General features: G+C 35.2%; 3 protein-coding genes across 3 annotated transcripts; 1 reads left to right on the forward strand and 2 right to left on the reverse strand.

The window, feature by feature from the left end:
- Positions 1–3,151: 3,151 nt before the first annotated feature.
- LOC107766767 (large ribosomal subunit protein eL36z) lies at positions 3,152–4,887 on the forward strand. The gene is made up of 3 exons (XM_016585612.2): positions 3,152–3,336; positions 4,381–4,580; positions 4,699–4,887. Exons 1-3 carry the CDS (start codon positions 3,241–3,243, stop codon positions 4,727–4,729), a joined length of 327 nt encoding a protein of 108 aa, XP_016441098.1. The 5' UTR covers positions 3,152–3,240; the 3' UTR covers positions 4,730–4,887.
- Positions 4,888–6,511: 1,624 nt separating this feature from the next.
- On the reverse strand, positions 6,512–14,017 carry LOC107766766 (uncharacterized). Its single transcript, XM_016585610.2, has 10 exons — positions 13,406–14,017; positions 12,473–12,559; positions 10,906–11,888; positions 10,087–10,175; positions 9,867–9,970; positions 9,668–9,767; positions 9,194–9,269; positions 8,983–9,097; positions 8,374–8,905; positions 6,512–7,076 (listed from the first exon to the last, which is right to left on the reverse strand). Exons 1-10 carry the CDS (start codon positions 13,713–13,715, stop codon positions 6,587–6,589), a joined length of 2,886 nt encoding a protein of 961 aa, XP_016441096.1. The 5' UTR covers positions 13,716–14,017; the 3' UTR covers positions 6,512–6,586.
- A 2,095-nt stretch (positions 14,018–16,112) lies between these two features.
- Positions 16,113–29,233, reverse strand: LOC107766765 (cleavage and polyadenylation specificity factor subunit 2). The gene is made up of 18 exons (XM_016585609.2): positions 28,943–29,233; positions 28,604–28,772; positions 27,750–27,846; positions 27,388–27,514; positions 27,184–27,299; positions 26,606–26,700; positions 26,371–26,522; positions 25,359–25,413; positions 25,175–25,282; positions 24,490–24,742; positions 22,695–22,879; positions 21,683–21,775; positions 19,434–19,532; positions 17,467–17,598; positions 17,333–17,377; positions 16,744–16,911; positions 16,575–16,649; positions 16,113–16,458 (listed from the first exon to the last, which is right to left on the reverse strand). The coding sequence occupies exons 1-18, from the start codon at positions 29,089–29,091 to the stop codon at positions 16,357–16,359; spliced, it is 2,220 nt and encodes a 739-aa protein (XP_016441095.1). The 5' UTR covers positions 29,092–29,233; the 3' UTR covers positions 16,113–16,356.
- Positions 29,234–72,089: the final 42,856 nt, after the last annotated feature.

Below are 72,089 nucleotides of genomic sequence, written 5' to 3' on the forward strand. Positions count from 1 at the left end.
GAAGAGTATTGCAAGAATAAATGGTGTATTGATTGTTTATGATTTTTCATGTGTGTTTATATTGTTGGGTTGTATGCCTCATTCTTTGGGAAGAAACCATTCATGTTTGAAGTTCCCAATTCAAATAGATTTGAAGTATATGATTTCTGAAATATTCTATATGTTGATATTTGATGGTGATATTTGAAATTGAAAGAGGTGAAAGTGTGGAATATGAAATACGGCCATCGTGCCAGGAATAAAGAATCTTGTGAATGGCCTAATGAGCCAAGGAAATATTATCGTTGTGAATGACTCGAAATACTAATGAGAATTTATACAATGTGAAAGATGTCGAGGTGAGTACAGTTGTATTTATGATATTTCTGTTTGCAAATCAAATCAAAAATATTTTTGGGAGCATCATTAGCAATATCGAGGAAGGGTGGGTCATAAGGCCTACACCTGAAACTACACGTGCCGGTGTAGGGGTGAATTGGAATTATTCCCCTTATTTGGGATAAAATTGGAACCTTTGGGAAATTATAATATTATTCCCTTTAATTGGGATAAAACTGGAACCTTTGTAGATTGGAAAAGTCAACCCACACAGCATATGTGGGAAGGCGGCCTAGCTGATCGGGTGGAGATCAGACACCATGGTGCTCACATGGTGGTACTACTCTTGGTAACAACTTTCTTTCACATCACCTGTCAAACCACATTGTTCGTGGAGAGATGGCCTAGCCGATCGGGCGTGATCGGACTCCGTGCTAACTAAGACGGTGGTATATCGGTGCTAATTATCTCCCAACCAAAATTGTATATGAAGTTTGTATTTTGAAAATTATTGTGTTTTAACTGAACATTTGGATATTGTTGATTATGACTTGTTGTTTCTATGTGTTGCCTTTCTTATATTGGCATTCTATTTTGAAAGAGGACTTTTAGCTATACATACTAGTGCTATTCGACGGTACTAACGTTTTTTTTTGCCGGGGGCGCTGCATCTTTAATGGATGCAGGTGGTTCTACAGCAGACGACATTGATCAGTGATAGCAGTGCACTCTTTTCAACTGATTTGGTGATCCCCACTTCATTTCGGGGTTATATATCTTTTGTTTCTCATGTACTGTATTTTGAGGTATAGCCGGGGCCTTGTTGCCGGCATTTCCATATTACTCTTCTATTATATTAGAGGCTCCGTAGACAGGTTGTGGGTTGTGGTTGAATTTGAGAATTGAACTAGAAATGTTGGTATTTGAAAATCATATTTTTCATTAATTCTATAAATTCCTAATGTTTTGGAAATTATTAATGAAGCTGCTAATGGGAATGAAAAGGAAGTTGTTAATAAAATCTTTTCAGTGATTGATTAATGGAGTACATCTCCTATTTATTCATGGATGAGTTTGGGTAGAAGGAAATCTAACAGGCTTGCTCTGCCGGGTTCTCTCGGTTGAGCGCCGGTCGCGCTCCCCGAGTTTGGGGCGTGACAATGATAAATTTGATAAATAATTGAATTGGATTTTTATACTTAATTATTTGGTTTTAACATTAACTAATTTATTTTTTTGTTGATTCCAAGTTTTAAATATTTAATTATAGCTTAAAAGAAATCATAATTATGTTACATCGTTCAAATAAGAAAATAATTATATAAGGCAACTAAAATTTAATTTATTTAAAGTACTGAATAACTATTTCTACATAGTTCAAATAAAAAAATACTTAGTTAATTTTTAGATCCTAAATATTAAAATAATTAATATAAAATATATTATAATTATGTTAAATAATTTTAATATGCAAGGATTAAGAAGCTATTGGCTAAGATAAAATGCCTAAATATTGGTAAGTAATTCCCATATAATTATAATATTTGACCCAAAAAATATATAATGATACGACATTTTATTATAGCATCCATACGAATTTGTTAATTGAATCCTTCTTTTGGTATCTAGCATTCCATAAAGTTTTCACTAATAAGCATTAAAGTAATTACCGTAACAATGGTTGCATATGTATAATTTTTAATTTTTACAGCAATTGTAGAATAAGATTGTACTTGTTCCAACGCGTAATGCTTTTTCTCTTTGTCATCCTAGTTTTCGTTAGTAGTCTATATAAGTAAACTTCGATTTGAGTTTAAATTTCTAACTATTAGGATTTTTACATAATTTAAATAAGGAAAGATTTGATTACCAAAATTTTAGCTAACTTTAAAGTCCAAAATTTTAGGAAAATAACTTAAATTACTATTTTGTCCAGTGTAAAATATATTTTTAAAGGGTAAAAAAGGCGAATGGCATTTCACTAAAGGCCTTCGTACTTTTAATATAGTATAGATAGATATAGATTAGTCGTTCACACCTTAATTGTAATATAGAAATAAAAGCTCAAAATATTAGATAGTGTTTTAATTTTTTCTTTTTAAAAAAAAAATACCGATCATTACACAAGTTAATGTATGAAATTGAAAATTAGCTTGGTCCTACTGATATTTATAAGATCATTTACCATCTAGAATTGATAGCTTTTCTTTTTGTTATATTGGAATTTTGAACATTTACTAGCTTCAATATTTACAATAGATGATATTTTTAAAATTTTCTTGTCGCGCAGAAAATGGCGTGAAAATAGCACGGACTAGCCAATTTTTGGACCGATAATTAAAAAATAACTAGCGTTAGCAAAGTCATTGAAAAAATAGCTACTGATTTGCTGAAACACGGAAAGTTCCAGCATAATATGCTGGATTGGAGCTCATACGTATAAACTTTTCGCATATTATGTTGGAACTTCAACACATTATGAAATTTTAGCACATTATGCTGGAACTAGAATCTAATACGTAAAAAATTAAAACTCCAGCATATTATGCTGGAATATTTCTGTATTTTTAAAGGTGTTTTTGTTCACATTTTATTTTTATATGAAAAAATAGCTGAATTTTGATTATTTTTGAAAATATGACTATTTTTCAATTATTAGTTGTAAATCTGGCTATTTCTGATTTTTTTCCCAAAATGGCCCTTTAGCTTATTGGGTTTTAATTGTATTGCAGGAGTGACGAACATAGCACAATAAAGGTCGAAGCCCAAACGGCCCAAACCCTAAGTCCTCAAGAAGCCGTCAAAACTACCATTTTACCCTCTTAATCGCGGTCCTGGTATATAAAATACCCAAAACCCTAATCTCAGCTTATCACCCGCCTGAGACTCTCAGATCGAGCAAATCGAAGGTAAGCTTTTGGAATGGCGCCGCCGAATTCAGGTTTAGCTGTGGGTCTGAACAAAGGCCATGTTGTCACCAAGAAGGAGTTAGCTCCTCGCCCTTCTGACAGAAAAGGGGTAATGTTCATTCTTTTCTTTTTTGAGCATATAGCTTGTTGATTACAATTCTATCTGTACTAGTTTGCCCAGTCGGATTCGTAATTTAGAGTCATAACGATTTGAATGAGTTTGATTTTAATATATTTATATACACATTTTAATTTTTTTTGGCGTATGTCTACATAGTTTGCGATGAAAGTAGTGAGTTTAGTTGAACTCGCTTTAGTTCCACTTTTGCTATCTTGGGCTTGTAATGTTTAAATTTGAACATCTAGTGCCCCTTTTGTGTTAGGTTTATTGTATTTGAATAATAAATATGAACTAGTGTCAGCTACTGTATAACAGTATAAACACTTTCTGCAAGTGGAGTGCAGTGTGCATTAGACTGTACTTCTGGTTTTATTTTTATTTGTGACCATTGATTTTACTTGTAGCACAGATAAAAGGTGTATATTAATACCTAAAAGTTTTGTTTTTTCCTGTATTCAAATCACTCCTGAGGAGTTTAAGGAGTTAAAAAGCTGTGTTGTGTTATAGTGGAGCACATTCTTGGACACAGAAATTATTGTCATTTTGATTAGAATGGGCCTAAATATGTGTATGCAGAGAATGTTGAGAGCTAATGGTTGATATCTATTTTCTAAGGAGTTTAGGGTGTTGAAAATAATGATGACTAAAGGAAGAGTACTCTAGGACAGACCAAAAATTGTCATTTTACTAGAATGTGCCTAAAGTTATGCATCTTTCTATTGATAGAAGTATGTCACCTTAAGATTAAAATGAGTTTATAGTGGCTAATAGTGCTCAATTAACAATTGAGAACAACCGTTGTCTAAAGCAACATTGTATTATTTGGGTAGGCTCTTTCTGTAATTCTTTTTTCTTATCTTTTCCAAAGAAAGAAGAAAGCAAGAAAATGTTTCAGTTATAGTTGTGAAAGGATGAATACATTCAGTCTAAATGAAGTCTCCAGTTTTGGATGGAGCCCACCATGCTTTAGCTTACATTGTATTTTTTTCAACTTAAAAATTGTGACTCAATTGGTGTTTGATGTTAATTTAGAAAACAAGCAAAAGAGTCCTCTTTGTCAGGAGCCTCATCAGAGAAGTTGCTGGATTTGCGCCATATGAGAAGAGGATTACTGAGCTTCTCAAGGTTGGAAAGGACAAACGTGCCTTGAAGGTAGCCAAGAGGAAGTTGGGTACTCACAAGAGGGCAAAGAAGAAGAGAGAGGAGATGTCAAGCGTTCTCCGTAAGATGAGGTAATGTCTTGTGATCATTCGGTTCCTAGCATAGTCTGTCATATTGTTTTTACTATCTCAGAAGAAGAATATGCAAAATCCTTGACTAATATTTCATTATGTTCTTTGCCTTTTGCAGGGCCACCGGAGGTGCTGAGAAGAAGAAGTGAAGACTTGATCCTTGTTTTGATGATTGAGGAACTGAGTTCATTAGATATACATGATCTTTTTTATTTAGCTATGTAATTCTCTGTTTTCTAGAAAGAAAACTTGTTATCAGATCTATGGTTTTGAATTTTCATCAAGATTATTATGACATTTTGCTCAACTTTCAAGTCTACATCTTAAGTTATTTTTAGTCTAGCACTAGTACTATTTTATATTTTCGGGAAAATCATATTACTCCTTGCCTTGTAATATACCCCGTTCCATAGTAAGCTGACCTCGGATCTTCCTATATTACGAGGACCTATGGTTTATCCCCTAGAACTATTCCACACTAATCGTTTCATTGTCTCTGCTCGAGTAGGAATCTATTCAGTGTGCAATCTAAAGTTAGCTCTGAAAATTAATCATACCAAAAGGAGTATCACAGAATTGAATTTTGGGTCTTTAAGTCATACTAGAAGTCTGAATTTTACGAGTCTTATTCTAATTGTAACATATTGTCAAAGTGCAACGTTGTCCGACTAATGGTTCAGATAAATCACCTTTAGTGTAAAAGTTCTCAGTTTTTTTTAGTAGTTTTCAAATCCAACTAATGGTTCAGATAAATCACCTTTAGTGTAAAAGTTCTCAGTTTTTTTCAGTAGTTTTCAAAAGCCCCAAGTAGTTTGGCTTGTTTAATATTTTCAATTTGTATGGGTGGGCAATATTGTTGGAAGTTTCGAGGTGAAGCACAATATTGTTTAGTACATAGTGTTTCTGTTAGTCCAAGTCGTCCATATCTTGGAGGGGTAATAATTTTATTAAATTTCTGTAAACTTAGAAGGTAATGTGGTTCCCTATCTTCTAAAGAAATTCATGAGTGCACTAAGACTCCAAGGGTGCACCAAAAACAAAGAATAAGAGGCAATTTTACAAATGTATAAAATTGTCTTCCAACTCCTCAAATATGTTGGCTAGCGGGGGAGTGTCCCATGTCCAGCGTCTTCTCTTCCATCTGCTAGCAGCTCATATATTCTTCACTGATCTCGACATTCTTCTCTGCATGCTAAAACCAGTTTAATACAAACCCAACCCGTCTATCAATGTAATAAGAGGTGATTCACGTCTTCTCTTGAATATCTACACATAAAACACCACCTAACATACGTAATCCTCTTCTTCCTCATGTTCTTTGCTGTCAGAGTCGCTCCCTTGCTGCCAACCAAGAGAAGAAGTAATCCAAACTAACATGCAGAAAACTTGACTTCACTAAAAGCTTATGGTAGGTTGATTTTACTGGAAATGCACCATCACTATTCACTTCTTGCTCTCCACCTCCAACAGCCCTGACCAGTGAGTACGCTGTTTTGTTAGTAGAGTATTTCGATCAACATATTGAATTCGTCCACCTCCCAATCAGGAGTAAGCCATTCTCAAATAAGGAAAAGTATCTTTTTTTGTTGTTTCTGATATGAAGGGTCTTTACACTTTGTTAGGAGGACATTTTGAAAGGATATAACACACTAGTATCTGGTTTTGGGGTCGGGGTAGCTGGTTGGAGGGGGTTGTCACGTCTTCTTTAGTCATTTTTTGTGAGGGGACGATGCAACCTGACTAGATCAGTTTGCAGTGATATTACATTAGCGGAAAAAAAATCAGTACTAGTACAAACATGTATATAGTACAATTAAGAAGCTAAAATTATCAATGTGCTAATGGAAGACATATATCCCTCGCAGAGTTTTCTCTTATTATTCCTCTCTTCTGGTGGATGGGCTATACCCACCAGCTTATATGGGGCAAAATTGACTGCTTAAATCAGAGAATTTATTGACCAAAAAAGCAAAAGTGATATAAGAGCGTTTAATACATCACACTTTTCATGTCTTGAATTTCTGTGAGATCTTCTCAACTCCCTCCCTGCAATCACCGGCAAAGCGCTTAACACCATCCTTGAAAGCTGATCCTATTTCAGCGGAGGTATGCTGCACTCCTTGTACTGAGCTGCCCATCTTTGACATGGCAGCATCCTTGAACTCCGCTATTTGCCTGCCTGCCTTTAGTGCCCACTCCTTAAGCGTAGCGATCAGCAACATTATTTTTCCAATAATCATATGGATTGTCTCTCTTGATTTCCCTCTCACTGTATCAGCCATTTCTTTGAGCTTGTCCACCAATGTCTCAGCTCTATTAACAGTCGACTCAACAGACTGATTTCCAGCATTCACCCAAGTAACTCCAGCATTGGCTTCTTCTTGCAGGTCATTGTCAACTACCACCTTGATGCCTTGCTTCTGCCAGCGGTCTCTAGCCTCTTCCAGGGCTTTTGCTTGCTGTCTGGCTTTTTTAGCCTCATCTTCCGCCCAAGTTCTAGTTGCAAGATTCGAAGAAGTAATTAATCAACTGTAGATGCAAACAAAGAACAAAGGGGAAAAGAAAAGTTTTTGAACACTAGTGAGAAACTATTTATAAAATATGATGTGCTAAATGTTTCAACATGTTCAGACGAAGTTGCTTAACATTAGGTATTTTACAATTGGGAGCTAAGTTGCTCCGACATGGCAGTTTAGGTGCCGCACCCGTGTCGACACAACACTAGTATGGTTGTGGGTATGGGATTCGTACCGGATATGGTCAAACAATTTTGGGTACTTTGACCATGATGGACGAAAAAATTCGAGACGAGATACAATTTGATTCCCGAAATCAGAACCAAAACTAGGGTAAATTTAAAGAAAATAGCATACCTTACCTAGGAAATCAATCCTTTATTTATCTACAACTTGAGAACAAAAAAGAAATCCACATTTTACAAGTTATACGTAAGTATTCCACAAAATTTCTCATAATTTACAGATATTTTTATACTTCTATTTTTTGAATTATTTTTAGCCGGATCCCCGCACCCGTATCCGTACTAGGATCCATATCCCCGAATCTTAGAATTTATATCTCGAAGGATCCGACCTCTAGATCCGCACCCGTGTCGGACACCCGCACCGTGTCCAAGCAACTTAGATTGGGAGTGACTGCGTGAGTGGAGCAACAGACCAACAATCACTGACAAGTGACAATATCAAAGATGCTGGAACCAAAAGTTACCTATAGTACATACAATGAGATATTTGAGTGCCGGTAGTTTCACATAAAACCTAGTTGTTAGAAAATGTAACTTTCTTATGATACTAAAGCAATCCATAGGTCAAGGCAGAAGGTTTAGGGAAAACACTGGAATTTCAAGGACAGAAAAGGTGACAACTTAAAAATGGGACAAAGAGATATTGTAACTCCTGTGTTTATTGGCAATTATCAGCTAGTGAGTTCGAACAAGAATCAGCGGAGCCCAGACAAGGAACAGGCTTCAAAATTATCAAAGAAAATGGGATGAATTTTCTTAGCTCCTTTCCACGATTTTTTTAACTTAAGTCGAAGTACAACTAGTACCAACTCTCATGATACATGATGTCACAACTTCCCCAGAATACTTAAATATCAATACATTATGGAACTGATCGTCAGCCAGTGATAATACACAACAAGTGAACTGTGGGAGTGACATTAATTAGCAAGCAGGTGATATCCACCTTGATGAGCCATTTGAATGTGGTGAATCAGCAAGGTAATTAAGATCCCACTAGAAGAAAATTCAAGATAATATATCTCTTACCTAGCCAAGGATAATGCTTTTTTCTCGACCTCCAGCTCATACTGCAATCGTGCTATCTCTTGGTTTTCAATTTCTGAATCTTTCCTAAGCTTGTCAATCCTCTCTTTTTCATATGAGATCTCTAATTTGTTGCTCAGAAGAGTCTGTAATTGCTCCTCTACCTCGCGTCTTAATCTGGAAAAGAGTTCCATCTCTGAATCAACAGCAGCACGTTCCTTCATTAATGCTAAATTCTCTTCCTCCCGTTGAGCTCTCAAACTCTCCAACTCTCTCCTCGCTTCCTCAGCCAACTTCTCCACTGCATCAATCTTTTCCCTTTCAAATAGGAGTTCCTTCTCAAAACTTGAATTCACATCTTTTTCAACTTCAGCTACCAGAGCATTATGGGCAGCAACAGCTTTTTCAGCCATTGACTCGGCCTCAATGCGTGTAAGTTCCTCGCCAACGATGTCAGAAGCTTCACCAGTTGCTAGGGCAACAGCAGCTTGGGCTTTGGTCACAGGTTTATCTGGTTGGAAGAGTCTTGTGTACCCTGTTTTGATAGGTTAGCATATCATACCTTTTCTCATATAACATAATTCCACATCAGACACGATTAATATGACTCACCAAATGCAAGGGCTACTATTCCTTGTTCACCTGATGATAAGTCAGCTACCAGCGCAGGCCATGCATCTGGATGAATCTTGTCGACATCTATGAATCCAGAGACTCTCTGTACGGACTGTCAAGGAAAAGAGATTGTAGCAAATTAGTAGATCGTCACTTGCAATGTGCAATAAACAAGATAGAAGCCATCATTCTTCAATTTGCATGCAACCTTTTGGTCAACTATTGGTAGCTGTCTTTTCTCTATGGCCATCTTCCAGCTGACAAGATCCTGACGTGATAAAGGACTGCAATGCAGAACTTTAATGCATCAAGTAGGAAATGACTAGGAAATGTTAGTTGGCCTCAAAATACATTAGCATGCCATGAAGCTAATAGTAATTAGATCAGGAACAATATTATTCTTTCATCACAAGTACATCAGGAGAACATTGATCAGCAACTTAAATGAATATAAGATGTAAGAAATATATAAGCATCCATAAACCCAAACTAACAAAAGAGATAAGTTTTGTATTCATCAGTGAAGGGACCTAGTATATGAGAGAGGCAGAGGATCTGGCTACGGAAAGTTAAGACACTCATCAACTCAGTCTCCACCAGTAAAATACCGTTGAACTATTGATACTTGAAAAGTGATCACCTAAACAAAGCCCAACATTGCATTTGTGAGCAAGTATTATACCTTTCGGGACAGAAGAAGACAGAACTTTGGTCATCATCCGAAGATGACTGCATGTCACGTCTTGAGAGCTTGCTGGAAAGTAACCCTGCTTCAGCCAAACCTAAAAAGATTCACAATCACAAAGCCACAGCTCCAAAGTTTAAGTATTTGAACTCAAAAGTATAACTTAAAAGAAAACATTGGTGATCCGAAGCTCTACCTTGTATAGAAGGGAAGTCTGGATCAGCAGGTGTAATATCATCGAAGGCAAGGTCAGTAACATTCTCAATATACATAGCGGGGTAGACCTTTGAGACAGTGGTCCTGTGGTAATCAAAAGCACCCTCGCTTCCTCAATGGGTATGTCACTTGACTTTTCAGTGTTTCAAATATAAAACAAGACCACCGATCATGTTGGAGAGTATAAGAGACGGTTATACCTTGATAGAGCACTACTAGCAGAGACCAACCAACGAGCATATTCACGCCGAGTGCAAAGATCTCCAGGTTGAACATCAGACTCAATAACCTACAACTTAAAGATTCAAAACCAGGTGCAAAACGCATATTGGCACAACTACAAACTAACATAGGATTGAACACTTCTCCCCTTGACCTTATGTACCATAGATAGTTTTATTCAACTAGAAAAGGCTGGATCAATTTTTTTTATGACCGAGATTCTGAGAAATGAGTCTGGGGCCAACCTTAGGACCAACCACAAACATCGAAACTCAGGGAAAAGGACAAATCAATATTCTCACTAAAACGTGCTTGAATTTTCATCTTAAAACATGATGAGGGTACATCAATACTGCTTTTGATGATTTGAAGGCCAATGCAGGGAGAAGTTGAATCCCATAGGCTGCACTTCATTTATTTATTTATTTATTTTATTTTTTGGTAACATGGTGTCCACACCAAGGGCACCTCGACTATTCCATCGGATACCTACTACCTCCTACCAGCACATGTACCGGCCAATAGATGGGAAGAAATCACCTCGGTTTTCTTTTTATCACATGCCGTATTATGGCAATGTAGCATTGGTTTTACATAACACTTGTCTAACATCTCTCATCAGTTTCTCTCAAATAAAAACGTACCATGAAGAAAGGGAAGGGCTTACCTCCTTATGAAATTGAGTTATCTAAGTGAAAAATATCAACGCAAAGTAACTAGCGCAATAAAATTATATACCATGACGCAGAAAACTCTTTCCAGGAAAGACTGAACTCGATGAAGTAATTATCTAATACCTTCAAAGCTTGTAATGCTGCGAGCACCTGACCTTGGACTTGATCAAAGGAAGCAGGAACCAAAACCTTTCCTGGAAGTGCTTGCAGAGCTGCAGAAATAGTAGATGGAGCAGGAATACCAGCAGAAGTAAAGATATCACCAGGATCCATTGAGTTAAAAGATGATCTGCTCGCATTTAAATCCTTAAATTCATTTTCAAGATGGTCATAAGCTGTTGTAGCAACCAAAGTTGTATCAGGCACTTTGTCCCTGTTTAACTTATGCACTTCAAAAGATGACTTATCCCCATCACTTGGAACCTCCATCATTTTGCTCGGGTCAACTCTGGTGGTGGTAAATGAGCTTTGAGTCTCTACATACTCTTCGTGCGTAATCATGGGTTCTAGAAGTGCTTCTGACTGTAGATTAACAGCAGTGTTGAGGTTCGAAGGCTCAATAGGAGGTGAATCCAAGGAAGTCTCGGGATATCCTGATCCTTCCAAACTAGATATTCCCACCTGGTTATCAACTTCATATGTTGAATCAGGATTTAGGACTGATGCAGTAGCTACTTCGTCATCATTATAGTTCTTCCATTCTGGTACAGTTGTTGGTTCTGGTTTTCCAGCACCAAAGTTGTCTTCCTCACTTTCATAGCTTGACGTTGCGAAGGTCCCATCAGGGGATTCAGATATGGCTTCAGTAGCAACTACTGCATCATCACTAGCTTTTCCATCATCCAAATCATGCTGAATTTGGGGCTCATCAATGATGATACCATCATTTGATGGATGCCCATCATTAGTGTCCCCACTAATTCTACATTCATTTTCGGAATATAAAGATGGATCCTTGCTTATACCTGCCTGGAACTCTTCACCGCTATTATCTTTGATTTCATTATCATCTACAACTATCTCCCCCTGAACTGAGTCATTATGATTGCCAGAATTGATTGACATTTCTTGTTGTTCTGTTAACGGCTCCATCTGCTGTTTAATTCCTGTGCGCATGAACTTGCAAATTATGAACATAACTAGCAAGAAGCTCTCAAAGGAAAATACCACCTCTGAAGGGGATGAGCATGTTTTTAAGTCATGAAAAGCATAATTAACCATCTAAACACACATGTTATAATTAAACACATACACTTCAGCAGATTAGTCTACTCCATTAATTATTGGGCAATATCTCAAATATTAAGCTTCTCTGTAACCATTTAAACCCTCCTCAAAAGTCACAGACTAAATCGGTCTTTCAAAAGCGAAGAGGGACTTTGAGTGAGTTTCATCTCTGACAGGTACCACATACTTCGTGCAGGAAACCTCTTATTGCATAGATGTCAAACTGAGGACTTCTTAAAATTATTCAAATTGTTACTTCTCATACACATGCGGATGTTTCACAAATATAATCAGTTTTTTTTATGCAAGATAGTTTTATTAATGGAAGCAAGATCCAGACTTGGCTGGTGATTGGAAGGTCCAATCAGGTTTTCCAGTCATCATTACTTTAGAAAACATTCCACCAATAGCTTTTGACAGAAATCACTTGGTCATCACAGTTAGTGGAAAGTACTAAACTCACTTGTTGAACTCCGTCTGCTTATTGACAATGCAGCAAAGGTAAGGCCAGACACAAGGATAATACCAGCTGCTCCTGCCCCCAAAATCCCTGAAAATAAGCTACGTCAAAAGTGTTATCAGTCCACAAAAGAACTAAGACAAAAACGTGCTGCTTTAAAGCATTTTATGAATTCTGCAGTCATAGCACCTACATCCCAATCTTCGCCAGGTAACTGGAACACTAATCAGATTCCATTTGAAAATCACTATATGTCATGATTCTGAATTTAGTTTTATGGATATTACTGCTTTCATTCGACGTGAGTATTACAGATGTCTAAGAACCAATGCGCCAATACATCATCCTAACAGTCAACTTGAAGCATGTAAACCACCAAACTCAATCAAGCGACTGCTACATCAAATTTTACAGGCACACTTAAAAAATGATAGATTATCCCGAACAGCTACAGCAACTAAGCATCAACTCCAAGTAAGTTGCGGTTAGCTATATGGATTCTCAATATCCATACCGCAAATTCGAACTTGTTTCATTTCAATACTCAATATTTTATCTTTAAAACATATTATAACTTCTCTTACACTCTTTCTACATTTTCTACTACAACAACCCAGTATAATCCCACTAGTGGGGTCTGGGGAGTATAGTTTGTACGCAGACCTTACCTCTACCCTAGGGTAGAGAGGATGTTTCCGATAGACCCTCGGCTCCCTCCCTCCAAGAACTCACCACCTTGCTCTTGGGCTGACTCGAACTCACAACCTCTTGGTTGGAAGCGGAGGGCGCTCACCACTAGAGCAATCCACTCTTGTCTCTTTCTACATTTTCTACTGACATACAAATATCTAATACAAACTAAAAAACCTGAACTTAATGTAAGTGTACCAACACGATTAGCCTGAAGTTCTAACTAATTAGCGTCGCACATTATACCTGTGATGGACTTCTTTCGCTGCGAGTCAGTGGATTTTTCAGCAGCATCAGCTCCAGACCAACCAGAGAAACCATCAGCTGAAGAAGAAGCCGAATTTACCCCTGTACTTCTTCTTTTTTCCAATCCACCACCACCAATTGACACATTACTATTATTCATACTAATCAAAACCAAACGAACCCCACGATAATCCAGCTTCCCTACACGCATTCCTGCAAAAACTGCTGATGGTTTTTTGTTTTTGCAGCTGAATGCTAATCGAAGCTGAGAAGAGTTGGGACACCATGTTGTACTACTCAAAGAACTCATAATTTTTGTCGTAAATTTTCAACAAAACCCCAATTGATAAATTAGGGTTTATATAGTGAATTGAGCTTTGTCAGGAATGGTTCAAATTATTTGACTCCGCATATATAAATAGTGAAAACACACAAGTACAGAAATGTTGTTAAGATATTTAGAAGTGAGAAAATCTAGGGTTTTTCTTGTCAGTATTATGGAGAAAGTAGAACTGTAGAAGATGAAATAGAGATATGTTTATTTCACTTCTCTTTGTTTTATCTTATCGTTGCTTTATCTTATACGAACATTTTCCTTTTTCCTTTTTCATACTTAATATTTTACGAAATACAGCTATATAAGCTGTCGAAGACCAACTGAATTACCCGTTACCATATATACGACAGATACACTTTTTCTGCAGATTCATTATTAATCCTTAAATTATGTATATCTCGGTATGGTAATTTATTTATTTTTAATTTATGATCTTAAAAATATATCATAACACGACAAATAAGAAATGTCTCGCTCTTTTTAAAAAAAATTAGTTAAAAATAATATTACATAAATTAAATCACATGGAGTATCGGTAAAGGCGAAATTCGTACTATGAGTAAAATATTGAGGCGGTTGACCAGAAGATTAAATTAGCGGATTGTATATTAATATTAATTAGTTTAAGTTAAAGATGGATTTTTAATCTTGTTTTGGATGGGATTGGATGGACTTTTATCCTTCGTTTGGTTCATGAGATAGACGTAAGAAAATAACAATTTTGATTAAGATTTTTTAAAACTTAGTAGACGATATCAAGCTACTATCAGCTTGTTTGGTTGGTCGTTACATGTCGTTTCATATTATATCGTATTATATTGTACTGTATTGTATTGTTTGATAAATACAATGTTTGGATAGATTGTATCGTTTGCCATCGTTTCTTGATCTCACGCACCAAAAATATGAAGAATAAACTTAGAACATTACTAAGAAAAAAAATAGGATGCGAAGTAGAATTATTATATAAAAAAGTATGATAAAGGATAAAATATAATTATTTAATAATAAAAAAGGGCAAAATGAGAGAAAAAAATATAGTAACGACGCCACCATACCAAATCCGTCGTTACACTTTTCGTCGTTACGTAACGACGAATTTAACGATACGATACAATAAAATTTAAGTAACAATCAAAACAAATATTATATTTAAAGTAAAAATACGATATAATACAAAAAATAACAACCATCCAAACAAGCTGTAAATAGTAGTAGTTACGTTAAAGCAATATAACAAAAATAAAAGTTAAGACAATGGATTGAGAGACGCGTGGAGGGTAGGATAAAAGGTAACAGAAATTGGGTATTTTCATCAGAAAGAAGTGAACCTGCTAACTAATTTGGATCTATAATATCTGAAATTAATATTTGGATAGTCCTATAAGTTGTTCATCCTTTCCCTAAAATCAAATAAAACTGCGGGTATTAAGTATTACTATTTGTCTAATCAAATTCGGCTTACTCATTTATTTGCTGCCCCATCATTCCTAACGTTTGGTTCAGCGTACGAATACTTACATCTTATGTCAAGTGCGCCGACATCAAATAGCAGCATTAATTTGGTCATTTTTCAAATAACAGTCTCATGCACAAAGCATTCAGGATCAGTGACGGACCCAAGATTTTATGCAAGCGAATTCAAATAAAATATTTATACAAAATTTATGCAGCTTTAATCATAATTTATACATATACACAGTATTATTTTTTAACGAAGCGGGTTCAGTTGAACCCGCTTTCCACCATATGCGTCCGCCCACTGTTCAGGATCCGAGGAAGACCCACACTTCAAGGGGTATCATGTAGACAGCCTACCCTAATGCAAGCATTAGTGGCTGCTTCCATATCTTGAACCCTACCTATAAGTCACACGGAAACAACGATATCGTTGTCCAAGACTCCCTTTCTAATTTGGTCATCTTTCAATTTGATAAATAAAAATCCAGTTGCAACTTGCACGGGAAAAGTTAAACCAAAACCCTATTTAAGAAACATGTATGCTTCCCCCAGACTTAAAAGATAAAAGGGGACAATTAATTGACAACAAAACATTCAATTAGAGATGTACGCTAAGTTATAATTGGTCCTCTCTTTTTTCTGCCAATAGCTTGGTCGAAACTTCTAAATTCAGCTCAATTTTTTTCTACTCTAATACGTCCAGACTCCGGATTCGTGATTCTTCATTTGCCAAGCAGTGAGTAAATTCTTAATTTTCGTTCGGAACTGCCATTGGCGCAAATTCAACAGTCTAAATGGTCTGCACTTTGCAGGAAATACTGACGATTGAGCTTTCCGAAACCAAAGAGAAGATATTTACAAACTACTAGGAAAACAGCCACGTCCATGAGAAGGAAAAGAGGCAGAAAAAGGAAAAAGGAAAACTGTATTATGGGTACAAAGTACAATTAACATAGGCGGAGCAAGGAATCCAAACAAGGGAATTTAAAAAGAAAAAAATCTTGGGAATTCAACAACTTATAAATAAGCAAAAAAAGTCCAAATTTTGCACTATTTACATAGTTTTCCGACAAATGGGGTTAATTGAACCCCTTGCATCCCTCTGCCTCCGCACCCGGGTACAAATACAAGACAAGTTACTCTGCTCTTGACATTAGAGGGAATAAAAATGTGAATATAGGTATTCTCGAATTTTATAGTACTCTTCAGACAATGGACCTTCAAGCACGATCTGCTGAATAGCAGCACCTCCAACCTACAATAAATTTCCCAAACAGAAGTTTCAATAAAGGAAGTCAAGGAAAAGGCTCTGAAAGGCTTGATTTGCTAGTAATATGAAAAAGATTTTGAAGTATTATCAAAAGTTGCCACCTTTTGACTAGCATCTCCAACTTTGCGAATGGTCACATACTCCCCGCAACGTAAAGCACCACCAGCAAATTCTACCTGAAAAATGAAATTTGTTGGTCTTAACAATTTGCTAAGCCAAAGCCAAAACATAATTAGTAGAAAAGAGAAGACAAAAGAAAATCAAAAGGACCTGGACGCCCTTGCTGGCGAGAAACTGCTTGAAATCGGACATTTTTATATCTCCGACGAGAACTGTTTTATGCGGGGGAGCGGGTCCCGAGAGAGGAAGTAAAGAGATCATGTCATTTTCTGTCCTCCCCACTTCAGCATCAACCCATGCTATTTCATAGTCTCCAAGCTATTACAAATGTAAACACAATTAACCAAGGAGAGAGGAAGACTCGGACCACAATATGATCAAAGTAAAATTGGTCTCTGCACACAGCATATGGGGCAGAAAGTCGAATATACCAGAACTTTTAGCACAAACGCTTGAAATCTTTATACCCTTTTAGTGTATGGAGTGTAATGAGCCCCAGCATTTCAGAACAGAAGGATGGCTACAAAATTGCTAGTGCAGAAAACTTTTGAGAAAGAGAACCTTGATATAACTTCAGCAAGTGTACATAGGTTACTTTTTTTAAATGGGATGTGCATAATTTACTTACTAACTTCACCTGCTTCCATAAATGCGTAAAAACAGTTCTTAGAATACATAAAGTGGCAAAATTCCTGAAGAAAGCCATTTGTTGATGTCAGCCATACTATATCCAGCTTACCTTCTTAAAGAGCACTTTGCTCATTAGCTTCTCAGAGAGTTGGACCTATCAAGGAAACAAACATAGAACCAGCATGTTAATACTGGTGTGTTTTTTAACAAAGGTATAAACCACAATAAAGAAAGTAGACTAACCTTATAAGCACACAAATCTGAAGTGACGTCAATTGTTTCTTCTAACTGGGGAGCGTAAACATGCGGACAAACTTGTTTCAGACAATGTTGCTTCAGATGCTCAGTGGCTTCAGCTGATCCATGCACCAATACCTATAAAACAGAACAGCTATTATAGCATGTCAAACAGTCGAAACTGCAAGAACTAATGGTTTCAGATCATTGAAGAAGAAGAGAAGTAGAACAGGGATAGTATTCATAGGGAAAAGGGCACAAAGTTAAGTTAATGAGCATCCAATAAGTGCATCAAAAGCAGAAAGATATAGACATGAAGATCCAATCCAAATGGTTATTTTTGTGCTATTGAACTTCTAATACAAAATTACCAACTTCAGTTAGGAAATTGTGATCCAGGAGAAGTTGTGGACAACATAAACTAACTGATCCTGATCCCCAAGAGCTTCGGTCTAGTGGTAAGAACAGCATGTGATGTGTAGGTTAGACGCACATCACGGGTTCGAACCCTGCCCTAGATAATATTTAAGTGGAGAAGGGTAGAGAGGTGGGCCAATATCCATCGAGGTTCAAACCTTGCGCCACCAACCCTCAGGGATTTCTCAGTTATCAAAAATAAAGACATAAATAAACTAACTGACATTGATATTTTAGAATACGACTCATTAATCTAGACATACATTGTGAACCATACTAATAGGCCCTTTATCAAATCTTGATGCATCACTTTTTCCCTTCCTATATTCTTTTTTTTCATATGCAGGATGGGATGAGTTCAACTAGCTCCTGCAAACCCTATTATTATTGGTTCCAAAACTGTAAGCCTGTAACCCTCATGTCAAGTAAGTTTCAGACTAAGGATAACCGACATCAGTCAACGTTTCAGCTTTAAAAGAGAAAAAAGCTAAAATAAAGTCTTCATAGGATATTTAAATATATTATGTGAGATTTTCAAAATCTTTGACTCAACTTGTTTGCAATACAGAATCGGTGAAAAAATATCCTTTGATTCCGTAAGTAAAAAAGCTACCAGTGGCACTGAAGTAGAAATCAATACCAAGCTAGCAGTTTTCATCTTGTGAAATGAAGTTACAAAATTTAAGAATATGATATAGAATCAGTGAAATACATATTCTATGGGAAAACGAAAATAATTCGGTCATATATACTGAAAGCTTAATATATGTGACCTACAGGTTTTCTTTCTTTTGGCTTTCCACTTTCCTCGCCAGATAGAGAAAAGGCAAGCAAGGTCAGATGATTCACCAGAAAGGGGATGATAGAACTGTGAGGATTTTCTATGGCGGATTCTGATTACACAGGATACAAATGCTTCTCTTTTTTCTTTAAGGTGGGGCAGCAGAGGTAGAAAGAGAAAAAGATAATTTTCTTCTGCAGTAGTTTAATAGTGTTTCCAATAAAACCATCTGTTCAAATATGTTAAGAGTTCCACAAGTCTTTTGGCTAAGAAATTCTTTTACTATTTAGGATGAAGCTATACAGCAGAGAACTAGCAGTTAGATCAGAAGAACAAAACCCTCCAGTTTTACTAAAAGCAAGACATCCTCTTGTCCGACAGGTATAAAGGATGTTATATCCTATTATTTTTCAAGAAAAGCCATTAAATGACCAAAATATTTCAGATCACTTTACTGGAGATTATTTCTTCATGGTAGAAGAAAGCCTATGATCCAACTGTGCCAAGAATATATTCCATGCATGCACGAGGAATATATGTTGGTTCTTTGAATGAGAACATTGTGGAAGCATGTGAATATATGTGATAAATGAATATTTAGACACAAAAAAAACACAGAACATGGAAGACATGTCATAATACACATGAGAACAATTGTGTTATTACTGATAATAGCAACTTTTGAAAAGATGGTAGAAGTGCATGAAAGAAAAAATGTGATTCTCTCTTATCTTTAGGAAATCTACATTATCAGTTATAGAAAGGACGTCCATACAAGCTTTAAGGGCGCAACATGAGCAAGAATTGATTTGATCGAACGGCCATCTGAACGACCTTCAAAATCCACGTATAATAAGGAACACTTGACTTGTACCTGCGAGAGGAAAAAAGGGGAGGACAGAAATTGGAGCAAAACATATTATCAGGATGCTAATCAGAATACTGAGCATATTAAAATGTTGTATGTTTGCTGGTGAGCAAGTGCAATTAGGGAAAAAAAGAAGTAAAAGTTAGCAGCAAACCATCCAACTTTCCAGATGACAGTACACTACAACATGTTACCCTTTACTAAGGTTAATGATTGTATCTGTATATTTGTGAAATCACAAAACATGGATCACTAAAACTATAGTTTCAGAAGATCAGGAACACATGTCAAAACTTAAGTGACATTCAACATTTCCGGAGTTTAACAATTGAAGCAACATTTTTAAGAGCCAACTTTGTAAAGAAAGAGTGAATTCAGATAGAGACAGTTTGAAGATGCATCGACTGTAAGTTACTTCCAGCTAGGATCTAATCATATACTCCCTCCGTCCTAATCATCAAAAAGATGCCAGGGTTAGAGTATGAGGGTCAACCTATCTAGAGTAAAAAAGACAGGCCGGTTGGAGCATTCACGCAGGGTCCGGGGAGCCGCACCACAGGGGGTGTGATGTAGACAGCCTACCCTAATGCAAGCATTAGTGGTTGCTTCCACGGCTCGAACCCGTTTGCTCCAAGGCTCCCCATCTCAACTTATCTAGAGTGAATTTGGATATAGGTTTCTCAAATTCTTTGCAATACACTTTACATGTGTCTGCATAATAGTACCATCAATCACAATTTTTTCTAAGTTTTGAAATGGAGTTTCGATTTGGTGAGCAGAAGAAAGCGGAACAGAAGAGGAGACCTTTATCCTGTGTCAAAAGTTGGGTGTGATTTTCCAACTTTCTCATTATTTTCGGATGGACAAGGTCAGAATTTAAAAAGCTATATACATAGGCGCGTGATAAAAAATTTAAGAACATTTAAAAAATCTTAGTTATAAAGAAAACTTTTGATTATCCAAATAGTAATAGAGCCCAAAAAATTGGGGCAGACGGACTAACTAATTGCTCAATAAGATATTCCAGAAATAGCATCATTTTTTGCTTCTCATCTCAAAACCATCACAGCCCTGAAATAGTTTCTGAATAGTGCAATACTGACGGAAGTAGCAAGTGCATGAAACTTTGATAAGAAAGAAATTTAAGAAAAATTATAACAGGCCTAAGCTAGGATGATACAATATTTTGATTGCTCTACAATATTGTCACTTTCTCATTTCGAAAGAACTACTCGGTCACTACATTGTTACTAAGAATTCTGCATTCTGATGGCGTACATTAAAGCGGTTGAATTTGATAAATCTATATTCTAATAAAAGCACAAAGCACCTTAGCGAAATATCATTCACCTTTTTTACCCTTTAAAAATAGATCTTACATTGGATAAGATTGTAAATTAAGTTACTTTCCTAATACTTAGGACTTTGAGATCAACTAAAATTTTACTTATTAAATCATTAATGTATAAGAAGTCCTAAGATTTTGGACTTTAAAATCAAATAAAAGTTTACCTTACATAAACCTTTTTCGAGAATTCCAGTACATTATTTTATTTCTAGGACCTCCAAAGAATTGCAATTATAACTAATACCTAACTAAATAAGTTAATTTGTCAATCTTTACTGGTTCCTATATATCTAACCATGACGAATCACATTATATATGGTGATCAAAACAAAGCAATATAAGATATTCTAATTTCAAATTACTCATAATAAAATTTTGTATACCTTGACTTTAATTTGTAACTCAAATAAATATTTTTACATAAGATCATAAATAAATGAATATAATGTGTCAATTTTCTGATCAATATTTATCAATTTTTGGAACTTGAATTCTTACTTAATATTTATTTTGTGACTCAAACACATGCTTTGAATGTTTTTTTTTTTCAAAAGTTTATTCTCATCTATATAGGGTCCACGCACAACTTGCGTATCCTGAAACTAGTAAAAAGAAAAATGTCAGGCCTATAGTACCACAATACAAAAGTTGGATTGACCGATTCTATTTTCACTTGCTCACTTTGAAGAGGCTATTTGGTCACTGCATTGTAACTAAGATTCTACATTATCATTTATTGAAGTGGTTTCAAGTAAATTCAGCTTTACCTCGAGTATCAAAAGAAATCAAGAAGCAAACTAAGACTTACTGTTAACTCTGAAGATACAACTTTTGAGGGCGTTGTATCAAGGATTAGATTTGCTGATCCTTCATCAAGGTTTCCATTTAGATCTCCATCAACCTAGAATAAGATTAGAAAGACAGTAAATAATTATCCAACAAGGTCAGGAAACGTACAATTCGCCACAAAACTGTAGCTAATTGGATGGTTGAAAAAAGTTAACAGCAGGATACAAGTAAATGTCCTGGAGATGAAATTTTACCATCTAATAAATAACATGTTCATTAATATTCTTGAGGTGTCAGCTAATGCTATGAAACGCAGAAAGTAATGGCTAGATCTAGTTCCTAATGTCTGTCTTTCATTTCTTCCTAGTATTTTTTCTGCTTATCACAAGAGATAAATGATACACCAGAGATAGCCATTTGTTGTGAGTCAAACAGTAGGAAAAACTTTAAACTCGCCAAATGTGAGAGGACCTGTTTCCTGTTTACAATGGATGTACAATGTCCATGATATAAAGTCTTGAAGAACTGTAAACTTTTAAAAAGAGTCAAGCTTTACAGAAGTCATATGTATGCAAGAGCTATAATGTTTACCTGTAAAATTATTTACTACAAACTCCAACCCCAAGTAGCATAATACATGATTCACAGGCAAATCGCCAGTTCTTCCCTTAAGAAATTTAAGGCATGTTTAAGACCACGGGTAATGCTGTTAACCCCAAAATTGATTTTAAGCCCAACAGAAATTATTGTTGCACCCTACATGGGCTACGATATAATAAAAGTTCAAGAACATGAGAAACTTTAGTTCAGAAAGTACTCGAGCTGCCACTAAAATCTATCAGATGCTCTGATGATGTATGGTTACATTTGAACAATCATTAGCAAAATGATGCAGAGTTCAATCTTCTTGACTCAGATGAAACCAGAAAGATTTTCTGCATTGGACAACCAAACATACAAGTTGATTTCTAAACAATAAAATAACCATGACACTGCTCAACTGAAGGCACAATTGACCAACTTTAACTCACATGCATTGACAACTGCTCCATATTGTCATCTTTGATCACGTAATCATCTGGATTGATGACTTCACCAAAGTCATCCCACTCAGAGGTGTTATCATAGAAAGGGAACATTGGAGCTACGCTAGATGAAGGTGGAACAAATCCATCAATCAAGACATCCTTGAAAGCACCACTGTACGGACCAGCAGCTGTAAACATGATAAGACCTATGTTTAACTTAAAACATAAAAGTTCTAAAGAAGAAGAAAAAAGAAAGTCTGTGCATGGGTGCTATAGATATTTTGTCTGCATCCTTGTTCATAGTGGGGTTGCCAATTTTCTTCTTCCAAAAAGTAGATATATATTCTCTTCAAAATAAAGTTAGAGCTTAGTTCTTTCTCAAAAAAAAAAAAGTTTGAGCTCAGTGTGCCTGTTATTTCTTTAGCATGCCTATTAAAGCCCACTATTGTGATTATGCCCACACTTCTCAACAACTTCCTTATCTGACCACCAGAGACGACAAATTTCATGAATATCCCTTCAACATTTTAAATTCGTTGGTTTAACCCAAATACGATCAAAATAAATTTTGGTAAATCTCAACAGGCAATATACTGCCAGATCTGAAAATTATACCCGAAACCAGCAGAAATCAGCCACAAGTATTTTGTTTACCCACATGCACCATCAGGAGTTCTCTAGAGCAAAGTGATAGGGGCAGGGAGAGTCAAGGTTCAGAAGAACATTCAGATAGAGGAGGGAGGCGGACGAATAGTGAAGATCTGACATAGAAGCAGGTCCAATAAAGTAGGAGAAAAGAGGACTACACAGAAGGAATTCAGAAGACGTATACAGAAAGAGGGGGGAGAGGGAACCAAACTCTAGGATAAGCAATTTGTAGAGAGAGACCTGAAGGAGAAGATATGTGTGGAAAGTAATGTTCACATCTATTAGTGATAGGATCAACAACAACAACAACCCACTATAATCTCACTAGTGGGGTCTGGAGAGGGTAGCGTGTACGCAGACCTTACCCCTACCCTGGAGTAGAGAGGTTGTTTCCGATAGACCCTCGGCTCCCTCCCTCCAAGAACTACCCACCTTGCTCTTGGGATGACTCGAACTCACAACCTCTTGGTTGGAAGTGGAGGGTGCTCACCACTGGTTTGAAGTGATAGGATCGTCTAATAAAAAAGAATAAGGGAATGGGAATCCAATGATGCATGCATTCAGCCTTTCTACTTCATGTTTTTGTGGGGGATGAGAAATGTTCCAAAGTTTCAAAGATGGATCTTGATAAGGAAATGGACCTTGGGTGTTTTGGAAGGTTTTCTACTCTTTGGCATACTTCTTACATATTGTTTTAATGAATTTTATTATTTTATCAATAAAAAAAGGACCTTGGGCTTAACTTAACCCCAAAAGCTAGCTTATGGGGTGAGGATTGCCCAAGACAATATGAAGAGACCAAAGAACCCATACCCGCCTGATGTAGGACTCTGACCCCCCATAATGCCAAGGACTGGACATCTGGAGTATGGACAACATAAATGGGGGCTCAACATGGCTCTGATACCAGGATAAAGAAATGGACTTTGGACCTAACTCAACCCTAAAAGCTAGCTTATAAGGTGATGATTGCTCAAGATCATCTGAAGAGACCAAAGAACCCATACCACCCGATGTGGGATTCTGACAGATCTCAAAGAAAAAAACATACAATTTAAAGGTTCAACATCCTCTCAAATATGATGAGTCAAAGTGCACAGGTACCAGATGCAAAGTGTAATCATTCACATATCAGCAGATTGCACTATACCATTGGAGGAAGCATGTGTGACATTGGCATCAATGACCATTGGGTCACCGGTGATGACTTCGGCCCCAATAAGCGCTTTTGATTCCTCCTCTTTAACAAGAGTAGCTCTGAGAGCTTCTTCCCTTTTTATCCTGTTTTGCTCCTCCTCATAAGCGGCTAACTCCTCACCAACCAAGGGAATTCTCCTTGACATAGTAACTTTAACAGCTTTAGGAGGTGGATTTGACTGAAGAATGCGTGCCAATGTGCCAAACTGTATTCAAGTTGAAGGCATCAGTATAAGCATATGTAATTGAAGATACAAACAGAAACAAGATCAATTTCCTCAAAATCCGAAATTTTGAATAAATATTGTTAAAATGTTTATCAGTGAAACTGGCAGCTTTCCTGCAAAGCAAGGAACGGTGAAACCAATTTCCAACAACGAAAATGAGCTGCCGTTAACGAAATAAATTATTACTATTCAAGAAAACGTGGCAAGAAGAAATTCACTCAAGAAGTAGAGATACTGGAGCTGCAAAATTATACATGCATCTTACAAGTAATAGAGATATTCTAACAGACGAGTATCCCTTGGACCTCAGAAGGGGTGAAACCGATATGTCTTACTGTAAGTTAGCATTAAAAAATGCTGGTCACAATCCAAATTTTGAAAAAGGATTAATCAATCTGAGTGCAAGCACACCTGCCCTCTTTCAGTGAACAGAACAAGATTCTTTGGATCAGCTGCCCATTCAACAAAGATGTCATGTGCATATCCAGCTTCTAAACTGGCCATGGAAGCCATAACAACCTATACATTGTATACAGATCAACTGAGAAAACATAAAGACGACTCCTCTTTTACCAAAAGAAGCAGAGAAATGAACCTTTGGCCCAGGAACTTCTTCAAGACCACTCTTGTTAATCACGAGCTTAATTTTCCTGTATGTATTGTAAACGCTCCATTAGAATTCTAATAAGCTTATAACTGCTGGAATATAGGAAAATTTAAGTAATATTAATCATGCTGACTATTACAAATACAGGTGAGAGTATTTTCCACTTGAAGGTAGCAAAAGAAAAAAGGTGATAACAATACTTTTGAGTTTATTGCACTACTTTCCATCTTGTTGAGCAATACTCAAAGGATCACCACTAGAGTTTTTGAAGTAACAAAAAACCTTTGCTATAATTCCACACGTGACAGCAAGACAGTCAGTAAAAGGTAAATATGATGCCACATTCACCTTCCAAAATGGAATATGTTATCCAGATTTGTAAAGCCACTCCAACAAAGAAAAGAAGAATAAGAAACTAAAGAAAGAGAACATCTTCAACCTTAGGAGGGTTGATCTGACACAACTATACATTCAACTTCCAAGCCATTACCCCGTCTATCAGATGATTCAAAACCTTCATCCTGATTTCCCAAGAAGTAGATGCAATATTTGAAAAAAATACCTAGAGACAAAAGGACAAAATAAAATAAAAAATAAAAAAACTTAGGAGGGTACTAGATTCATTTTATCTCCTTGCATTAACGTTCCTTATGTAGGCTTTCTTTGTAATTTGACAGAAAGGTGATCCAATGAATTTCAGTTGATCTTAGCCTATAACAAAGGTATGATTAGCTTGAAAGCTGAGGCTGTTAAAGCACAGGCTGTCACAAGTTATCTGCTAACCTCCTAGAGGGGCAACTTAAAGGAAATCTTACCCTTGGGGTTCAGTAGCCTCCAAAAATAATGGACAACTTAAAGTAAACCCGACCCCCACAGTTCAATAGCCTCAAAGAATCATCATTGAAGCAAAACAATTCATTAGTTAAACATCTCTCCAAGATTGACAACATTTTTTAATAAATCTCCAATAATGAAAACATTTGAAGTATATCATCCTTACCTTAATAGAAAAGCATTGTCCCGAGTGTGCTCAAAAGATTTTGCAATTGAATCGCTCATCCACTCAAGGAAACTCTTCGCATAGTCAACAGTACTTGATGCTACATATGAGAGGAAGAAGATGGGAGTCGACAACTGCTTTTGTGTCCAGTGCTGCAATTCTCACCAAAACCAGCTATGAGACTAACTAGTTAATAAGTTGCAGACAAAAAGATGAGATACTCTCGTTCCTGCACCTGTTCCAACGTCAAGATGAGCTCCAAAACTCTACCAGCAGTATCAACAGGAAGTAATACATTTCCCCCAACATTTACCGTTTTCTCTATGGCATCTACAGGAAAAAGAAAAACACATAGACAAGAACTGAGACATAGACAAGAACTGAGAAATTATCACTTGCAGCATGGAAGGGAAGATCCGACGATCTTTTTCCTACTGAATGGGAATAGGGAAGATCAAACGACCATTTGAAAGTCCTCTAAATATGCAAATTAATAACTGTACAATTATAAAAATGTGTCGTGTGTATTTATGACTTCTCCTAAACAAGTGAAGTACGAAGGACAAGCCCTTCTCAGATCCAAAAGAGCTCCTCAAACCGAAAAGTGGCAATCTTTTTTCTTTTGAATGAGGATAAGGGAAGACCAAATGACAATCCGGAAGTCCTCTGGATGTGCAAGTTAATAACTAAAAATTTATAAAATGTATTGTGTGTATCTGTGACTTCCCCTAAAGGCCTAAACCAACGAAGTCCGTATGACAAGCCATTCTGAGATCCAAAAAGTTCTTCACAATAAAAAGGAACAACAATTACCTAGAAACTCTTGGTCCCTTTGGCGCCTAGAGGGTTGATTGTTTAAGGCATTAAAGGCATCCGTTATTAGAACAGCTGGACGGACAAAAGACTCTAAAACAGTTCCATTCAGATGTCTGAAAGGGAGAAAAGTGTAATTATAATATTAGGATCAAGTTGAGTAGAATCCAATTTAGACGGATAATAAGACTGTTCTAAGTTTACCTTTCTTTACGGTGATTGAAGTCAACAGCATATATGACATCCTCCCCATCTTTTGTTATCTTCCATGTAGTACCTCCTAACAGATGACCAGCTACCAGTGGAGCAATAACAATCCCTTCTCCTTTTCCTACAATATAACAGCAGTTCCGGAGTCATTAAGAGATTTAAGTTCTTCAAATTCAGTTGTAGCCGGGACTTGCAACCAATCTAGCTCTTAACGACCACTCATCAACGTCATGGGCAACTTTATCTCCTTGATAATATGAAGTACTAGACTATACATGATATTAAGAGACCAGAAACGGACATGAAGTGAACTCAAAAAAGGTGGAGTAACATACTAAACAAGAAAAGAAACCTACCAGACATGTAATGATTTTGAGAGTAGGTTAATCTGGTCACATTTTGGAACGCAGAATCAATGTCATCCAAAGTGAATAGATCAAACTCTGAAACTTGCTGCACAAAAAGAGAATGTCAATGGACTTCTATATGATTACACACTCATAAACAACAAACACAAATGATTCCGTCAGATATTGGACTATACTATTCTTAGCAGCTGCCATATATTGTTCTATAGGTACTTCTATTTCTCTCTATTTTTCTTTAAAAAGTTTTGAACCCTATTAGTAGAAGAAGAAAGATTAAGTAACATTCGAGTTGGTACATACGGGTCTGATAATGGTGACTCACTTTTTGCCAACTTTATTTCCATTGTTCTTCTCTAAAATTTGAAAGGGTTGGTTAGCATCACTGACACCTTAACTACCAAGTAGACAGCAACTGAATCAGTAGTCTGCATTCGTCGTTTACTATGCAAATAATTAAGGAGACCAAGACCTAATTAATCAGTTTGTCAACAAAATACAGAAGGATTATAGAGATAATGATCCCTATAATACATGTTATAACAGTCGAAAGTTTTAGTTTCCTTTTCTAATGAAGACAGTTTGAAACATACAAACAGAAGCCTCAAACTCTGGCTAGTAAACTTGTGCATTGCCTCAGATAAACTCTCTCCCTTAGGGAGTACATAAAATCAAGCACATTGGAATCTATAGCTCAACGTAATTCATTGCAAAGCACAAAAAACTAAACACGACATCAATGTTAAGGACAGACACTTAATATACATGTGAAATGCTTGATTATAAAGCTTATAAACTAAAATAGACAAGTGCATTTGATGATTACGCTAGAGTAAAAGGTTCACCTTCCGTGAGAGATAGTGATCATACATAGTTAGTAACCCTAGTCTGTACACTGGTTCTGTAGCATAAATAGGAGCGGAAAGACCAAGTTGTTTCATAGCATAGGGCAATGCACCGAGATGAAATGTATCAGAGTGTGATAGCAATACAGCATCCACACTTGAAGCTACCCTGTACATTAATATATAAAAGTTGAAACGACAATAACTAGATGAAGAAATTTCATTACAATAATTAGCAAAAGAGTTTACACTGTAGAAAGCACTTGTTTTGCTCCGGGAAATAGGAAAATTATATACATTGAACTGAAAAGAGAGTAAAATTGATATTTGTTTGTTGACCTGGAAAGGGGCTGAAGAAGAGAAGTGTCAAATTGGTCATTCCAACCACAATCGATGAGGAAATTGAAGCCATCGATAGATACGAGGTAAGAGAGAGGGTTCTCATTGTACACTCCACACAGTGGCGTCACCTGAACCGACGTTCCCATGCCGCCGTCGTTCTCTGCTTCTCTTTGCTTCCACACTGACTCGCCGATTTGGGGAAGACGGGGATGGAGCTGCGGTTTTTCTTTTTTCCCTCCCCTTTTTTGTCCTCTTACTCTAGGTATAAGAGATGGTTCAAAACTTCCAACTATGATAAAATAAAAAATGGCCAAATACTTATTAGCCCCGTAAACTTAGCTCCAATATACATTTAAACACTTTAACTAAGTTTAGTACCTATTGTATACTTTAACTTAATATATTATGTACCTATTAAATGTTATTCCCGGTCAATATTGCTGTATTTGTAAATATTAATTCTGCAAAATATAAGTTAACGTAATGAAACAATAATAATAAATTCGAGCCCACTGAATTCACAGTGTTTCCTTAAGGAATTTAATTCCCTCCTAGTACCCAAGGTAATGGATTATTTCCTCCCAGGATAGAACGAATAACACACTGGTGTAGCGGTACTTCAAACCCCAGTGTTTCGGCGAACACAAAGTTCGGTAGCAAATCACACTTACAGTTGCTTTGTTTGAAGTTAAAAAACAATGCAGAACGAAGGAGTATATACTCAGAAAAACGTATGGAAGTTCTGAGAGGAAGGAGTGCAATGTATAGCCAATTTGTTGAGCGAATTGTATGTTGAGTTGAGTATTTCTTCAACATTTGCTGCTCATATATATATAGCAGCCAAGAAGGAGTGCAAGACCAAACGTCCACCCTTCATGGTGGATCAAGCATTACATATTTGTGGAGCAAGCACTGCATATTTGTGGAGCAAGCACTTCATGGTGGGAAGACCATTATCCGGCTGCCAAATTATCAATATACGGATTGGAAAATATCCGTTTACAAATACGGATAATCTTACGTTAATATTTACTATTAACAAATAAATTTGGTCCAAAAAATTAATCAATCAATCGATCATTTGACCAAATCCAAATCCAAATCCAAATTCAAATCCGAAGCCGAAGCCGAAGCCGAAGCCGTAGTCGTAGCCGAAGCCGAGCCGAGCGAGCGACGACGACGACGGCGCGAGGCTTGCTTTCTTCTTAACTCTTTAAGAGCTACAAGAAGAGCAATTATATATATACCCACCAAAAATGTCTTCCACTTCCAATATGGGACAATGTCTCATTGTTAAGAGGGAAAAACTTAAAATTTTACTCAAAATTTCATTTTCCCTCCATTTCCCATTCACCCTCATTTTAAGAATATTACATCTTAAAAAATAAAACCTCAACAATCCCCCACATGAATGGGGAATGGCTATATCACGGAAGTATGCATGAAAAACTGTGTGATTTACAAGCAAGGATTAATTGCATCTGGATAAGTAGGTTTTCCTTTGAACTTTCCGTAGTAAACTTATGTCGGATATACTCGGTCAATCGGTAGATTTGATATCTTTGAACCGTCGATCTTTGGTGTATACCTAGACAACCATAAGTCACACAATCAACCCTTAACCGTCTTTGGTTCTCATTGTTGTGTTCGTTTCAGCCATGAACACCGCCTGGTTTCATAAGTGCGTAGAGAACTGGCCTTACAAAGTTCTCCTTGAAGCGGCTCACACTTCACACTTAAATAGGTGATTCCTAAACGTGTCATCCTGTAGATACACTATTTGATATACCCCGTATCAAATTTAGAAATCATTAAAAAGCCTTAATGCTTTATCCTTGGTACTGAACATTGTCTCATCACGAGAATGGACTAAAATTTTATTTGACAATGTTGAACCGTCATTAATGACTTTGTTTGATCTCTTTGAACCTAGATCTTGGGATCTCCAGTCTTCTAGGTAGAGTTACTGCCACAATGACTTGTTCTCGGCCATAGCCCCATTCCCCTTGATGATTTCTCAGCTACCTCTCTAGTTAGGCCTTTTGTAAGTGGATCCGACACATTATCACTTGACTTTACATAGTCAAGTGAACGGTTTTATGTCTTCGTCGTATATGACGAGATTTACCGTTATACATGACGCTCCCAGCCCTTCCAATTGCCGCTTGACTATCACAATGTATGCATATTGGTGCCAACGGTTTGGGCCAAAATGGAATGTCTTCCAAGAAATTCCGGAGCCATTCAGCTTCTTCACCGGCTTTATCTAAGGCTATGAATTCAGCCTCCATTGTAGAGCGGGCAATACATGTTTGTTTGGACGACTTCCAAGATACCGCTCCTCCACCAATAGTGAATACATATCCACTCGTGGACTTAGAATCAGTTGAACCGGTGATCCAATTTGCATCACAGTATCCCTCAATCACCGCAGGGAAATTACTGTAGTGCAATTCAAAGTTCTGGGTATGTTCTAAATATCCCAAAACTCGTTTCATTGCCATCCAATGAGATTGGCCTGGATTGCTCGTATATCGACTCAGTTTACTTATAGCACAAGCTATGTCTGGTCGTGTACAATTCATGATATACATTAAGCATCCCAATACATGAGCATAATCCAATTGTGATATGCTTTGGCCTTTGTTCTTTGCTAATGCAAGATTCACGTCAATTGGAGTCTTTGCAACTTTAAAGCCCAAGTGCTTGAATTTTTCAAGTACTGTCTTAATATAATGAGATTGTGACAATGCTAGACCTTGAGGAGTCTTATTGATCTTAATTCCCAGAATTAAATCAGCAACTCCCAAGTCTTTCATATCAAACTTGCTATTGAGCATACGCTTAGTAGCATTTATGTTGGCAATGTCATTACTCATTATCAACATATCATCCACATATAGGCAAACAATGACTATGTGATTTGGAACATTTTTAATGTACACGCATTTATCACATTCATTTATCTTAAAACCATTTGACAACATTGTTTGGTCAAATTTCGCATGCCATTGTTTGGGTGCTTGTTTTAGTCCGTAAAGAGACTTAACAAGTCTACATACCTTCTTTTCTTTACCTGGAACCACAAACCCTTCAGGTTGTTCCATGTAAATTTCTTCCTCCAACTCTCCATTTAAGAAGGCCGTCTTAACATCCATTTGATGAATTTCAAGACCATACACTGCAGCTAATGCTACTAACATCCGTATGGACGTAATTCTTGTAACTGGAGAGTATGTATCAAAGTAGTCTAGACCTTCTCGTTGTCTATACCCTTTGACTACGAGCCTTGCCTTGAATTTATCAATAGTGCCATCATCTTTGATTTTTCTCTTAAAAATCCATTTAGAACCCAAAGGTTTATTTCCAGGAGGAAGATCAACCAATTCCCATGTATGGTTGTTCAATATGGATTCTATTTCACTATTGACTGCCTCTTTCCAAAACAATGATTCCGAAGAAGTCATAGCTTCTTTAAATGTTTGAGGCTCATTCTCCAATAAGAAAGTCACAAAATCTGGTCCAAATGAAGTAGACGTTCTTTGACGTTTACTACGTCTTGGATTCTCCTGATTACATGTACTTTCTTTTGTTTCTTCCCGAGGTCGTTTAGATCCTTCACCAAACGACTCACATTCCTTTTTATACGGATATATATTTTCAAAAAACTCAGCATTATCTGATTCTATAACCGTATTATTATGAATGTCGGGATTTTCTGATTTATGAACCAGAAATTGATATGCTTTACTATTTGTCGCATATCCTATGAAAACACAATCAACGGTTTTCGGTCCTATCTTTACCCTTTTGGGTTTAGGAACTTGCACTTTTGCCAAACACCCCCACACTTTAAAATAATTCAAGTTGGGCTTCCTTCCTTTCCATTGTTCATAAGGAATGGATTGTGTTTTGCTATGGGGCACTCGATTTAATATTCGATTAGCCGTAAGAATGGCTTCCCCCACAAGTTCTGTGGCAAACCAGAACTTATCAACAACGCATTTATCATCTCCTTTAATGTGCGATTCTTTCTTTCCGCAATCCCATTAGATTGGGGCGTGTAAGGGGCTGTTGTTTGATGAATAATTCCATATTCTAAACATATTTCTTCAAAAGGAGATTCATATTCACCACCCCTATCACTTCTTATCATTTTTACTTTCTTGTTAAGTTGCGTTTCAACTTCATTTTTGTATTGCCTGAATGCGTCTATTGCTTCATCTTTACTATTCAGTAAGTAAACATAGCAATATCGAGTACCATCGTCAATAAAAGTTATGAAATACTTCTTTCCACCGCGAGATGGTATTGACTTCATGTCACAAATATCTGTGTGAATTAAGTCTAAAGGATTTGAATTCCTTTCAACTGACTTATAAGGATGTTTAACATACTTACATTCCACACATATTTTACATTTTGATTTTTCGCATTCAAACTTGGGCAGTACTTCCAAGTTAATCATTTTCCGCAAGGTTTTATAATTGACATGACCCAAACGTACATGCCATAAATCATTTGACTCAAGTAAGTAAGAAGAAGCTGAAATATTATTATTATTTTCAACAACCATTACATTTAGGTTGAAAAGGCCCTCGGTGAGGTAACCTTTTCCCACAAATATTTCATTCTTACTAATTACAACCTTGTTGGATACAAAAACGCACTTAAAACCGTGCTTAACAAGAAGTCCAGTAGAGACTAAATTCTTTCTCATTTCGGGAACATGAAGGACATTGTTCAAAGTCATGACCTTGCCAGAAGTCATTTTTAGAAATACCTTCCCATATCCTTCAACTTTTGTTGTTGAAGCATTTCCCATATAAACTGTCTCTCCGGGTTCAGCAAGAGCATAGGTAGCAAAAGCCTCTCTAACTGCACAAACATGGCGAGTGGCTCCTGAATCAAACCACCACAGTTTAGGATTTCCCACCAAGTTACATTCAGAGAGCATGGCACACAAGTTATCAACATCATCATGGTTTACTACCATGTTTGCTTGACCCCTTTTCTTGTCTTTCTTCGGAGCACGACACTCCGTAGATTTGTGTCCGGTTTTCCCACAGTTGTAGCAGTTTCCACTGAACCGCTTCTTGCTTGGGTTGTATTTCGGACCAGAAGCCTTCTTCCTCTTTTTGTTAGCTTCAACAATATTTGCTCCCATTATTGTTGAATTTCCACGGCCTCTCCTTTCAGCAGCTTTATTGTCCTCTTCGATTCTCAACCGAACAATGAGATCTTCAATGGACATTTCCTTTCGTTTGTGTTTCAAATAATTTTTGAAGTCCTTCCACAACGGAGGCAACTTCTCAATCATTGCTGCTACTTGGAATGCTTCGTTGATTACAAGACCTTCAGCAAGTAGATCATGAATAATCACTTGCAATTCCTGGACTTGAGTAATAACAGACTTGCTATCTATCATTTTGTAGTCCAGAAATTTTGCGGCAACGAATTTCTTCATCCCGGCATCTTCAGTCTTATATTTCTTTTCAAGCGCATTCCACAATTCTTTGGATGTCTCCATGCTACTGTATACATTATACAGATTATCATCCAGTCCGCTAAGAATATAATTCTTGCATAAAAAATCAGAATGCTTCCACGCTTCAATCACGAGAAAGCGTTCATTATCTGGAGTTTTATCCGGCAGATCAGGAACATCTTCCTTGATGAACTTCTGTAGACATAACGTAGTTAAGTAGAAGAACATCTTCTGCTGCCAGCATTTGAAATCAATCCCGAAAAATTTTCCGGGTTTTTCTGCCGGTGCCAACGCCGGTGTTCGGCTTGTCGTTGCGTTGGCAGTCGCCATCGGAACAGCTTGGTTTTCGTTTTCAGTCATCATCTTTTCTGTAAAAGAATGACACAAACAAACGTTTAATACACGTTTTCAAACTGGAGTAAAAATCACGTAGATTTTAATATCCAACAAAACGCCACGAAGGCTTAACTCTCCAAAACGGGAGTACACAAACCACAAAGGTTTTAGTTTGCAGAATAATAAGAATAACACAAGTACAGAAATAAATATTAAATTCCTTAAGATTGTTATTCCCGGTCAATATTGCTGTATTTGTAAATATTAATTCTGCAAAATATAAGTTAACGTAATGAAACAATAATAATAAATTCGAGCCCACTGAATTCACAGTGTTTCCTTAAGGAATTTAATCCCCTCCTAGTACCCAAGGTAATGGATTATTTCCTCCCAGGATAGAACGAATAACACACTGGTGTAGCGGTACTTCAAACCCCAGTATTTCGGCGAACACAAAGTTCGGTAGCAAATCACACTTACAGTTGCTTTGTTTGAAGTTAAAAAATAATGCAGAACGAAGGAGTATATACTCAGAAAAACGTATGGAAGTTCTGAGAGGAAGGAGTGCAATGTATAGCCAATTTGTTGAGCGAATTGTATGTTGAGTTGAGTATTTCTTCAACATTTGCTGCTCATATATATATAGCAGCCAAGAAGGAGTGCAAGACCAAACGTCCACCCTTCATGGTGGATCAAGCATTACATATTTGTGGAGCAAGCACTTCATATTTGTGGAGCAAGCACTTCATGGTGGGAAGACCATTATCCGGCTGCCAAATTATCAATACACGGATTGGAAAATATCCGTTTACAAATACGGATAATCTTACGTTAATATTTACTATTAACAAATAAATTTGGTCCAAAAAATTAATCAATCAATCGATCATTTGACCAAATCCAAATCCAAATCCAAATCCAAATCCGAAGCCGAAGCCGAAGCCGAAGCCGTAGCCGTAGCCGTAGCCGTAGCCGTAGCCGAAGCCGAGCCGAGCGAGCGACGACGACGGCGCGAGGCTTGCTTTCTTCTTAACTCTTTAAGAGCTACAAGAAGAGCAATTATATATATACCCACCAAAAATGTCTTCCACTTCCAATATGGGACAATGTCTCATTGTTAAGAGGGGAAACTTAAAATTTTACTCAAAATTTCATTTTTTCTCCATTTCCCATTCACCCTCATTTTAAGAATATTACATCTTAAAAAATAAAACCTCAACATTAAACACCTCATGACAGGTATCATGATGTGTTATTTGCACTTAAGAGTTCGGCGCGTGAACAAGAAATATTATATTTTTTCTATTTTCTTCTAGACATTTTTTTTATTCTTTTTCTTTCTCCTTCATTTCTCATCGCTACCTCCATCCCTGAGTTGAACACATGCCTACAGTTTTCGGCTGCTGATAACTGAGGAAACATGAAGAAAGGATCGAGATTCTTGAAGAAAATGAAGTCGGCGTCTACGAATATGAGTTTATCATATTCCTCTTAATTTCCTTTAGGGCCTTTCTATAGAACTTCTAATTATGAAAATATAAATCCATTAAATGGTTTAATCAAATGCAGCTTCCAATTGTTTTGATAGCAAGATATAAAAAAAAGTAGCAGGCATGAAAAATGATACCAAAACACAAACCCAAAGATAAATTATTCAAAAAATAGTTTATTTAAATTCCATCCAAAGATGTGATGCCTAAAAGAAGTGAATCAAATTGGGATAGCGGAAAATAAACTCATCAATTTCATAAAATAATCAAACAAACTTGAGTAGATTTTGCAAAGAGAAACCCAACAAGAAAAGCGCAGCAATTTCAAACATCAACTCTGTAAAATTGATCCGATTTTACACCGATAAAACTCAACAAGAAAAATCCAGCAATTTCAGACATCAAAAACATGAATTAATTTTGAAGCTACAAACATGGAGTTCAATCCAACGATTTCGCTGGCATCGAAATTCTCCGTCCAGATGTGAAATTTAACAACGAAGATGTACAGCTACAAACATGGAGATTTTTCAACCAAGAAGACAGCAATATATTTTTTGTTTGGACATAGTTACAGAGAGGTGGAAAAATATGAATGGGCAGGGAAGAAGCAGATAGCTTCAGAAAGGAGAGGGGAAAAAATGGCTGTCCGGAAAAGATGAGTTTGATAGGTGGGTGGGGGAGTAAAGTTTTTAATATTTTTTTAAGGCCAAATACATAGAGAGCCACTTAAAGTTGGCTCCAAACTCCATTTTGACAACTCAACTTACGTTGTTTCCTATTAAACACTTAATCTCAACCTAAACTATACCTATTAGGCCATCGTCTAACCAACAGTAAACAAAAGTAACAGCGTGAAATCAAACGCTATGATGTGGCCAAAAAACAAATCAAATAACGTATTATTTAACCCAAATAATATATTAACAATATGCCCCCCAAAAAATATAAACTTGTTTTCTTCTCCACCTTGCCTCTCTCGTCGTCTTCTTCTCTAAATGAGCCCCTCCCAATCATCACTCTACCCCTTTCTCGATCAAATCTCTCTCACCAGTAAACTCTCTCTTTTAACCATTTTTTCTATTATTTGTCTAAGAGAACGAGTCTGAACGACGGTAGGTGAAGTTCCACACCAGTGTCGTTGACCCCTCTAGTTCCTCCAGCGAAAGCCCATCACAGTCATTTATTTTAAAGCCATGATCATACTCCATTAATGGAGTCTTACTGGCTACTTTTCCGGTGGAACATCCCAAGAACTTTTTTTGTCCAAAAATAAGACGCCAACCCTTGAGAAATTTATCCTCTATTTCAATTCTTTATCCTCTGTTATTTTTATTTTTTCTTTTATATTTCATCTGAGTATTATTATGTTGGTGTTTTGATTTCTTCTTTAATGAGAAATTTATAAACTACCAACTTGAAATTGCGAATTTGGGTGTATTTGGTCTGAAATTATTTGAAGAAGCTGTGGAGTTTTGATATTATGATGCGGATTTTTATTTCTAATGGTGGAGATGTGGTGGAGCTCGAAGTGATTTTCACAGTGATAGCTTAGTGGGAGATGGAGGTGCTTATGTTGTAAAAGTACATGTGGAGGAACTGGCCAAAACGGTGGAGGTGGGAATGATGCGGTGATGAAGACTGTGGCTATGGAGGTGGCGTGGTGGGGTGATATCTGCAGAGAAGCCAGATAAAGGAGATGGAAGAAAATTATAGCCTAATCGTCAATCGGCACTCTATTTTTTGTATCCACACTCTCAAAAAGAAGTGTGATATACTTACTTTGCCACCTCAGCATTTGTGTCTAATAGGCACAATTTATGTTAATATTAAGTGTTTAATAGGAAACAGACTAAGTTAAGGTGTTCAGATGGAATTTGGAACCAACTTTAAGGGGTCGTCTATATATTTGGCCTTTTTTAAAAAATATTTTTCAATTTGGATTATTTAACCTTAAATAAAGAAAAAAGAAAATGGGCACAACCACGTGTCACTCTTTAATTCGATATTGCACCACATTATCTGAAAGTGAATACCATGCACTTACATTTTTACATTGGGTGAGTGCGAGGTATTTAATAGGTACATATTGCATTAAGTTAAAATGTATAATAGGTATCGACCTTAGTTAAAGTGTTTAAATGGAAATTGGAGCCAAATTTAAGGGGGCGGTATATGTATTTGGCCATAAAAAATTGAAGAGTGTTATGAAAATATTACTTCGCTTGAAAAAAGATTATCCATTTTAGTACTCTATTGAAATTTATCTACAAGCAGCTGATGCAGGCAGGTTGCAAGCAACTCAATGAAATGATTTGCAGCAACTTCTTATTTAAACAAGAAGATTGCAAGCAGCTCTACAGATAGCTTACAAGCAGCTCATGTAGGCAGGTTGCAAGTAACTCAATGAAATAATTTGCAGCAGCTTCTTATTAAACAAACAGGTTGCAAGCAGCGAATGCAGACAGCTTACAAGCAGCTAAAGAAAAACCTTGCAGCTGCTTCCTGAAAAGCCTCGCAACTGCTTCCTTTCTTTTTTAAATAGAGGAGTTTTCAGTTCATTATGAACATGAGTTTGAAGTTGAATAATATATCAATCTCTATATAGACTTGTCTTCGGTTTATTTACTTTACAGTCTTTATTTTATAACACGTTATCAGCACGAGACTCTGCCATTTTGAGCACTTACTTGGAATTTAATTTCTATTTCAGTGTTCATCTCCGATGTAAGGCGACACTCTTATGTCCGTGGTTAGATTTTGTTCATTCGAAGTATCATAAGGCAAATTATATCCTTGAGGTGATAAGTTTTTCTTCTTGGCAATAGTGATGTAGATATTACTTACATATGGAGTGGCCAAATTTGCGTAATTTAATTTGAGCCTTTTGCTTATATTTTAATATCTTTATCATCGCTTGTTTGGTTATATGTTACGTATACAGTACCTATTTTGATATTTATTTTCATCCTAATTATCTTAATAAAGGATTACAAAGTGCATAACATTGTTAGATCCACTTAAACTCCAATAGAGTTTACAAGAAATATACAACCACCAGAAGTGGTTATGTTTCGTATATCTCATTGTAACTAAATTTTATTAACTACCAGAAGTGGTGTATGCCCATGACCACCAGAAGTAATAATTTAGACCTTCTATGGTTACAATTAAAGATAAACTAGAGAAATATTCTCTATATTACATGCACGCCTCGATTTGCTCCTGAAGTAGTAAATATTTTAAAAGAGGTTGAAGCATCACAATTTGATGTGATTAATGCGTGTTCAGATAATTATGTTCGATTTCCTGAAGGATGAGAATTTTTATAAATATTAATCCATTCCCTAAAGTGAATGTGACAATATTAATAAAGCCGTAAATATGAGCGCACTATTGATGTAAATATATTACGATTCACCTCCAGAAGAGATAATATGGTTGAGAGAATATATACTCAATTTTTCGTATTTTACTTTGCTCCATAAGAAGTAACACAATTGAAATTTTCTCCCGAAGCAGGAAAATATTATGAAATTATGCCTTTTTGTGCGTAAATAATATAACGAGCTATTCAAGTTTATTTTTGAAGTACATTTTCATTCCCTGGAGTGAATGAAGAAATACAACAACTCACTTTCGGAAGAGCTAGAATAACAGAGGATATAAATATTTTTTTTGTGGTATAAAGACCATTGCCGCACGTACATGTTGTACGTAAACACATCTTGGATAATTTTATTAAATATCATTCTAAGGAAAAATCATTCTTGCAGAATACTTTCTGCTACAACCACATTAATATATTGTGGTTAGTTATTGTTCCACGAATGAAATAACAACTCGTGTATATTTCCTTAAAAGATGCAATGACTATGTGGTTACCGTATTGATATAAAATATTCAGATGTTAATGATATTTCTCCTTGAAGGAGATATTTGTCACAAAGTTAGTGGTAGAAATATTAAAATTCTTAATTTTCGTCATTTATAAATTTAAAATTAGTTTTATATTGTTCATTTGATTATGATTTTCTCTCGTGACACCAGAAGTGTCTGAGAAATATTTGGTAGTACAACAAAAGCTCTCAAAGAGCTAACTGTTTGTCTAGAAGACACATGACACCAGTAGTGTCCAATAAATATTAGATTGTGGATAATAAATGAAGGCTCTCGAAGATTTTATATACAAATATGTCATTCAGATTATATGATTATGGTCAAAATATATGTTGTAGTAAACCTGAAGATTACTAATACATATGACTATCATACTTAGACTACAAATGATTGAAAGATTAAAAATCTTCATGTTTCCACAATCATATGGGGTAAATATGTATGTGAGAAGTTACCTACCGTATTCTTCAAATTTGTACTACATCATGTATCACAGTATACCAGAAGTTTACTATGCAAAAGCAGTCACAGTAAATCAGAAAGTTACTAATACAAAAGTAGCTACAGTAAATCAGAATTTACTGATGCAAAAGTTTATGCCATAGTAAACCAAAAGTTTACTTAGAGATAGCACATTCCATGATAAACTTGAAGTTCTCATTTACCATTTTTAGATGAGCTATTTGAGAATTCAGATAAGCATATACTGAAGAACTAGAAGATTCTTCAAGAATTCTCTTGTGTTGCTTGTTCTCATAATAACTTGATTATACCATCTAAAGTTGGGACTAAAATTCTCGAATTCTGGAATATATAAAAGGTGAATATGGCTACATTCACGTATCATGTGAACCACTTATAGATGTATATATACGATGGTTATATGTATGTTTATTGTCAATCTGCAGCTTGGCATTTGAAATTGTCTTTCTCAATTAAAAGCATAATTTTCAGATTATGAAATCAAGATAGTTCATCTTGATGATGCTGGTTTATATTCAAGCTAGTTTAGCATTGAATAGCTCCTATTAATGGATAAACTATTGCTTATGAGAATAAAGTCTCATGTGTTGGTCTAAGATTTTCTAAATTGCATAAAACAATATTTGTATGCATCAGACCAATAAAATATAATAAGTCCTCCCCTCACAATTGGTTTAGGATCAGAAACCAAATATTTTTACTATCTAATAACTTTTGATGTGTGGTATATGATTAATTTCTCTACCACAATGCACAAAGATAGATTTTTCAAAGAAGATTGAGGATATATGTTAGTTTTTCTAACAGTTGGGGGATGGAATAAACAGTTGGAAAATATGCTATATGAATCGAATTATCATTAATATGATCCTCACTTAGAAGATAATTCAAGTCAAATTCCAGAAGCATTTGCTGATCCAAAATTAAATATCATATTTCAGCTACACATGCTCTTATTAAAATTAAAGTCCCTGGAGGATAAAGTTTACTGCACGCATGAAGTATAGTAAACCGATCAGTTCCAAAGGTAACAATCCTTGAAAAGGATAGGAGCAAACGATCATAATGAGGAGGAAATAAGCTATAGAAGAGCCCACGACATAACATTTCATGAAACTCCAGAAGAAGTTCAGGTACCTGAAAATAAAGAAAGTGATGAGATCTCAACAAGTTATGTCACTTGCGAACCGATACAAAACGATCGTCGACGATATATTTGATACAATATAGTTCACAATATTGTAAAAAGATTGTGAGGATCGGACCTGTAGTCCAGACACCTGAAGATGTCATGCCATCTAAATGCAAGTCATAACCTATATGACTCATTTGATTAAGTCTATATGAAGACCCCTGGAGGATTTAAAATGCATGAAGCATATAGTTCAAAGCATCGTGAAATGCATTCAATCAGAGTACAAAGATCTTTGTACGGTTTAAATCAATCCCGGTGCATGTGATATAATTGCCTCACTAAATTGATGAATGAAGGTTATGTAAATGATGGTATTTGTCCATGCATTTTTACAAAAAAAATAACATCATAGTTTGTTATACTTGTTGTTTATGTTAATAGCATAAATATCACATGAACTCCATAAGAGCTCCAAAGGGAAAAACTTTGTCTTAGTCTATAAATTGAATATTTAGCAGACGAGATCTTTATTCATCAATCTGTCTATACAGAAAAGGTTTTAAAACGCTTTTACGTGGACAAAGCGCACCCATTAAGTACACCAAATGGGTGTTCAATCACTTGAAGTGAATAGGCATCCGTTCTAACCTCCAGAAGAGGATGAGGAACTCCTTGATCCTGAAATACTCTATCTCAATGCAATTGGTGCATTTATGTTAATGTGGTGAAGATCATATTGGTTATGCAGATGCAAGTTATTTATCTAATCCACATAAAGCTCGATCTCAAACCGGATATGTGTTTACATATGGAGGTACTGTCATATCATGGCGCTCCACAAAGCAATCTATTGTCGCTACTTCTTCAAATCATGTTGAGATAATAGCTATTCATGAAGCAAGTAGGGAATACGTATGGTTGAGATCAATAATTTATTTTATTCGAGAAAAATGTGGTTTGGAATACGATAAAAGACCCACAATTTTATACGAAGACAATGCTGCATGCATAGCCCAATTGAATGGAGGATTTATAAAAGGAGATAGAGCGAACCACATTTCACCAAAATTATTCTACACATACGATCTTCAGAAAAATGATGACATCGATATGCAACAAATCCGTTCAAGTGACAATCCAGCATATTTGTTCACTTTGCCAACTTCAACTTTTGAGAAGATGGTATACAAGATTGGAATGTGGAGACTCAAATATTTGGAATAATATTTTCATCAGGGGAAGTGAAATACGTATTGTACTCTTTTTTCCTTACTAAATTTTTTTTCACGGAATTTTTTTTATAATATTTTTAATGAGACAACTAGTTATGCGTATCTATTCCTATACTATAAATAAAAATAACCATGCAGGTCATGGTCAACACGTCTGCCTGGCCATCCCGAGGTTAATTTAGTCGTTAGCTGTACTTCTGCTTTAACTATTTGTCCTCCGCAGTCTGTGTTAAATGGATGAAGATGTCAGGTTCCGCCTATTTCGTAAAAATAGCTTTTACAGAGATTTGTTTTGGCCTCACTTTTATCTACTTATTACTTATGTTTCTTCCTTAGTTTTCCGTAAATCCTACGTGCTCTGAGCCCTCTCGGGTAAATTGTTCTACATCAATTTTGAAATTGTCATTATCATGGTGGGGCCCATTTGAAATTTCACATACAACAAACACTAGGTTGTTATCTTTCTAACAAAATTTCACATGGCCTTCTCAATAACAAAATTATTAGTTTAAAGCCATTAACTTCTCCTATATGACTACCTTTATATAGCTTGTTAAAAATCATTACATAATATAAAACAAAGGAAATGAAAACTCATAAACAACAAAATTAAAAAAAAAATGAAAATAAAGGTATATGAAGGAAAATTACTCGAACATTAACTTTTACAACGATATTCACGTGTCCTCATTAAACTCACCCCATGAGCCTTGCACGTTGATTTCTAAATCTGAAATCATACTTTAATTTTTGGCTTTTCGATTTAAATTACATGCAATAATAATGTAATAAATTATTTACATCTTGAGTGTAATTTAATCTATTTTAACTGTTTACCTGGAGTATTATTTATTAAATAGAGTTATATGTAATTTTCTTTTAAGTTATGTGACTACATAAATATTTTATTACATTATCAATACATAGAACTTAAACTCTTAAATTTTTATTGTTACCCTAAAATTTATATGTAAACCTCTTATTAATTAATTATATAGACAACCAATTTAACGAATAATTTTTTGAAGAAGTCGAAAAGCTTAAAAAAATCTTTTATGTAAGTCCTACTTTGAAGATATTGAAGTTTGATAGAAGAACAAATTCCTAATGCACTAATATGAATTTCGTATTAGTCTACATATTTTTCAATTTTCCAATACACATGGATTAGTATAATTACAATCTGTTTTATTTATTATATCTATTACATTGTCCAGTAAGGTGACTATTTTTAATGTCATGGTACCCACTTTTACTTTGTCGGGTATGAACTTTTTATTAAGACAAATAAACCTCTTTGTTACTAATTCTTTTTCATTTTGTCTATAGGCAATTAGGCACATAAAACTTTAAAGTGTCAATTCTTCAATATTTATCAAATGAAGTTCAATCCTACCGCATCAAGTAAAGATAACTAGATTTCTAATAGATGGACTTGCTACAACCTACAAATCCATGTGCATCATCAGGAGTTTTGCATATGATGTATCATAATTTCAAAATAAATAATTCATATATTTTGATACAAAATAAGTAGTTCATATATTCCGATAGATCATCATGAGTTTTTGAGAAATTTCACGAAAACTTTTTTCTTCAAAATAGGTCCAAATAACTTCAAATTTTATAGTATCAGATATACTAACACCAATAGACTAAATGCTCTTCAACAATCAATCCAACAGAACTCAATAATGATGCTTTTTTCAATTTAACCAAATCAATTCAAATCAATCACAAATAAGAAAGAGAAGAAAAAGGACTAAGGAGGGGAGCAAGTTCTATCGAATGCCATAAGGAGGACATCCAAATGAAATGTCTTGTATTATTTCATAAAACATTTGAACCTTAGGTGCATCTTTTTAAATATTAAAAAACTTTAATATTGGACGACCACCAAATTGCGATCTCACAAGTCAGAATAATCGCTAAATGAATCTATAATATAAAAAAAGACAAGCAGAACAAAAGAAACAATAAGATAAAAAGGGAAATAAAAAAATTCACATTAAAAATTCAACCTATTGTGCACTCTAATATCTCATGGGCAACAAATTAAATGACACAAGTAATGTTCTCTTAATTAATTAACTATTTAACGCAAAGACAAAATTAAAAAAAAGGAAAAAAAAATTCTCGCATGTAAAATATCTTGGGCCCATGATGAGCATGAGCCATCTTTTACTAGTTACTAAATATTTGTGTACTCTTTTTCCTTCGTTAGAATTTTTTCCCACGGGGTTATTCCTAGTAAGGTTTTAACGAGGCACATTATCTTTTAATGAGCATCCAAGGGGGAGTGTTATAAAAATATTATATTGTGGATGTCCATTCATTACTCCGCTATAGATAATCTTCTTCATAGATAATCTTCCTGAAGAAGATTATCCACTTAGTGCTCTGTTAAAGTTTATCTACAAGCAGTTGATGCAGGCAGGTTGCAAGCAACTCATGCAGACAGCTTACAAGCAACTAAAGAAAAGCTTTGCAACTGCTTCCTGAAAAGTCTCGCAGTTGCCTCCTTTCTTCTATAAATAGAGGAGTTTTCAGTTCATTATGAACATGAGTTTGAAGTTGAATAATATATCAATCTCTCTATATATTTGTCTTCGATTTATTTATTTTACAGTCTTTATTTTATAACAAAAAGTTTATTATGTAGAGATTTTTTTATATATATACTATGGAGTCCTTTGTCCCTTAAAATTTGATATGTAGGAAAAAATTACTTAGTGTTTTTGCTTAGAATTTGAACTTGTGAGCTCATGGTTCTCAATTGGCTATTAGGTTGTACCCTTAAATGCGATTTTGGGAGATTATAATGCATACATTTTTTATGTGCTCATTAATAATGAAAAGATTGTTATACTAAATTACTTACTTTAAAAAGCATATTTTATCTTTCAATAGATTAATATTCGTATTACTTGTTATAAATATATTATATTATGGATGTTCATTTAGTATTCCGTTGTAAATAAGCTTCCTGAAGAATCTTATCTATACGAGACTCCGCCGTAAATATGTTTATCTATTTAGTACTCTATTGGAAATAAGCCTTCTGAAGAAGCTTATCCTTTCGGTACTCCGTTATGGATAAACATCATCCCCGGTAAAAGATTATCTATATCTAATATAATGAGTTTATCCTTTTGGTACTCCGTTATGGATAAACATCACCCCCGATAGAAGATTATCTATATTTGGTACAATGAGCTTATCCTTGGGTACTCCGTTATAGATAAATATCACCCCCGGTAGAAGATTATCTATATTTGGTGCAATGAGCTTATCCTTTCGGTACTCTGTTATGGATAAATATTACCACAGGTATAAGATTATCTATATATGGTGCAGCAGCAGCTTACACATCAACTTACTTTTTTCTATAAATAGAGGAGATTTCATTTCATTATGTACATATATTTGAAGCTTGAATATTATATCAGTTTCTCTCTACACTTGTATTTACTTTACAATTTTTATTTCATAACACGTTATCAGCACGAGACTCTGCCATCTCGAGCAAATACTTTGAAAGTATCAAAGGTAAGAACTTTCTTTTTCTAAATAATGACAAATCTTTCTAAACTTGAATTTGTAGCCCTGAATATATCGGGCAAAAGTTACATATCTTGAGTGCTTAATACTAAAATTCATATTGATGCGTTTGGCAGATACTATCAAGGACAAAAATCAAGCATCAAACCAATACCGTGCCAAAACCAATGGTATTCCTACGCCATCACCTTGATGAAAGCTTGAAAATGGAATATCTCACTATTAAAGATCCAGTCATACTGTGGAATAATTTAATAAATAGATACGACCACCTGAAGATGGTCGTTCTTCCGTATGCACGTTATGATTGGACTCATCTAAGGCTACAAGATTTTAAATCTATCAGTGAGTGTCGATACCCAATTTTTTCCTTTATATATATATATATATATATACTTTAAAAATAGTGCATATGCATCATCATTTGATTTACAAGCATATACAAGTATTTTCATAATTCTCCATAATTTTTAAAGGCTTTAAATTAATTTATTTCCGTATTTTATTATATAAATACCCATTAATTACCTTACAAATAATTTTTATGATGATTTTATCATATAAACTCATCATTTACACCCATATTAGGTTTTAAATATTTTTAGTACATTTGTTATAATTATATTTGCATTTTAAAGGCTACAATTGCATATTTTTGCAATAATAGCCTATATGTACATATAATTACTTTATTTATGCAAAAATAACCTTTTTATATTTTTATAATATTGAATATTTGTTTTCAATCATTTTTATGTACAAATGATATTTTTATTATTTATCTATTATTTTTACAAATTATTTTATTGGTTAAATTTGAGTATTTAAAATCTGGCCATAATTTTAATTGATTTCGGACCTGATACTACCCAAACCAACTCAATTCACCCAAGCCCAATACCCTTATCCACTTAATAAACTGACCCAACCCCTACCTAGATCCCAGCCGTCGATCACAAATGATCAACGGCTCACAAACAACCCTTCCCTTTCCTTATATCTCCACCCCCAAACCCTAAACCCCATTTTCCAAAACCCGTTGCCTCTATTTCCTTCCTCCGATGAACCCTAATCCCGCCACCTCACTAAAATCCCCCCAATCCCGTTCCTAATGGGATTCTTTCCCCATTCACTTACCATTTCGATATTTTTTCCTTATTTGGTGCTATGTTACGGAGTAACTTAAGTACTTGCCTAAACATGGTAAGTACCCCACTTTGATTCTGTCCCAATCGATTTTTACCTCTTGAATCTGGATGACCTTAAGTCCAAACGCGTTATTTTGTACCGTATGAGCCCTATTCGCTCGTATCTTGCTGATTCCCTAAGGTTAGGGTTTCAGATTCTCTATTGATTCGAACCTAAACTGGTTCAAACTCTGATTTTTAGCATTATTCTGCCTATATTCACTCTATTACTTGTGAATCTGCCTATTTTGTCGATTTCTTTACTTACCCGAATTAGGGTTTCAAATCCTCTTTAATCGAACCAAATCTGGTTCGATTTTATGTTTCTTTTTTGAACAATCTCCTGTCTATGTTTATTTTTATACCAATACGTGATTCTTTGCCATTATTCTCTATTGATTTTGGGATTTACCAACAATTAGGGTTTCAGACCCTTTTTACTTGAATCAAATCTGGTTCGATTCCGTGCTTTTTTTAAATAATTTCCTGTCTATGTTCATTATATGTATTGTGTGATTCTCTGCCTTATTTTTCTGCCGATTTTGTGTATTTTTACCTAAAATTTATGGTTTCAACTTTACTGATTTGAGTACTTGCCTTTTGGTGTTTTAATAAACTATTTTCCATGTTTATGCTCTAATCTCGGCAATATTTAAACCCCTCCCCACTCCCCTTTGAAAGGAGGAGGAGAGAAGAAAAAAGTTCGAAAGATCCTTTCACTACTATAAACAAAAGCTGCATACTCATATTCTCTTGAGTAATTTTACTTTGTGCTTTGATTCCTGGCCAGCTGAAAGCCAAGGCGAGAAATCTCCAAGTTCTGCTCATGTTTGGTGATATTTGCTACACTGTTGGATTCTTTTCTTCCATGTTTCATCTTAACCGGTGAGTTATTTAATCCCCTGCCATTTCATTATGATTACTTGCTCAAAGTATTATTGCAATTAGACCATGTTGTCCTAAATGCTATTACTTGTAGTTGAGACGTGTTTGAACTTAGTTTAAGCTGATTAATGAAATCTGCCTAATTCTGTGTTATTGAGGACTATCTTTTAGAGTTAAACATGCTTTCATACCTCTTTAGCCATGTATAGATGTGTGCCTTAACATATTTATAATGTTTGTTTGTTGAATTTGTTCAGCCTGTTTAGTTCTATTCTCACTATGTTATGATACCTCTACTAGATTTTCTTAATTAGTTCCTACTGCTAATCAATGTGTTTTCTTTCTATGACTTATCTGTTATCACCGTTAACATGTTTATGAACTGGCCTTATTAGCATGTGATTTTGTTAATTCTTAAAAACTTGACTAAGTCTGCCTAAGTTCAAGCATGTCTACCGTTTGTTTCTATATGCTCAATATGTGACTCTGTCTTAAAGTGGATTCCCTAATTCATTCTACTCCCATGATCCTTCTGAATTCCTACTCCTAGCTGGCTGAAAGCCAAAGCTATTTAGGTTCTGTCCTCTGACCTCCCTAGTGTGAGCACTGCTCAGGGTTCTTGTGAGACCCTTGTGAACTCTAACACACTAGGACCTGGTCCCTAGTCTTTCTTTGAACTGTTTTTGATCAATCTCTCTAGTGTGAGCACTGCCTTGGGTTCCTGAAGCCCTTAATAACTCTGACACATTAGAGATTTGGGTTCTGTATGCTTATCCTTGAAATATGGGTGAATCATTCACTACTGGTTATTGTGTATCTATGAACATGGGCTTTTGGAACTACTCTGAGTTGAAGGTCTGGCCTGTCCAGGTGTATTTGGGCCTGCTGTGGGCTCCGTATAGTTTTACTTACTTTGTAATTCATTCATCAAATTCTGGTCTGTAATAATTATTTGTAACAATTCTGGGGTATTAGTGAAATGGGAAAGGGTTCTTATTTTACATTTACTATAAAGTGGGGTAGAAATCCTGCCTATAGGGTTAATGCTATGTTGTTGAATGTTATATGTTAGAAATCATGCCTCTAGGTATCTTATTGTGTTCAGTCATTATGTGCTAGCAGCCATAGGCTCAATGTTTGGTTCAGTTATGTTCTATTATAGACCATGCCTATAGAGAATGGTATGGTCCGATGTGTGTGTGAATTCCTGCTTGCATACTGTTTTGTTCAGATTATAGAAATCATGTCTATATGATTCAAAAAATGTTCAGATTGTAGAAATCATGTCTATAAGATTCAAAACTATTCAGATTATAGAAATCATGCCTATAGGATTCAAATTGGATCAGGTAATAGAATACACGCCTGAATCTGTTTAATTGTTATTTATGCATGTTTATTGTGCTGCTTTCCTCACTAGAAAACATGCTTGTAGGATTAAAATGAATAATTTTAGGTTTGTTTCCGTGACTGGCTACTATTTACTATCGCACAAAACACCTAAATACCATATTGGTAGGCTTAATCGTATTATGCTAAAATCAGTAGGCAAACTTTGTAGGTTCTAATAATCGCACTAAGAAACTGGTTTTATCACATAGATATCCTGCCTATAGGATTTTGTAGTTAATAAAACCTGTTAATGCTAATCAGTTTGGCGTGCATTTGATGTCTAAATGCGGAGGGTAACTTGATCCCATACTTGTTTCTATTTGAAAGTCATAACTGTTTTTGTATGTCGCCTAGTTTTTTCTTTTTGAGCAACCTAAGTTAAAGTTTAGAACCACCCTGAAATAGAGGTCCAAATGCCTCCTGGACCAAAGGCATGTGACGTGTAGTGCACGCATAGGGTACGGCTTAGAATTGATTAGAGCGCTTTAGGTAAATAACTTAAAGATAGTAATTAGGTAGTAGGAGATGATAGTTTGTGCCCGTTGAATAATATGAGTAACACCCCGTCTTGAAAGAGTTACGAAGTATTATTTATATTGCACGGGGTGATCCTTTAGGCTAAAAAACTTGGACCCCCATTTCTGTTTTAAAATAAATTATTTATTTCATTTGTCAATTGTTTCTTTTCTCTTAGACTAATTCACATGATTTGAGTTTGGCCGGGACCCACCGTTGTGGACCTCGAGTAGTGCCTAACACCTTCTCCTCGAGGTAATTTGAGCCCTTACCCAATCTTTGGTGACGCAAACTAGTAAACCCGAGTCATTTGCAAATAGGTGCCCTAACGCACCTTAATCTGTTAGGTGGCGACTCTCTCTTTTAGTAACCCTTCCTTTTAAAAGAGTTGTCAACGTCAAAACCCGATTTCACGAGAAAAAGGGGCGCGACAGTGAGTATAATTCTGCTATGTTCAGAATTATTTTCCAATTAAAATTATGTGGTGATAATATTATTGATCATGATATGTTAGAGAAAACTTTCACCACTTTTCATGCCTCGAATATGCTCTTGCAACAACACTATCGAGAGATGGGATTCAAAAAGTATTCTGAACGTATCTCACATCTTCTTGTAGCCGAGCAACATAATGGGCTATTAATGAAAAATCATGAAAGTCGACCTACTGGTTCTTGTCCTGAAGTGAATGAGACAAACTTCCACCAAACTAAGCGTGGAAGAGGACATGGCCTCAGTCGTGGTCATGGCAGTGGTCGGGGAAGAAACTCTAGTCATGGTAATAATAATGCACCAAAGAACCCTCATCACCACCAGCACTGGAAAAGGAAGGTACAAAAGCATGAAGCGGTGCAAACAACAAAGGCAGAAAATGCATGCTATAAATGTGGAGGAAAAGGGAGCAAAGACAGAAAATGCATATATGTCGTACGCCAAAGCACCTGGTTGAGCTGTATCAAGCCTCCCTGAAGAAGACATAGAAAAATGCTGAAGCAAATTTTGTTTATGAAGATAATTTAGACTTCATGCATTTGGATGTAGCTGATTACTTTGCACTCTCGGAAGGAGAAACAAGTCATGTGATCAGTGATGAATCTGTAAAAATATAAATATTTTATTTTTTGTTGTTTGTAGTAGATAGTATGGTTATGTAATTGTTATACATAAATAAAAGTTATGCTTTGATAATGATTTTTACTTTCATAATTATTTTGTTTATGTCATTTTGAAGAATATGGATTATCCTCAAATTATGTTTGGATCAACGACCAATCATAAAGATATTTGTGTAATTGATAGTGGAACAACTCATGCCATGTTTAAAGATCAGAAATACTTTTCTTATTTTCATAAGGAAAAAGCAAATATTTCAATAATTTTTGGTAATATAAGTTTGATTGAAGGCTCCGGAAGAGCCATTATATTTTCTGTCGAAGGGAACAAAATTTATAACAGATAATGCATTATTCTCCTCCAAGTCCCGAAGAAACTTGTTGAGTTTTATAGATATCCGCCGAAATAGGTAACATGTTGAGACGATAGAATAAATGAATATGGAATATCTTTGTATTATAAAGAATGTTTTTGGCTAGAAGTGCATTGTAGTAAAGTTACCAACTTTATCTTCTGGCTTATACTATTCAAAGATTAGTACAGTCGAAACACACTTTATCGTAAACCAGAAGTTTACTAATTCAAGTATCTTTATGCTTTGGCATGGCCGTTTGGGCCATCTTGGATCAATAACGATGAGACGAATTACTGAAAATTTGAGTGGGCATCCATTAAAGAACCTGAAGATTGTTACAAATAATGATTTTTCTTGTGATGCTTGTTATCAAGGCAAAATGATCACTAGACCATCACCAATGAAGGTTGACATTGAATCCCCTAATGATATATGTGGACTTATTCACCCGCCAAGTGGACTGTTTAGATATTTTATGGTCCTAATAGATGCATCTTCAAGATGGTCTCATGTGTGCCTACTATCATCTCGAAATATGGCGTTTACAAAGCTATTAGCCCAAATACTTCGATTAAAGGCACAATTCCTAGATTATCCTATAAAGGGTGTTCACATTGATAACGCTGGAGAATTCCCATCTCAAGCTTTTGATGATTACTGTCTATTAATTGAGATAAAAGTTGAATATACTGTAGCTTATGTTCATACTAAAAATGGCCTTGCAGGGTCATTTATTAAACACATGCAATTGATAGCAAGACCACTACTTATGAAAACGAAATTTCCCACTAATGTTTGGGGCCATGCTATCTTGCATGCAACATCACTTATCCGCCTCAGACCGACACATTATGATAAATATTCTCCGTCATAATTAATTTTTGGTCATGAACCAAATATTGCCTATCTACGAATTTTTGGATATACTGTATATGTGCCAGTAGCACCACCATAACGCAGTAAGATAGGCCCGCAGAGAAGGTTAGGAATATATGTTGGGTTTGAATCACCCTTTATTATTCGCTATCTTGAACCATTGATAGAAGATTTATTTACTGCTCGATTTACAGATTGTCGGTTTGATGAAACAAATTTCCTACAATTATGGGGAGAGAAAAAGGAAATCAAAAAGAAATTGTATGGAAAGTTTCATCATTATCTATTTTGATCCACGTACCCCTATATGTAATCAGGAGGTCCAGAAGATCATCCATTTACAAAATATAGCAAATCAAATACCAGACGCGTTTATTGATTTGAAAAAGATAACTAGTTCACATATCCCTGTAGAGAATGTGCCTATCCGAATTGATGTCCCGGCAGGACCATCTACTAGCATGAGAGCTAGTGAACCTAAAATATGCCTGAAGCGTGGTAGGCCATTGGATTCTATGGATAGAAATTCTCGAAAAAGAAAATCGACAAATGATCAAAACAATACTATGAAGGGATCCCTGAAGACACCCAAGATCTGATTATTTCTGAGATTCTTGAAGAAATAAACGAACCCGAGACGCAAGTGAGTGAGAAGCTTTTAATAAGTTCTACTGGTGAATGGATTAATTTAAATCGATATGAAATAGTGGTGGATAATATTTTTGCATATAATGTTGCACTTAACATTATGCAAGATAGTGAGGATCTTGAACCCCGATCTTTTGAAGAATGTCGACAAAGATCTGATTGGCCAAAATGGCAAGAGGCAATTCAATCAGAATTGAACGCACTTGCTAAAACAGAGGTCTTTAGACCAGTAGTCCAAATACTTGCTGGTATAAAATCAGTTGGTCATAAATGAGTTTTTGTGCCAAAAAGGAATGATAAAAATGAAATTGAAAGATTCAAAGCTTGCCTTGTCGCACAATGATTCTCACAACGACTTGGAGTCGATTTTGATGAAACATATTCTCACAATGATTCTCACAATGGATGCCATAACATTTCGATATCTTATCAGTTTAGCACTACATGAAAAGCTTGAAATACATCTAATGGATGTAGTTACAACTCATATGTACAGTTCACTTGATAATGAAATTTATATGAAAATCCCTGAAGGATTTAAAATTCATGTAGCAAATTCAAAATCTCAGGAAATGTATTCAATTAGATTACAAAGATCTTTGTACGGTTTAAAGCAATTTGGACGTATGTGTTATAATCGCCTTAATGAATATTTGCTGAAAGAGGATTACATAAATGATGTTATTTGTCCATGTATTTTTATAAAAAAAATGGCATCTGAATTTGTTATACTTGCTGTTTATGTTGATGACATAAATTTTATTGTGTAATGACACAGCCAGTCATTTTGAGTGTATTAGTGTCGATCCCCTATTTACTTCTTTTTCCGTATCTGTTTCTTCTTATGTGACTTGCCGAGAGGTCTTGTTTTTGGTTTCAGAGTGTTTTGGGACACTTAGTCCCTAAAACACAAGCTTATTTTTTAGGAGTTTGACCGTAGTCAGAATTGTGTGAAGAGGATACCGGAATGGAGTTCCGTCGGTTCCGTTAGCTCCGTTGGGTGATTATGGACTTAGGAGCGTGTCCGTACTGTGAATCTGAGGTCTGTAGCTAATTTAGGCTTGAAATGACGAAAGTCGAATTTTTGAGAAGTTTGACCTGGGGGTTGACTTTTTGATATCAGAGTCGGATTTCTATCCCGGAAGTTGGAGTAGGTCCATAATATTGAATATGACTTGTGTGCAAAATTTGAGGTCAATCGGACGTGGTTTGGTATGATTCAACATCGTTTGTAGAATTTAGAAATTTCGAAGTTCATTAAGTTTGGATTGAAGGGTAATTCGTGTTTTTATTGTTGTTTGACGTGTTTTAAGGGCTCGACTAAGTTCATATGGTGTTTTAGGAATTGTTGGTATATTTAGTTGAGGTCCCCGGGGCCTCGGATGTGTTTTGGATGCTTAACGATTTGAATTTGGAGTTAGGAAAATGACTGAAGCCTTCTGATATCTGGTGATTTTGCACCTGCGGTGGGGAGACCGCAGGTGCGTACTCGCACGTGCGGATAAAGGAGCACATAAGAGGGAGTTGAGGAGATGGCCAGGGGTCGCAGGTGCGAGTGCATTTTCGCATCTGCGAGCTCGCAGATGCGCTCAAGGCTCCGCAGATGCAGAGAGTGAGATGGAGGGGAAGATTGCAAAAGTGGACCTTTGTCCGCAGGTGCGACCACTTGCTCGCAAATGCAGAACCAGTCTCTTATGTCATTTCCGCACCTGCGAGGGAAATTCCGCAGGTGCGGCGTCGCAGGTGCGACAGTGGGTCCGCAGATGCGGAAGAAGTGGGCAAAAAATGGGATTTCGAGGGTTTGATTCCCATTTCGATTTTGGGACTTTGAGAGCTCAGTGTGAGGTAATTTTTTGAGGTTTCTTCAATAAGATTGTTGGGGTAAGTGATTCCAACTCGCATTGGACTATATTTCATGAATCTATTGCTATTTTCATCATCTAATTAGGGATTTAAGTTGTAAATTTGGGGGGAAATGGTAGAAACTCCATAGGCTAAAATTTCGAGTTTTGGAAGGTGATTTGAGGTTGGATTCAAGTAATTCTTGTATGGTTGGACTCGTGAGTGGATGAGTGTTCACATTTTGTGACTTTTGTCGGATTTCGAGACGTGTGGTCAGGGGCCGGTTTGAGCCTATTTCGGATTTCGGCTTATAATTTCGTGTGGAATTGATTCTTTTAGCCAATATTAATTATATCGTACTGCTTGTGGCTAGATTAGGGGCGTTTGGAGATTGATTCGAGGGGCAAAGGCATTGCGGAGTGGTATTTTGCGCGGTTTGAGGTAAGTAACAGTTTTAAATCTGGTCCTGAGGATATGAAATCCCGGATTTTGATATGATGTGATTATTTTGGAGGTGACGCACATTCCAGGTGACAGGCGTGTGAACGTGCATCGTGGGAGATTGGAATTTGGTCCGTCCTGTGAGACTATAAAGTCGAATAGCCTATTGTTAATTACATGTTCCCCCTGTCTTCTAGAAATTTGACTGCCATTCATGTTAGAAACCATGTTTATGCCATATGTTATCACCGTTGGGACCCGTAATGGTCGAGTACTTGTTGAATTAACTGCTATTTGCTGTCTTGAACTCAATCACAGTGCTATTTGCGAGTCATGTCTCTGTTTCCTTTTGTTTTCTTGTTGACACTTGTTATTATCTCTTTTGGCTGATTTGTATGATTTCTGAAAGCCCGAGAAGGCTGGAGAGGTTAGTGACTGAGATAGGGCCTGAGTGCCGAGCTGTGAGCTATGTGAGGGTATATGGATCAGGTTGCATATATGGATCAGGTTGCATATATGGATCGGGTTGCACGCCGCAACGAGCCTTGTGGCTATTTATGGACTGTGGATCGGGTTGCACGCCGCAACGAGCCTTATGGCTACTTATATAATTGGGTCGGGCTGCACACCGCATCGATATAGCGCTTGGGCTGAAAGGAGCCCCTTCTGAGTCTGCACACCCCAGTGAGCGCAAGTACCTATTGAGTGTGAGTATTGAGAGCTGAGAGCCGAGTGATTAAGCTGTTGTGACGAGTTGAGTGATTGTTGCCCTGAGAGGCTGTACTTGTTTTTCATTTGTTGATGCACTTAGTTGCTATCTATCATTATTGTAGGGAATACGTATGGTTGAGATCAATGATTCATTTTATTCAAGAAAAATGTGGTTTGAAATGTGATAAAAAATCCACAATCTTATACGAAGACAATGCTACATGCATCGCCCAATTAAAAGAATGATTTATAAAAGGAGATAGAACGAAGCACATTTCACCAAAATTATTCTACACACATGATCTTCAGAAAAATGGTGACATTGATATGCAACAAATCCGTTCAAGTAACAATCAGACAGATTTATTCACTAAATCTTTGCCAACTTCAACTTTTGAGAAGATGGTATACAAGATTGGAATGCGAAGACTCAAATATTTGAAATAAGGTTTTTATTAGGGGGAGTAAAATACGCGTTATACTCTTTTTTCCTTACTAAAGTTTTTCCCACAGAGTTTTTCTTATAAGGTTTTTAATGAGACAACTAGTTATGCGTACTACTAAATATGTGTACTATTTTTTCTTCACTAGAATTTTTTTCCACGGGGTTTTTCCTAGTAAGATTTTAATGAGGCACATTATCTTTTAAATGAACGTCTAAGGGGGAGTGTTATAAATATATTATATTATGGATGTTCATTTAGTATTCCGTTGTAAATAAGCTTCCTGGAAAAGCTTATCTATATGAGACTACGCCGTAAATATGTTTATCTATTTAGTACTCTATGGGAAATAAGCCTCCTGAAGAAGCTTATCCTTTTGGTACTCCGTTATAGATAAACATCACCCCCGGTAGAAGATTATCTATATCTGGTGCAATGAGCTTATCCTTTCGGTACTCCGTTATGGATAAACATCATCCCTGGTAGAAGATTATCTATATCTGGTACAATGAGCTTATCCTTTCGGTACTCCGTTATGGATAAATATTACCCTCGGTAGAAGATTATCTATATATGGTGCAGTAGCAGCTTACAAGCAGCTTCTTTTTTTATATATAAATAGAGGAGATTTCAGTTCATTATGTACATAAGTTTGAATAATGTATCAGTTTCTCACTACACGTGTCTTTACTTTACCGTTTTTATTTCATAACATTACTAATAATGGTCTAGTATCAAGCATTTCAAGATATTTAAAAATAAAATAATAAGTAATCATTTTGATAGAAAATATTCGACCGGAGAAAAGGAATGTGGAAATATTTATTTCATTCTAATGATAGATGAGGTATAGATATTAATTTCTACCCGTATATTAGGGTCCAAAAGTGAAATAGCTGGAGGAGGGAAATAACTTACTCCTTAATCCTGCAAATTATGATTAGAATGTAAAGACATCCAATATTTAGATATCGGTTTTCTCATCTGTAGACATGACGTAGTTAAGTAGAAGAACATCTTCTGCTGCCAGCATTTGAAATCAATCCCGAAAAATTTTCCGGGTTTTTCTGCCGGTGCCAATGCCGGTGTTCGGCTTGTCGTTGCGTTGGCAGTCGCCATCGGAACAGCTTGGTTTTCGTTTTCAGTCATCATCTTTTCTATAAAAGAATGACACAAACAAACGTTTAATACACGTTTTCAAACTGGAGTAAAAATCACGTAGATTTTAATATCCAACAAAACGCCACGAAGGCTTAACTCTCCAAAACGGGAGTACACAAACCACAAAGGTTTTAGTTTGCAGAATAATAAGAATAACACAAGTACAGAAATAAATATTAAATTCCTTAAGATTGTTATTCCCGGTCAATATTGCTGTATTTGTAAATATTAATTCTGCAAAATATAAGTTAACGTAATGAAATAATAATAATAAATTCGAGCCCACTGAATTCACAGTGTTTCCTTAAGGAATTTAATCCCCTCCTAGTACCCAAGGTAATGGATTATTTCCTCCCAGGATAGAACGAATAACACACTGGTGTAGCGGTACTTCAAACCCCAGTATTTCGGCGAACACAAAGTTCGGTAGCAAATCACACTTACAGTTGCTTTGTTTGAAGTTAAAAAATAATGCAGAACGAAGGAGTATATACTCAGAAAAACGTATGGAAGTTCTGAGAGGAAGGAGTGCAATGTATAGCCAATTTGTTGAGCGAATTGTATGTTGAGTTGAGTATTTCTTCAACATTTGCTGCTCATATATATATAGCAGCCAAGAAGGAGTGCAAGACCAAACGTCCACCCTTCATGGTGGATCAAGCATTACATATTTGTGGAGCAAGCACTTCATATTTGTGGAGCAAGCACTTCATGGTGGGAAGACCATTATCCGGCTGCCAAATTATCAATACACGGATTGGAAAATATCCGTTTACAAATACGGATAATCTTACGTTAATATTTACTATTAACAAATAAATTTGGTCCAAAAAATTAATCAATCAATCGATCATTTGACCAAATCCAAATCCAAATCCAAATCCGAAGCCGAAGCCGAAGCCGTAGCCGTAGCCGAAGCCGAGCCGAGCGAGCGAGCGACGACGACGGCGCGAGGCTTGCTTTCTTCTTAACTCTTTAAGAGCTACAAGAAGAGCAATTATATATATACCCACCAAAAATGTCTTCCACTTCCAATATGGGACAATGTCTCATTGTTAAGAGGGGGAAACTTAAAATTTTACTCAAAATTTCATTTTTCCTCCATTTCCCATTCACCCTCATTTTAAGAATATTACATCTTAAAAAATAAAACCTCAACATTAAACACCTCATGACAGGTATCATGATGTGTTATTTGCACTTAAGAGTTCGGCGCGTGAACAAGAAATATTATATTTTTTCTATTTTCTTCTAGACATTTTTTTTATTCTTTTTCTTTCTCCTTCATTTCTCATCGCTACCTCCATCCCTGAGATGAACACATGCCTACAGTTTTCGGCTGCTGATAACTGAGGAAACATGAAGAAAGGATCGAGATTCTTGAAGAAAATAAAGTCGGCGTCTACGAATATGAGTTTATCATATTCCTCTTAATTTCCTTTAGGGCCTTTCTATAGAACTTCTAATTATGAAAATATAAATCCATTAAATGGTTTAATCAAATGCAGCTTCCAATTGTTTTGATAGCAAGATATAAAAAAAAGTAGCAGGCATGAAAAATGATACCAAAACACAAACCCAAAGATAAATTATTCAAAAAATAGTTTATTTAAATTCCATCCAAAGATGTGATGCCTAAAAGAAGTGAATCAAATTGGGATAGCGGAAAATAAACTCATCAATTTCATAAAATAATCAAACAAACTTGAGTAGATTTTGCAAAGAGAAACCCAACAAGAAAAGCGCAGCAATTTCAAACATCAACTCTGTAAAATTGATCCGATTTTACACCGATAAAACTCAACAAGAAAAATCCAGCAATTTCAGACATCAAAAACATGAATTAATTTTGAAGCTACAAACATGGAGTTCAATCCAACGATTTCGCTGGCATCGAAATTCTCCGTCCAGATGTGAAATTTAACGACGAAGATGTACAGCTACAAACATGGAGATTTTCAACCAAGAAGACAGCAATATATTTTTTGTTTGGACATAGTTACAGAGAGGTGGAAAAATATGAATGGGCAGGGAAGAAGCAGATAGCTTCAGAAAGGAGAGGGGAAAAAATGGCTGTCCGGAAAAGATGAGTTTGATAGGTGGGTGGGGGAGTAAAGTTTTTAATATTTTTTTAAGGCCAAATACATAGAGAGCCACTTAAAGTTGGCTCCAAACTCCATTTTGACAACTCAACTTACGTTGTTTCCTATTAAACACTTAATCTCAACCTAAACTATACCTATTAGGCCATCGTCTAACCAACAGTAAACAAAAGTAACAGCGTGAAATCAAACGCTATGATGTGGCCAAAAAACAAATCAAATAACGTATTATTTAACCCAAATAATATATTAACAATATGCCCCCCAAAAAAATATAAACTTGTTTTCTTCTCCACCTTGCCTCTCTCGTCGTCTTCTTCTCTAAATGAGCCCCTCCCAATCATCACTCTACCCCTTTCTCGATCAAATCTCTCTCACCAGTAAACTCTCTCTTTTAACCATTTTTTCTATTATTTGTCTAAGAGAACGAGTCTGAACGACGGTAGGTGAAGTTCCACACCAGTGTCGTTGACCCCTCTAGTTCCTCCAGCGAAAGCCCATCACAGTCATTTATTTTAAAGCCATGATCATACTCCATTAATGGAGTCTTACTGGCTACTTTTCCGGTGGAACATCCCAAGAACTTTTTTTGTCCAAAAATAAGACGCCAACCCTTGAGAAATTTATCCTCTATTTCAATTCTTTATCCTCTGTTATTTTTATTTTTTCTTTTATATTTCATCTGAGTATTATTATGTTGGTGTTTTGATTTCTTCTTTAATGAGAAATTTATAAACTACCAACTTGAAATTGCGAATTTGGGTGTATTTGGTCTGAAATTATTTGAAGAAGCTGTGGAGTTTTGATATTATGATGCGGATTTTTATTTCTAATGGTGGAGATGTGGTGGAGCTCGAAGTGATTTTCACAGTGATAGCTTAGTGGGAGATGGAGGTGCTTATGTTGTAAAAGTACATGTGGAGGAACTGGCCAAAACGGTGGAGGTGGGAATGATGCGGTGATGAAGACTGTGGCTATGGAGGTGGCGTGGTGGGGTGATATCTGCAGAGAAGCCAGATAAAGGAGATGGAAGAAAATTATAGCCTAATCGTCAATCGGCACTCTATTTTTTGTATCCACACTCTCAAAAAGAAGTGTGATATACTTACTTTGCCACCTCAGCATTTGTGTCTAATAGGCACAATTTATGTTAATATTAAGTGTTTAATAGGAAACAGACTAAGTTAAGGTGTTCAGATGGAATTTGGAACCAACTTTAAGGGGTCGTCTATATATTTGGCCTTTTTTAAAAAATATTTTTCAATTTGGATTATTTAACCTTAAATAAAGAAAAAAGAAAATGGGCACAACCACGTGTCACTCTTTAATTCGATATTGCACCACATTATCTGAAAGTGAATACCATGCACTTACATTTTTACATTGGGTGAGTGCGAGGTATTTAATAGGTACATATTGCATTAAGTTAAAATGTATAATAGGTATCGACCTTAGTTAAAGTGTTTAAATGGAAATTGGAGCCAAATTTAAGGGGGCGGTATATGTATTTGGCCATAAAAAATTGAAGAGTGTTATGAAAATATTACTTCGCTTGAAAAAAGATTATCCATTTTAGTACTCTATTGAAATTTATCTACAAGCAGCTGATGCAGGCAGGTTGCAAGCAACTCAATGAAATGATTTGCAGCAACTTCTTATTTAAACAAGAAGATTGCAAGCAGCTCTACAGATAGCTTACAAGCAGCTCATGTAGGCAGGTTGCAAGTAACTCAATGAAATAATTTGCAGCAGCTTCTTATTAAACAAACAGGTTGCAAGCAGCGAATGCAGACAGCTTACAAGCAGCTAAAGAAAAACCTTGCAGCTGCTTCCTGAAAAGCCTCGCAACTGCTTCCTTTCTTTTTTAAATAGAGGAGTTTTCAGTTCATTATGAACATGAGTTTGAAGTTGAATAATATATCAATCTCTATATAGACTTGTCTTCGGTTTATTTACTTTACAGTCTTTATTTTATAACACGTTATCAGCACGAGACTCTGCCATTTTGAGCACTTACTTGGAATTTAATTTCTATTTCAGTGTTCATCTCCGATGTAAGGCGACACTCTTATGTCCGTGGTTAGATTTTGTTCATTCGAAGTATCATAAGGCAAATTATATCCTTGAGGTGATAAGTTTTTCTTCTTGGCAATAGTGATGTAGATATTACTTACATATGGAGTGGCCAAATTTGCGTAATTTAATTTGAGCCTTTTGCTTATATTTTAATATCTTTATCATCGCTTGTTTGGTTATATGTTACGTATACAGTACCTATTTTGATATTTATTTTCATCCTAATTATCTTAATAAAGGATTACAAAGTGCATAACATTGTTAGATCCACTTAAACTCCAATAGAGTTTACAAGAAATATACAACCACCAGAAGTGGTTATGTTTCGTATATCTCATTGTAACTAAATTTTATTAACTACCAGAAGTGGTGTATGCCCATGACCACCAGAAGTAATAATTTAGACCTTCTATGGTTACAATTAAAGATAAACTAGAGAAATATTCTCTATATTATATGCACGCCTCGATTTGCTCCTGAAGTAGTAAATATTTTAAAAGAGGTTGAAGCATCACAATTTGATGTGATTAATGCGTGTTCAGATAATTATGTTCGATTTCCTGAAGGATGAGAATTTTTATAAATATTAATCCATTCCCTAAAGTGAATGTGACAATATTAATAAAGCTGTAAATATGAGCGCACTATTGATGTAAATATATTACGATTCACCTCCAGAAGAGATAATATGGTTGAGAGAATATATACTCAATTTTTCGTATTTTACTTTGCTCCATAAGAAGTAACACGATTGAAATTTTCTCCCGAAGCAGGAAAATATTATGAAATTATGCCTTTTTGTGCGTAAATAATATAACGAGCTATTCAAGTTAATTTTTGAAGTACATTTTCATTCCCTGGAGTGAATGAAGAAATACAACAACTCACTTTCGGAAGAGCTAGAATAACAGAGGATATAAATATTTTTTTTGTGGTATAAAGACCATTGCCGCACGTACATGTTGTACGTAAACACATCTTGGATAATTTTATTAAATATCATTCTAAGGAAAAATCATTCTTGCAGAATACTTTCTGCTACAACCACATTAATATATTGTGGTTAGTTATTGTTCCACGAATGAAATAACAACTCGTGTATATTTCCTTAAAAGATGCAATGACTATGTGGTTACCGTATTGATACAAAATATTCAGATGTTAATGATATTTCTCCTTGAAGGAGATATTTGTCACAAAGTTAGTGGTAGAAATATTAAAATTCTTAATTTTCGTCATTTATAAATTTAAAATTAGTTTTATATTGTTCATTTGATTATGATTTTCTCTCGTGACACCAGAAGTGTCTGAGAAATATTTGGTAGTACAACAAAAGCTCTCAAAGAGCTAACTGTTTGTCTAGAAGACACATGACACCAGTAGTGTCCAATAAATATTAGATTGTGGATAATAAATGAAGGCTCTCGAAGATTTTATATACAAATATGTCATTCAGATTATATGATTATGGTCAAAATATATGTTGTAGTAAACCTGAAGATTACTAATACATATGACTATCATACTTAGACTACAAATGATTGAAAGATTAAAAATCTTCATGTTTCCACAATCATATGGGGTAAATATGTATGTGAGAAGTTACCTACCGTATTCTTCAAATTTGTACTACATCATGTATCACAGTATACCAGAAGTTTACTATGCAAAAGCAGTCACAGTAAATCAGAAAGTTACTAATACAAAAGTAGCTACAGTAAATCAGAATTTACTGATGCAAAAGTTTATGCCATAGTAAACCAAAAGTTTACTTAGAGATAGCACATTCCATGATAAACTTGAAGTTCTCATTTACCATTTTTAGATGAGCTATTTGAGAATTCAGATAAGCATATACTGAAGAACTAGAAGATTCTTCAAGAATTCTCTTGTGTTGCTTGTTCTCATAATAACTTGATTATACCATCTAAAGTTGGGACTAAAATTCTCGAATTCTGGAATATATAAAAGGTGAATATGGCTACATTCACGTATCATGTGAACCACTTATAGATGTATATATACGATGGTTATATGTATGTTTATTGTCAATCTGCAGCTTGGCATTTGAAATTGTCTTTCTCAATTAAAAGCATAATTTTCAGATTATGAAATCAAGATAGTTCATCTTGATGATGCTGGTTTATATTCAAGCTAGTTTAGCATTGAATAGCTCCTATTAATGGATAAACTATTGCTTATGAGAATAAAGTCTCATGTGTTGGTCTAAGATTTTCTAAATTGCATAAAACAATATTTGTATGCATCAGACCAATAAAATATAATAAGTCCTCCCCTCACAATTGGTTTAGGATCAGAAACCAAATATTTTTACTATCTAATAACTTTTGATGTGTGGTATATGATTAATTTCTCTACCACAATGCACAAAGATAGATTTTTCAAAGAAGATTGAGGATATATGTTAGTTTTTCTAACAGTTGGGGGATGGAATAAACAGTTGGAAAATATGCTATATGAATCGAATTATCATTAATATGATCCTCACTTAGAAGATAATTCAAGTCAAATTCCAGAAGCATTTGCTGATCCAAAATTAAATATCATATTTCAGCTACACATGCTCTTATTAAAATTAAAGTCCCTGGAGGATAAAGTTTACTGCACGCATGAAGTATAGTAAACCGATCAGTTCCAAAGGTAACAATCCTTGAAAAGGATAGGAGCAAACGATCATAATGAGGAGGAAATAAGCTATAGAAGAGCCCACAACATAACATTTCATGAAACTCCAGAAGAAGTTCAGGTACCTGAAAATAAAGAAAGTGATGAGATCTCAACAAGTTATGTCACTTGCGAACCGATACAAAACGATCGTCGACGATATATTTGATACAATATAGTTCACAATATTTGTAAAAAGATTGTGAGGATCGGACCTGTAGTCCAGACACCTGAAGATGTCATGCCATCTAAATGCAAGTCATAACCTATATGACTCATTTGATTAAGTCTATATGAAGACCCCTGGAGGATTTAAAATGCATGAAGCATATAGTTCAAAGCATCGTGAAATGCATTCAATCAGAGTACAAAGATCTTTGTACGGTTTAAATCAATCCCGGTGCATGTGATATAATTGCCTCACTAAATTGATGAATGAAGGTTATGTAAATGATGGTATTTGTCCATGCATTTTTACAAAAAAAATAACATCATAGTTTGTTATACTTGTTGTTTATGTTAATAGCATAAATATCACATGAACTCCATAAGAGCTCCAAAGGGAAAAACTTTGTCTTAGTCTATAAATTGAATATTTAGCAGACGAGATCTTTATTCATCAATCTGTCTATACAGAAAAGGTTTTAAAACGCTTTTACGTGGACAAAGCGCACCCATTAAGTACACCAAATGGGTGTTCAATCACTTGAAGTGAATAGGCATCCGTTCTAACCTCCAGAAGAGGATGAGGAACTCCTTGATCCTGAAATACTCTATCTCAATGCAATTGGTGCATTTATGTTAATGTGGTGAAGATCATATTGGTTATGCAGATGCAAGTTATTTATCTAATCCACATAAATCTCGATCTCAAACCGGATATGTGTTTACATATGGAGGTACTGTCATATCATGGCGCTCCACAAAGCAATCTATTGTCGCTACTTCTTCAAATCATGTTGAGATAATAGCTATTCATGAAGCAAGTAGGGAATACGTATGGTTGAGATCAATAATTTATTTTATTCGAGAAAAATGTGGTTTGGAATACGATAAAAGACCCACAATTTTATACGAAGACAATGCTGCATGCATAGCCCAATTGAATGGAGGATTTATAAAAGGAGATAGAGCGAACCACATTTCACCAAAATTATTCTACACATACGATCTTCAGAAAAATGATGACATCGATATGCAACAAATCCGTTCAAGTGACAATCCAGCATATTTGTTCACTTTGCCAACTTCAACTTTTGAGAAGATGGTATACAAGATTGGAATGTGGAGACTCAAATATTTGGAATAATATTTTCATCAGGGGAAGTGAAATACGTATTGTACTCTTTTTTCCTTACTAAATTTTTTTTCACGGAATTTTTTTTATAATATTTTTAATGAGACAACTAGTTATGCGTATCTATTCCTATACTATAAATAAAAATAACCATGCAGGTCATGGTCAACACGTCTGCCTGGCCATCCCGAGGTTAATTTAGTCGTTAGCTGTACTTCTGCTTTAACTATTTGTCCTCCGCAGTCTGTGTTAAATGGATGAAGATGTCAGGTTCCGCCTATTTCGTAAAAATAGCTTTTACAGAGATTTGTTTTGGCCTCACTTTTATCTACTTATTACTTATGTTTCTTCCTTAGTTTTCCGTAAATCCTACGTGCTCTGAGCCCTCTCGGGTAAATTGTTCTACATCAATTTTGAAATTGTCATTATCATGGTGGGGCCCATTTGAAATTTCACATACAACAAACACTAGGTTGTTATCTTTCTAACAAAATTTCACATGGCCTTCTCAATAACAAAATTATTAGTTTAAAGCCATTAACTTCTCCTATATGACTACCTTTATATAGCTTGTTAAAAATCATTACATAATATAAAACAAAGGAAATGAAAACTCATAAACAACAAAATTAAAAAAAAAATGAAAATAAAGGTATATGAAGGAAAATTACTCGAACATTAACTTTTACAACGATATTCACGTGTCCTCATTAAACTCACCCCATGAGCCTTGCACGTTGATTTCTAAATCTGAAATCATACTTTAATTTTTGGCTTTTCGATTTAAATTACATGCAATAATAATGTAATAAATTATTTACATCTTGAGTGTAATTTAATCTATTTTAACTGTTTACCTGGAGTATTATTTATTAAATAGAGTTATATGTAATTTTCTTTTAAGTTATGTGACTACATAAATATTTTATTACATTATCAATACATAGAACTTAAACTCTTAAATTTTTATTGTTACCCTAAAATTTATATGTAAACCTCTTATTAATTAATTATATAGACAACCAATTTAACGAATAATTTTTTGAAGAAGTCGAAAAGCTTAAAAAAATCTTTTATGTAAGTCCTACTTTGAAGATATTGAAGTTTGATAGAAGAACAAATTCCTAATGCACTAATATGAATTTCGTATTAGTCTACATATTTTTCAATTTTCCAATACACATGGATTAGTATAATTACAATCTGTTTTATTTATTATATCTATTACATTGTCCAGTAAGGTGACTATTTTTAATGTCATGGTACCCACTTTTACTTTGTCGGGTATGAACTTTTTATTAAGACAAATAAACCTCTTTGTTACTAATTCTTTTTCATTTTGTCTATAGGCAATTAGGCACATAAAACTTTAAAGTGTCAATTCTTCAATATTTATCAAATGAAGTTCAATCCTACCGCATCAAGTAAAGATAACTAGATTTCTAATAGATGGACTTGCTACAACCTACAAATCCATGTGCATCATCAGGAGTTTTGCATATGATGTATCATAATTTCAAAATAAATAATTCATATATTTTGATACAAAATAAGTAGTTCATATATTCCGATAGATCATCATGAGTTTTTGAGAAATTTCACGAAAACTTTTTTCTTCAAAATAGGTCCAAATAACTTCAAATTTTATAGTATCAGATATACTAACACCAATAGACTAAATGCTCTTCAACAATCAATCCAACAGAACTCAATAATGATGCTTTTTTCAATTTAACCAAATCAATTCAAATCAATCACAAATAAGAAAGAGAAGAAAAAGGACTAAGGAGGGGAGCAAGTTCTATCGAATGCCATAAGGAGGACATCCAAATGAAATGTCTTGTATTATTTCATAAAACATTTGAACCTTAGGTGCATCTTTTTAAATATTAAAAAACTTTAATATTGGACGACCACCAAATTGCGATCTCACAAGTCAGAATAATCGCTAAATGAATCTATAATATAAAAAAAGACAAGCAGAACAAAAGAAACAATAAGATAAAAAGGGAAATAAAAAAATTCACATTAAAAATTCAACCTATTGTGCACTCTAATATCTCATGGGCAACAAATTAAATGACACAAGTAATGTTCTCTTAATTAATTAACTATTTAACGCAAAGACAAAATTAAAAAAAAGGAAAAAAAAATTCTCGCATGTAAAATATCTTGGGCCCATGATGAGCATGAGCCATCTTTTACTAGTTACTAAATATTTGTGTACTCTTTTTCCTTCGTTAGAATTTTTTCCCACGGGGTTATTCCTAGTAAGGTTTTAACGAGGCACATTATCTTTTAATGAGCATCCAAGGGGGAGTGTTATAAAAATATTATATTGTGGATGTCCATTCATTACTCCGCTATAGATAATCTTCTTCATAGATAATCTTCCTGAAGAAGATTATCCACTTAGTGCTCTGTTAAAGTTTATCTACAAGCAGTTGATGCAGGCAGGTTGCAAGCAACTCATGCAGACAACTTACAAGCAACTAAAGAAAAGCTTTGCAACTGCTTCCTGAAAAGTCTCGCAGTTGCCTCCTTTCTTCTATAAATAGAGGAGTTTTCAGTTCATTATGAACATGAGTTTGAAGTTGAATAATATATCAATCTCTCTATATATTTGTCTTCGATTTATTTATTTTACAGTCTTTATTTTATAACAAAAAGTTTATTATGTAGAGATTTTTTTATATATATACTATGGAGTCCTTTGTCCCTTAAAATTTGATATGTAGGAAAAAATTACTTAGTGTTTTTGCTTAGAATTTGAACTTGTGAGCTCATGGTTCTCAATTGGCTATTAGGTTGTACCCTTAAATGCGATTTTGGGAGATTATAATGCATAAATTTTTTATGTGCTCATTAATAATGAAAAGATTGTTATACTAAATTACTTACTTTAAAAAGCATATTTTTATCTTTCAATAGATTAATATTCGTATTACTTGTTATAAATATATTATATTATGGATGTTCATTTAGTATTCCGTTGTAAATAAGCTTCCTGAAGAATCTTATCTATACGAGACTCCGCCGTAAATATGTTTATCTATTTAGTACTCTATTGGAAATAAGCCTTCTGAAGAAGCTTATCCTTTCGGTACTCCGTTATGGATAAACATCATCCCCGGTAAAAGATTATCTATATCTAATATAATGAGTTTATCCTTTTGGTACTCCGTTATGGATAAACATCACCCCCGATAGAAGATTATCTATATTTGGTACAATGAGCTTATCCTTGGGTACTCCGTTATAGATAAATATCACCCCCGGTAGAAGATTATCTATATTTGGTGCAATGAGCTTATCCTTTCGGTACTCTGTTATGGATAAATATTACCACAGGTATAAGATTATCTATATATGGTGCAGCAGCAGCTTACACATCAACTTACTTTTTTCTATAAATAGAGGAGATTTCATTTCATTATGTACATATATTTGAAGCTTGAATATTATATCAGTTTCTCTCTACACTTGTATTTACTTTACAATTTTTATTTCATAACACGTTATCAGCACGAGACTCTGCCATCTCGAGCAAATACTTTGAAAGTATCAAAGGTAAGAACTTTCTTTTTCTAAATAATGACAAATCTTTCTAAACTTGAATTTGTAGCCCTGAATATATCGGGCAAAAGTTACATATCTTGAGTGCTTAATACTAAAATTCATATTGATGCGTTTGGCAGATACTATCAAGGACAAAAATCAAGCATCAAACCAATACCGTGCCAAAACCAATGGTATTCCTACGCCATCACCTTGATGAAGGCTTGAAAATGGAATATCTCACTATTAAAGATCCAGTCATACTGTGGAATAATTTAATAAATAGATACGACCACCTGAAGATGGTCGTTCTTCCGTATGCACGTTATGATTGGACTCATCTAAGGCTACAAGATTTTAAATCTATCAGTGAGTGTCGATACCCAATTTTTTCCTTATATATATATATATATATATATATATATATATATATATATATACTTTAAAAATAGTGCATATGCATCATCATTTGATTTACAAGCATATACAAGTATTTTCATAATTCTCCATAATTTTTAAAGGCTTTAAATTAATTTATTTCCGTATTTTATTATATAAATACCCATTAATTACCTTACAAATAATTTTTATGATGATTTTATCATATAAACTCATCATTTACACCCATATTAGGTTTTAAATATTTTTAGTACATTTGTTATAATTATATTTGCATTTTAAAGGCTACAATTGCATATTTTTGCAATAATAGCCTATATGTACATATAATTACTTTATTTATGCAAAAATAACCTTTTTATATTTTTATAATATTGAATATTTGTTTTCAATCATTTTTATGTACAAATGATATTTTTATTATTTATCTATTATTTTTACAAATTATTTTATTGGTTAAATTTGAGTATTTAAAATCTGGCCATAATTTTAATTGATTTCGGACCTGATACTACCCAAACCAACTCAATTCACCCAAGCCCAATACCCTTACCCACTTAATAAACTGACCCAACCCCTACCTAGATCCCAGCCGTCGATCACAAATGATCAACGGCTCACAAACAACCCTTCCCTTTCCTTATATCTCCACCCCCAAACCCTAAACCCCATTTTCCAAAACCCGTTGCCTCTATTTCCTTCCTCCGATGAACCCTAATCCCGCCACCTCACTAAAATCCCCCCAATCCCGTTCCTAATGGGATTCTTTCCCCATTCACTTACCATTTCGATATTTTTTCCTTATTTGGTGCTATGTTACGGAGTAACTTAAGTACTTGCCTAAACATGGTAAGTACCCCACTTTGATTCTGTCCCAATCGATTTTTACCTCTTGAATCTGGATGACCTTAAGTCCAAACGCGTTATTTTGTACCGTATGAGCCCTATTCGCTCGTATCTTGCTGATTCCCTAAGGTTAGGGTTTCAGATTCTCTATTGATTCGAACCTAAACTGGTTCAAACTCTGATTTTTAGCATTATTCTGCCTATATTCACTCTATTACTTGTGAATCTGCCTATTTTGTCGATTTCTTTACTTACCCGAATTAGGGTTTCAAATCCTCTTTAATCGAACCAAATCTGGTTCGATTTTATGTTTCTTTTTTGAACAATCTCCTGTCTATGTTTATTTTTATACCAATACGTGATTCTTTGCCATTATTCTCTATTGATTTTGGGATTTACCAACAATTAGGGTTTCGGACCCTTTTTACTTGAATCAAATCTGGTTCGATTCCGTGCTTTTTTTAAATAATTTCCTGTCTATGTTCATTATATATATTGTGTGATTCTCTGCCTTATTTTTCTGTCGATTTTGTGTATTTTTACCTAAAATTTATGGTTTCAACTTTACTGATTTGAGTACTTGCCTTTTGGTATTTTAATAAACTATTTTCCATGTTTATGCTCTAATCTCGGCAATATTTAAACCCCTCCCCACTCCCCTTTGAAAGGAGGAGGAGAGAAGAAAAAAGTTCGAAAGATCCTTTCACTACTATAAACAAAAGCTGCATACTCATATTCTCTTGAGTAATTTTACTTTGTGCTTTGATTCCTGGCCAGCTGAAAGCCAAGGCGAGAAATCTCCAAGTTCTGCTCATGTTTGGTGATATTTGCTACACTGTTGGATTCTTTTCTTCCATGTTTCATCTTAACCGGTGAGTTATTTAATCCTCTGCCATTTCATTATGATTACTTGCTCAAAGTATTATTGCAATTAGACCATGTTGTCCTAAATGCTATTACTTGTAGTTGAGACGTGTTTGAACTTA

Source organism: Nicotiana tabacum, chromosome 4, assembly GCF_000715075.1.
Source record: "Nicotiana tabacum cultivar K326 chromosome 4, ASM71507v2, whole genome shotgun sequence".
Classification (NCBI taxonomy): domain Eukaryota; kingdom Viridiplantae; phylum Streptophyta; class Magnoliopsida; order Solanales; family Solanaceae; genus Nicotiana; species Nicotiana tabacum.

Coding starts and splice junctions, on each gene's coding strand:
- LOC107766767 (XM_016585612.2), top strand. CDS start 3,241: ATGGCGCCGCCGAATTCAGGTTTAGCTGTGGGTCTGAACAAAGGCCAT. Junction 3,337..4,380: donor GCCCTTCTGACAGAAAAGGG/GTAATGTTCATT, acceptor ATGTTAATTTAG/AAAACAAGCAAAAGAGTCCT. Junction 4,581..4,698: donor AGCGTTCTCCGTAAGATGAG/GTAATGTCTTGT, acceptor TGCCTTTTGCAG/GGCCACCGGAGGTGCTGAGA.
- LOC107766766 (XM_016585610.2), bottom strand. CDS start 13,715: ATGAGTTCTTTGAGTAGTACAACATGGTGTCCCAACTCTTCTCAGCTT. Junction 10,176..10,905: donor CAGCATTACAAGCTTTGAAG/GTATTAGATAAT, acceptor TTTAAGTTGTAG/GTTATTGAGTCTGATGTTCA. Junction 7,077..8,373: donor AAAGCATTATCCTTGGCTAG/GTAAGAGATATA, acceptor TCTTGCAACTAG/AACTTGGGCGGAAGATGAGG.
- LOC107766765 (XM_016585609.2), bottom strand. CDS start 29,091: ATGGGAACGTCGGTTCAGGTGACGCCACTGTGTGGAGTGTACAATGAG. Junction 27,300..27,387: donor TTCAATCACCGTAAAGAAAG/GTAAACTTAGAA, acceptor TCTCCCTTTCAG/ACATCTGAATGGAACTGTTT. Junction 16,650..16,743: donor TCGCCAGCAAGGGCGTCCAG/GTCCTTTTGATT, acceptor TTCATTTTTCAG/GTAGAATTTGCTGGTGGTGC.